The 72,089-nt window shown below is 43.9% G+C and overlaps 1 protein-coding gene across 5 annotated transcripts; it reads right to left on the bottom strand.

Moving 5' to 3' along the window:
* Nucleotides 1-46,535: 46,535 nt before the first annotated feature.
* On the bottom strand, nt 46,536-55,197 carry LOC143776782 (potassium voltage-gated channel subfamily A member 1). 5 transcript variants are annotated; one of them, XM_077266519.1, is made up of 3 exons: nt 54,827-55,197; nt 49,471-49,576; nt 46,536-49,178 (listed from the first exon to the last, which is right to left on the bottom strand). In XM_077266519.1, exon 3 carries the CDS (start codon nt 48,703-48,705, stop codon nt 47,236-47,238), a length of 1,470 nt encoding a protein of 489 aa, XP_077122634.1. In that variant the 5' UTR covers nt 48,706-49,178; nt 49,471-49,576; nt 54,827-55,197; the 3' UTR covers nt 46,536-47,235. The 5 variants fall into 5 exon arrangements, with proteins under 5 accessions (XP_077122634.1, XP_077122635.1, XP_077122633.1 ...); XM_077266520.1 differs by lacking the exon at nt 49,471-49,576; XM_077266518.1 differs by lacking the exon at nt 54,827-55,197 and having other exon boundaries at nt 49,471-50,331.
* Between the last annotated feature and the right edge of the window lie 16,892 nt (nt 55,198-72,089).

The following is a 72,089-nucleotide window of genomic DNA, read 5'->3' as shown; positions in this document are numbered from 1 at the left end:
GTAGAATTTCTTGAGCCCCTGTATGGCACATTTATGGCCACTTGGAAGATTGGGGGGGGTTAAATTCCAAAACATGTTATTCTGCATCTGGCTCTCTCTCTGGATGCAAAAGAGCCATGCTCTGTTGAATGGAGCAAAAGAGCACATTCTTCACCTTCGCTCAATTCACTATGTGTGAAACTACCGAAGAAAGTCAACTTGGCTACAGATAGGGAACGTTACGATTTTGGGAACAACCCTTTAACTCCACATCAGTGCCAGAACAAGGGCTATAAGGTACAGCCTTGAGACCACATCCTGGTTGGCAAACCTCCTACAAAAGGATACATCATTATGGACAAAACAACTCGAATTCTCATTTGCAAAGTTTGCCCCAATATTGCTCCTTCATGGTGGTCCTCTCGAACCTAACCATCACCTGACAATCTGGTGAATACCAATCTTCTAAATGCTTGCCAGCTACCTCAACATAATCAATTTGGCCGAGCATATATGAAATAAGTCATAGCCAATCACCTCATGAGAAACATGCCCAATCTTCCTTTTCCTTGCTAAGAGCCAGTAGGGTATCACCAACTGATGATTAGCGAACGTTGATTATTATAGTGTGGCTACCATAGTCTTCGAAGGAAACCCAACAAACCAGGTCTTTAAAATCATGTTCAAATTACCCAATGATCCTTTTAGTTTGTGGCTATAAGCGTAGAAGGAGACCCAACAAACCTTTTCGTTTAAACCGTGTCCATATGGCCCAATGTGGCCTTCAGTTTGTGGCCGTTATGTCTTCTCAAATAGCAAATTTACAAAAAGTACGGGTGTACTAATCAAAATGAAAATCAACATTCAGAGATAAAAACAAGAGTGACTGACACATACACTATCAAGAACCAGAAGCCAGTTTCACCAAAAATTAAATTATGGAACTAAAAGAGAAGGTAGAAAACACAGAAAGACAATACTAGGAGGAAACAATGGATGGTTAGGAATAATGGAAATCTGGAAACCATCAGTCTAGGCACCACTTGATTAAAAAAACTGGTCACAATTGGTACCTTTAGACCGGACACGAAAATTGTAGAACTGTCTCAGATCTACGTATCTAAAATCATGCCTCTTAGTCAATCTAAAAAGTACTGTACATCACTATGGAAAGATCTACTGCTGGAAAGAAAATAGTGAAAATTTTTTGCGACTATAAGATATGTCCGAACCGGGGGTATCACAAAAAGTATGGGTACACTAAAAACAAATGGAAGAGGGAAAGAAAACAGAAATTATAGCATCTACTCTGGTCATCGCACAATAAAAGCAAATCCCTTCTAAAATCATTCTGTGGACCAAAAAATAATGGTGGACACCACAAGAAGACAATGCTCAGAGCAAACAATGGTGCTAAAAATGGTATGTCATTTTTCATACCATATGACTAAGCTTCACCTCTACCACAAATGTTGAGGAACATTGTGCCCATTTTTTACAACTGGGAGACCTTCTTCAAGGTGGAGACACTTCCAAACATAAATAGACCAATCTTGAGGGAAAACTGGTTACAATTAGTACTTGGCACCAGAATTCTCAGACATCTACAAAACCCCAAATAATGTCCCTGAAGACACATGACCATGGAAAGACACCATGAAAACTTTGAAACCATTCTGGACCAGAAAATAATGGTGAACACCATAAGAAGACGATGCTTAGAGCAAACAATAGTGCGAAAAATGGTATGTAATTTTTCATACCATATGACTAAGCATCACCTCTACTATTTTGAGGAACATTGTGCCTATTTCTTAGAATTTGGATATCTTCTTCAAGATGGAGACACTTGCAAACACAAATAGACAAATCTTGAGGGAAAACTGGTAACAATTGGTAGCTGAAGCCAGAATTCTAAGACATCTAGAAAACCCAAAATAATGTCCCTCAAGACACATGACTATGGAAAGATACTATGAAAACTTTAAAACCTTTCTGACATGACCCACTGTTTCCTTCAGTCTGTGGCCAGAAGGCGTGCCTGATCTGTAAGTCGTACAAAAAGTAATAGAACACTATAATAATGGATGAGAAAGAATAAATTAAGCATTGTAGTATCTATTCCGAACATCAAACAACAGTAGTAAGTCCCACCAAAAATTATTCTGTGGACCGGAAAATAATGGTGGAAACCACAGGATGATGATGCTCACAACAAACAATGGTACCAAAAATGGTACCTGATTGATGAATGATGTAGGAACCACTTCTTTCATCAACACAAGTTTTGATCGTGGAGATCAATCCTGATGGAAATTGGTTCCTCAAGAGCTGGCACCAGTGAGGTTAGACAGTCTAACACCAGCATAGGTATAATATTGCCCCTCCATTAATAAGTATATATGACTATGAAAAGATCTTGCCCTAGAAAAAAAATTGCCATCAAGATAGAAGGAACCAGTGATGGGTCAGTGAAGCTAATCTAGATAGTTGTTCTCCATATAGTTAATACAAGAATGTTTTTGTTGTTCCCGTGCCAAAAATGTCGTAGCTGCCACCTCCCTTTACGGCAGAACCACATTGTAAACACGTCTTGTATTTCATCTAGTGGCATTTACCATCGGACAAAATTAAACTACGACCCAAAGTTAGAGAATCCTATAAACCCTCAGATTCAATTAAGATCCGGATGCTCCATTCATAAGATGGGTGTATTTATATATATATATATAGTATGTGTTGTGCAAACACATGGGGCTGCTAGGCATAAAGACCGAAGAAATTCAGAGGGGTATTTTTAACCCTTCCACGAATAACACAATAAATTGACATTGACAGCACATTCCCATTGAAAGGGCACCTAGAGGACTTCGAGACTGGCCCATAACTTCGGAGGCACATAGTATATCAGTACTCTGTTACAAAACGCCACTTGAGTCTGTGGGAAAACTATTCCGGAAGATCGGGAAGACCTCCCCATTTTTTCATGAAGTTTCCTGATCTTTAAAGTGGCAATCGACTCATTTAGTAAACAGTCGATTCCCATTTGGGAAATTCTAAGCCAACCATAAATGTAGCCGTAAAATCCAGAGCAGAGAAAATATTTACGTAAGTCCATTACATTCCCGATCCAGATGAATGGAAGATAGAAAGGTGCACACGACTGGTTAGATCTCCATCATCAATGATGACACAATATGGAAAAATATCAAATGATCCTTTTTTTATGATTGAGAGCATAATTCTTTGCCACAGAAAAATGAACATTTTATGACACATGATATTGTTTTCTGACAAATTTGATTTTGGCGACACAGGTTCATCTGAGAAAGAAAGAAAGGAAGGAAAGAAAGAAAGAAAGAAAGAAAGAAAGAAAGAAAGAAAGAAAGAAAGAAAGAAAGAAAGAAAGAAAGAAAGAAAGAAAGAAAGAAAGAAAGAAAAAGAAAGTTGGAGTTTATAGAAAGATGAAAACGATAGATAATTAAAGAAAGGGAAAAAGAGGAGAGGAGAGAAAGAGAGAAAGAAAGCTAGAAGTGAGATGGATGAACATAAATTATAGAACAGCATGATAGTAGATAGACGATAGATAATAGACCGATAATGGATAGATAGATAATAGATAGTAGATAGATAGATAATAGATAGATAATAGGTAGATAATTGATAGTTAGATAATAGAAAATAGATGATAGATAACAGATAGTTAGATCATAGAAAAAAAATTGATGATAGATAATAGATAGATGATAGATAGATAATAGATAGATAATAAATAGACAGATAAAATAGATGATAGATAGATAATAGATAGATAATAGATAGATAGATGATAGATAGATAGATAATAGATGATAGATAGATAATAGATAGATAATAGATAGATGATAGATAGATAATAGACAGATGATAGATGATAGATAGATAGATAGATAGATAGATAGATAACAGATGTACTGCAGAATGTAAGCGGACCACCAGTAAAACCCTATACCCCCTGGGTCCCTCCTGCACAAGACGCAGCCCCAGACCTTCTCTCAGCAGTGGATGCAGCAGTATTGATCACCGGTGAAATGGAAGGGATATGCAGGGATAATGATACCCAAGGGCATGCTCTTCTCGCTGCCTTAGCAGAATACCCTCTGTAGACCTCAGTAAATTGCCTGATCACCGTACTATTAAAAAAACACAATCTGCTCACCGATGCATTTTCTGAGTCAACAGCAGTAAGGAATAATACTAAACTTTTGTCAGACTACATCATCTCCTTCCAGATAAGGTTAACACCCGTCCAAGAAAAACAAGTCATTGCAGACCGTCCCTGGTTACAGCCTTGGTCTGTTTAATGCACAATGCCCCCCAAGTCTCCTTACTACAGATAGCAGATAACTTGTAATGTCCCCATTTCTTCCTGAACTTTTGTAACTTTTTATTCATTCTTTTCATATATCCTGTTGGCCTGAAACAAGTCTGTGCAGCATGTAATGCAGTACACTGTATAGGCAAAGACGTAACTTGGACCTTCTGGGGCCCCATGAAAGATCTGTCGTGCAGTCTCACCTGGTTTTTCAGGCCATGCCTCTTCCACACTTCTACCACACTCTTCAAGAGTACATTTGTAAACCCTAAACCTTCCCAAAACCCTTTTTCAAAGAGAGCTCAAGTCTCTCTGACATTCCAGGTAAGTGGGCAAATATGGCAAGACCCTAGTACTAGTAAGGGCAAATGGTCCACAGGTTGATGACTCCTTCTAGACCCCTGAAAAAAAAAAGACATTCGGACATACCCCCAGAGTAGCCATGCACTGTAATGAGGCAGACGGAGTCACTTTGTATTCTTTCTGGCCGCTGTACATGCCAGGACTGTGTTTATAGGGGGCCATAAAAGAGCGGTCTACCACTCTAGGGTGCCATCCTAACTAAAAAAGTTGAGCACCACCAGAAGAGAGACCAGATATTTACAAAGTAACTTTGCCTGCCTCATTAAAGTGAAGGGATCCATCCGAGTTTCATCAGGGGCACATCGGAATCCCTTTTTTGAAAGTTTGGATGGAACCCCTGATGAAGTCTCAAACATGTGGGCAAACCCTGAACCATTAAGAGATTCTCCACTTTTGACTTCCACTTGTTAGAGAAGTCCCATAGCAAGATGCCACACTGCCGGGACCCCCACCAATAAGCTGCCATCTATAGGGAAACCATATTTGAACTGTTCCATTTCACTCTAGCACCTCCACAGGAGAGATTGAGTATTACAAAATCCTCACATAAATCAATGAGTGGTGGGTGTGATACAGGACACTATGGGTCCTCCAGAGCGAGACTCTCTATAACCACACTCCAATTTGCTAAAAAAAAATAAGGATTCTTATCAGGGGGATATCAAGAAAGATCCCAATACTGTAAATTCATTTGCCCGTTTATATATTTCCCATAGACTGAGGTTTTCCGTTTTTCGGGACTGGTGTAAGGACCTTTATGGTATATCTAGATCTAGTGGGAGAAAGAAATAGCTGCTTTAGCCACATGGGTTATACACTGTGTTCCAAATTATTATGCATATAGAGTTTATGAGTGATAAGGTTAGAATTTTTTTGTTTGTCATTTAAACTCATTGATGGTGATGTGTGTCAGGGCTCTTTATATCACTGAAAGCAATTGCAGATACCTGTGCACATTAGTTTGGCAGGTGTGTCCAAATAAAGGCAAGACTACTTAAGAAGGCTGTTCCACATTATTAAGCAGCCTACATTTTTTGCCAAAATGGGAAAGAAAAAGGATGTGTCGGCTGCTGAGAAGCAACAAATTGTGGAGTATTTAAGTCAAGGCATGACTACAATCAACATTGCCAAGACACTTCATCGTGATCATCGCACAATCAAGAAGTATGTAGCTGATTCCCAGCACACACGTGTGCGTGCTGATAAGGAAAAATTGAGGACTCTTTCCAACAGGCAATTGCGTAAGGTTAAAAGAGCAGCTGCAAAAATGCCTTGTCATAGCAGCAGACAAGTTTTTGAAGCTGCTGGTGCCTCCAACGTCCCCAGAACAACAAGATGCAGGGTCCTTCAGAGGTGCGTAAGCCATCCTGTCGACCACCTCTATCCACTGCACACAAGCAGAAACGGCTCCAGTGGGCCAAACAATACATGAAGACTGACTTCCAAACTGTTTTGTTCACCGATGAGTGCCATGCAACGCTCGATGGTCCAGATGGATGGAGTGGAGGATGGCTGGTTGATGGACACCCCATGAAAACACGGCTAAGGCGCCAACAAGGAGGAGGTGGAGTAATGTTTTGGGATGGAATCATGGGAAGAGAGATTGTCGGTCCCTTTATGATCCCTGAAGGGGTAAAGATGAACTCCATAATCTATGTGGAGTTTCTAAAACAACACTTCCTGCCATGGTTCAAGAGGAAGAACCATGCTTTCCACAGCAAGACCATTTTCATGCATGATAATGCACCGTCTCATGCTGCAAAAAACACATCTGCATCTCTGGCTGCTATGGGCATAAAAGAGGACAAACTTATGGTGTGGCCACCATCTTCCCCTGACCTCAACCCCATTGAGAACCTCTGGAGCATCATCAAAAGGAGTGTCTATGATGGCGGGAGGCAGTTCACATCTAAGCAACAGCTCTGGGAGGGTATTCTGTCCACATGCAAAACAATTGAAGAAGAAACCATCCAAAAACTGACAAATTCAATGGACGAGAGAGTTCAGAAGCTTCTTTCCAACAAGGGGTCCTATGTGCAAATGTAACATCACTTAGAATAAAGTTTTCACTTGAAAACTGTTTGATTTCATTTTGTAATAAGCTGATAATGCTTAGAACTTCACAATTGACCATATTTTTTGTTCAAAATATAAAAAAAGGTTGAAAACTCTGCTGGGCATAATAATTTGGAACATGCATTTTGAGTGTTTATTTTTTTTTTAAAAGATACTGTTTTCATAGGCAGTTTGTTCCAAAGCATTGTGATTATACTAGAATAGTAGATGACTGGAAAATAACAATGACTGCAATCCAGATAGGTAATTTAGGGAAAATATGAGGAAATATTATTTGCATAATAATTTGGAACACAGTGTAGTTCCACTCAATAGAAGTGAATGGGGCTTGAACTGCATAAACCCTGTTGCCAGGGGTGGCGCTGTCTTTGGAGCACAGCAGACATTTTTTCTTTATATTCTGTACTACTCCCTTTAGGCATGCCCAAAGAGACTGCTAAAAAAATCCAATATCACACCGTAAATTTGTTTTTGTTTTTTTTCATTTTTAAGATTTTAGGGACAGATTATGGGTATTTAAAAAAAATTTTTTGTTTAAAAAAATCATAGTAATAAAACACGAGTGGTTGGATTCAATTACCATGCGGAGCATAGTGTCCAGCTTCTCTGTGAAAAGTGATTCCGCAGACTTCTCGACCCCATTCTGTCTCTTCGCAGCTCGGAGACGACGGGACATGATCTGCACATTATTATAAGAGGCGTAAGAAGAGCATATTGGAAGGCAACTCAAGGCAATATATGGCGCCTGTTTGTTAGGCAATCCCTGCATGTGTTGTGGCTTTCGAATAGCCGCGAGACATGCAGCAGCGGTGACTCGAACATATTTTTTGAACACGCCGAAGACCCTTGGTTAGCATCTGAGCTTGCTCGGATAACACCTAATCCAAGCACCTCTGCTCATCACTACTCAGGGTCTCATTTTTCCAACACGTCTCCAATATTGCCGCCTTCTTCGTGAAATCACACCTTAAATTGCATGCACGGCGTTGCAGCTTATATTGAAGACATGCCTGATGGTCACATCTTGATGCATTTTTCATGACACTTACAACAGCTTGATAGGCCTCCATGCCGTTTTTTTGCCATCCTCAGAACATACACTTAAGACACCGGGGTTCTTTCTCAAGCGAAACATCCTGGCATTATGCACAAGAAAAAGTCTGAAAGCACAACTTTCTGGAAGATATCAGATGGCTACGCAAGGCTCCTCTATATGGGCCTCCATGCCTTGTTTTATGCCTCCCAAATGTGGCTCAATCTAATGGTGGAGCATCATGGCGGATGGCTATGACAGGATTCCCATCCATGGACCTCCAGATGTTGTTTTGCTGCCCCCCATAATATGTGCTTGAACACCAGGATTCATTCTGATTTTGGAATGTCCCAGTGTTAAACACAACAAACTTTTCGGAAGACCTGCTTTCTGGGTGGCTTCAGCTGGGTTGAACTTGAAGGGGATTCCACCGCCTCTTTTCTGCACCCCAAATATGCGCTTGGACACCAAGGCTCTATCTAATGGTGGAGCATGCTGGCAGATGGCTATGGCAGGGTTCCCATCTATGAACCTTTAGCTGCTGCTCCATGTCCCCCCAGAATATGTGCTTGGATCAGAGGGCTCATTCTGATGGTGAGGCATCCTGGCGTTAAACACTATAAACCTTCTGAAAGCACAGCTTTCACGGTGGTTCAAGAAGACTACAGCTGGCTGCCCTTGAAGAGAGTTTTTTGCCCCCTAAATATGTCCTTTGACACTAGAACTCTAAAGGTGGAGGATACAGGCAAATGGCTTTGGCAGGGTTCCCATCCATGGACCTTCAATCACTGTTCCCACCCCACCCCAGAATATTTGCTTGGACACCAGGGTTCATTCTGATGGTGAGGCATCTTGGCAATAAACACAGGAAACTTTCAGAAAGCACAGCTTTTTTGGTGGTTGGTTCAAGAAGACTATGCCTGAGCTACCCTCGAAAGGGCCTTTACACCATTTTTCGCCCCACAAATATGTGCTTGGACACCAAAGGTCTTTCTGATGGAGGAGCATACTGGCAAGAAACCTTCCAGAAGGGCAGATTTCTTTGGCTTATTGGAAGGCTACAGGAGGGCTGCCCTCCATCACACACTGCCCCCAAATATCCTCTAGAAAACCAGGGCTCTATCAAATGGTTGAGTATCCTAGCGGATGGCTATGGCATCCTTCCTCTTCTATGGACCTTGTTTTCTGCCAACACCAGCCCCTGTGAATATGACCCTGGACACTAGAGCTCTATCTGATGGTGGAGTATCCTGTCCGTACACACATTCTGCATTCGCGGCTTTCTGGAAGGTTTTGTAAGGCTATGGTAGGGCTCCCATTTATGGACTTCATGCAATGTTGTACACCAGGGCTCTATCTCTTGATAGAGCATTTTTACGTTCTTGTTCCTCCCCACCGTGGACCTCCACGAGTTGCTTAGATTCCCCCCAGAGTATGTGCATGGACACCAGGGCTCTACCTAGTATCAGAGTATCCCGGTGGATGGCTAAGGTAATGTTCCCATCCATGAGTATGCCATTGAACACCAGGGCTCTATCTGATGGCTCAGTATCCTGGTGGATGGCTAAGGCAATGCTCCCATCCATGAGTATGCCATTGATCACCGGGGCTCTATCTGATGGCTAAGTATCCTGTGGATGGCTAAGGCAATGCTCCTATCCATGAGTATGTCATTGAACGCCAGGCTCTATCTGATGGCAAAGTACCCTATCCGTACACATAAGAAACCTTTCTGGGAGATTTCAGAAAGTCCAAAGGTCTTTCGTTTTTTACAGGAGCCCCCGAGATTTTTATAAAGATTTGGCAAATATGCCAGAATTCTTGCAGCAGCCATGTATAAACATGTCCTCTGTTCCCTTTAAGAGAGGCAGGATTTTATATTAACAGTAATTTTTACCTTCATTGTTCATATCTGAAAATTTTCCTTTTTCCCGGTTTAGTCATCCGTCAAGCTTTAGAAGCTAATTTTTTTTCTTCCTGTCAATCTCCTGTCAAAAGTTCCCTTCACGGCAGCTCCTGTTCTTCTCACTAATAGATGCATCTATATATAAAGAAAAACGTTTATAATCACCCAGCACCTCATGTACGCACAATAGCAGGAGCCAACCCCGGCGTCAAGACTGAGGCACAATTCTGATGGAACATAGCGAGCAACACCATCTCCTTTGATCAATAAAAGAAATGGACATGTGTTCCTATTTAGGGGTCGGCCAGGTTGATGACACCTCTGGCCACACTAGCTGTCATACAACTCTCCCAGTATACCTACTAATATAATATACAAACCCTTGAACACAGCTACAATCTTCAACCAATCAGCACCAAACCCTTGGATATCAAAGCCTCAATTTTCCATGCTGAATTCTAGAATTCGATTGCACAATTTTTCACACTGCAGCTTGGCTTGGCCAAATTGGCTGCTGTGAGTAAGCACGAGACCACCACAAGCTCAGGAAGGAGACAATAGGTGGAGAGATGCCAACGTGGAAAACAGGTTTTCCCATGGAAGAACAGAGGTGAGAATGGCCTTCTCCATTGCAGTCTATCTACTCACCCCAACTTTGCCCTGGTAGAGTTTTGGATGTTAATCTTTGCATCATTCGCCAATACGTAGCCTTCCTGTTTGCAGATAAAGGCAGAACATCAAACTGCAGACACTTTCCAAGGACTGTAACAGTCTTAATTAGGGTTGAGCGACTTTTACTTTTTTGGGGTCGAGTCGGGTTTTGCGAAACCCGACTTTGTCAAGAGTCGAGTCGAGTGAAGTCGTCCGATTATCGCGAAAAGTCGGGGATCGACCGAAACACGAAACCCAATGCAAGTCAATGGGGAAGCATAGTCGGCAGTGAGGGGGGGCCAGGAAAACACCTACAGTGCCCATTTTAATGCCAAAAACATCCATTCTTGTTTCTGAAGCTTGTCAATCTTAATTAACTTTTTAATAATGGGCATTTGAAATTGGGGGTCATTTGGCAAAAGTTGTAGGGGATGGGGCTGGTTCAAGTTTTTAGTGGGCCCAGGAAACGTGGACTAGGTCACGGCGGTGGAGCAGGGAGAGGTAAGTATTTCAACTTTGCAAGTGCTGTGATCCTGAGCAAGCAGGGGGGGTCCACTCGTTCGCATTGGCACTCGCACAGGGCCCCTCAAAGTACAGCGGTGTGTTTGCACGGCGGGGGCGCCTCCCACCGGCAGCGACACTTTTGCGTACTCTGAGGGGCCCTGTGCCAGTGACGTCGCCAACGAGTATGCCCCCCCACCTGATGAAGGAACCTGCACTTTCATCTGCACCTTCCTCTTTGTCCCTGTGTAAGGTGGTATAGTATGCGGGAAGGGGAACCTGACTTTCAGCAGGGTCAGATTGTGGCTGTGTAGCGTGCAAGGGGAATGTAGTGATTTGGGTCAATGTACCACAAGACTCATGTATCACCAGCTGGGCAATGGGCAGGCTGAGGATGAAACACAGATATAGGCCCAAATAATAAAGTGGGCTAAATGCAGTTCAAAATTGGTAACAGGACTAACCAGGTGGCATTGCTTAGTTCAGTGGAGTAGAAAACCCAGGAGCGGCAGACACCATTAGTCGGGCCCAACCATCCTTTTTAAAAAAACCAGCTACTTAACGAGAGCCTGAAGATTGAAGCTCAGCTTTATACAGGGGAGGACAACACCAGGGAGCGGCACACACCGTTAGTAGGCCCCAACCACCCATTTTTTTTTAAAAACTGCTACTTAACGAGAGCCTGAAGATTGAAGCTCAACTTTATACAGGGGAGGACAACACCAGGGAGCGGCACACACCGTTAGTAGGCCCCAACCACCCATTTTTAAAAAAACAGCTACTTAACGAGAGCCTGAAGATTGAAGCTCAACTTTATACAGGGGAGGACAACACCAGGGAGCAGCACACACCGTTAGTAGGCCCCAACCACCCTTTTTAAAAAAATCAGCTACTTAACGATAGCCTGAAGATTGATGCTCAGCTTTATACAGTGGAGGACAACACCAGGGAGCGGCACACACCGTTAGTAGGCCCCAACCACCCATTTAAAAAAAAAACAGCTACTTAACGAGAGCCTGAAGATTGAAGCTCAACTTTATACAGGGGAGGACAACACCAGGGAGCGGCACACACCGTTAGTAGGCCCCAACCACCCTTTTTAAAAAAATCAGCTACTTAACGAGAGCCTGAAGATTGAAGATCAGCTTTATACAGTGGAGGACAACACCAGGGAGCGGCATACACCGTTAGTAGGCCCCAACCACCCATTTTTAAAAAAACAGCTACTTAACGAGAGCCTGAAGATTGAAGCTCAACTTTAAACAGGGGAGGACAACACCAGGGAGCGGCACACACCGTTAGTAGGCCCCAACCACCCATTTTTAAAAAAACAGCTACTTAACGAGAGCCTGAAAATTAAAGCTCAACTTTATACAGGGGAGGACAACACCAGGGAGCGGCACACACCGTTAGTAGGCCCCAACCACCCATTTTTAAAAAAACAGCTACTTAACGAGAGCCTGAAGATTGAAGCTCAGCTTTATACAGTGGAGGACAACACCAGGGAGCGGCACACACCGTTAGGAGGCCCCAACCACCCATTTTTAAAAAAACAGCTACTTAACGAGAGCCTGAAGATTAAAGCTCAACTTTATACAGGGGAGGACAACACCATGGAGCGGCACACACCGTTAGTAGGCCCCAACCACCCATTTTTTTAAAAAAAACTGCTACTTAACGAGAGCCTGAAGATTGAAGCTCAACTTTATACAGGGGAGGACAACACCAGGGAGCGGCACACACCGTTAGTAGGCCCCAACCACCCTTTTTAAAAAAATCAGCTACTTAACGAGAGCCTGAAGATTGAAGCTCAGCTTTATACAGTGGAGGACAACACCAGGGAGCGGCATACACCGTTAGTAGGCCCCAACCACCCATTTTTAAAAAAACAGCTACTTAACGAGAGCCTGAAGATTGAAGCTCAACTTTAAACAGGGGAGGACAACACCAGGGAGCGGCACACACCGTTAGTAGGCCCCAACCACCCATTTTTAAAAAAACAGCTACTTAACGAGAGCCTGAAGATTAAAGCTCAACTTTATACAGGGGAGGACAACACCAGGGAGCGGCACACACCGTTAGTAGGCCCTAACCACCCATTTTTAAAAAAATCAGCTACTTAACGAGAGCCTGAAGATTGAAGCTCAGCTTTATACAGTGGAGGACAACACCAGGGAGCGGCACACACCGTTAGTAGGCCCCAACCACCCATTTTTAAAAAAAACAGCTACTTAACGAGAGCCTGAAGATTGAAGCTCAGCTTTATACAGTGGAGGACAACACCAGGGAGCGGCACACACCGTTACTAGGCCCCAACCACCCATTTTTAAAAAAAACAGCTACTTAACGAGAGCCTGAAGATTGAAGCTCAACTTTATACAGGGGAGGACAACACCAGGGAGCGGCACACACCGTTAGTAGGCCCCAACCACCCATTTTTTTTAAAAAACTGCTACTTAACGAGAGCCTGAAGATTGAAGCTCAACTTTATACAGGGGAGGACAACACCAGGGAGCGGCACACACCGTTAGTAGGCCCCAACCACCCATTTTTAAAAAAACAGCTACTTAACGAGAGCCTGAAGATTGAAGCTCAACTTTATACAGGGGAGGACAACACCAGGGAGCGGCACACACCGTTAGTAGGCCCCAACCACCCATTTTTAAAAAAACAGCTACTTAACGAGAGCCTGAAGATTGAAGCTCAACTTTATGCAGGGGAGGACAACACCAGGGAGCGGCACACACCGTTAGTAGGCCCCAACCACCCTTTTTAAAAAAATCAGCTACTTAACAAGAGCCTGAAGATTGAAGCTCAGCTTTATACAGTGGAGGACAACACCAGGGAGCGGCACACACCGTTAGTAGGCCCCAACCACCCATTTTAAAAAAAACAGCTACTTAACGAGAGCCTGAAGATTGAAGCTCAACTTTATACAGGGGAGGACAACACCAGGGAGCGGCACACACCGTTAGTAGGCCCCAACCACCCTTTTTAAAAAAAATCAGCTACTTAATGAGAGCCTGAAGATTGAAGCTCAGCTTTATACAGTGGAGGACAACACCAGGGAGCGGCACACACCGTTAGTAGGCCCCAACCACCCATTTTTAAAAAAACAGCTACTTAACGAGAGCCTGAAGATTGAAGCTCAACTTTATACAGGGGAGGACAACACCAGGGAGCGGCACACACCGTTAGTAGGCCCCTATCACCCATTTTTTAAAAAACAGCTACTTAACGAGAGCCTGAAGGTTGAAGCTCAACTTTATGCAGGGGAGGACAACACCAGGGAGCGGCACACACCGTTAGTAGGCCCCAACCACCCTTTTTAAAAAAATCAGCTACTTAATGAGAGCCTGAAGATTGAAGCTCAGCTTTATACAGTGAAGGACAACACCAGGGAGCAACACACACCGTTAGTAGGCCCCAACCACCCATTTTTAAAAAAACAGCTACTTAACGAGAGCCTGAAGATTGAAGCTTAACTTTATGCAGGGGAGGACAACACCAGGGAGCGGCACACACCGTTAGTAGGCCCCAACCACCCTTTTTAAAAAAATCAGCTACTTAATGAGAGCCTGAAGATTGAAGCTCAGCTTTATACAGTGGAGGACAACACCAGGGAGCGGCACACACCGTTAGTAGGCCCCAACCACCCATTTTTAAAAAAACAGCTTCTTAACGAGAGCCTGAAGATTGAAGCTCAACTTTATACAGGGGAGGACAACACCAGGGAGCGGCACACACCGTTAGTAGGCCCCAACCACCCATTTTTAAAAAAACAGCTACTTAACGAGAGCCTGAAGATTGAAGCTCAACTTTATGCAGGGGAGGACAACACCAGGGAGCGGCACACACCGTTAGTAGGCCCCAACCACCCTTTTTAAAAAAATCAGCTACTTAACAAGAGCCTGAAGATTGAAGCTCAGCTTTATACAGTGGAGGACAACACCAGGGAGCGGCACACACCGTTAGTAGGCCCCAACCACCCATTTTTTAAAAAACAGCTACTTAACGAGAGCCTGAAGATTGAAGCTCAACTTTATACAGGGGAGGACAACACCAGGGAGCGGCACACACCGTTAGTAGGCCCCAACCACCCATTTTTTTAAAAAATAGCTACTTAACGAGAGCCTGAAGATTGAAGCTCAGCTTTATACAGTGGAGGACAACAACAGGGAGCGGAACACACCGTTAGTAGGCCCCAACCACCCATTTAAAAAAAAACAGCTACTTAACGAGAGCCTGAAGATTGAAGCTCAACTTTATACAGGGGAGGACAACACCAGGGAGCGGCACACACCTTTAGTAGGCCCCAACCACCATTTTAAAAAAAAATCAGCTACTTAATGAGAGCCTGAAGATTGAAGCTCAGCTTTATACAGTGGAGGACAACACCAGGGAGCGGCACACACCGTTAGTAGGCCCCAACCACCCATTTTTTAAAAAATAGCTACTTAACGAGAGCCTGAAGATTGAAGCTCAGCTTTATACAGTGGAGAACAACACCAGGGAGCGGCACACACCGTTAGTAGGCCCCAACCACCCATTTTAAAAAAAAATAGCTACTTAACGAGAGCCTGAAGATTGAAGCTCAACTTTATACAGGGGAGGACAACACCAGGGAGCGGCACACACCGTTAGTAGGCCCCAACCACCCATTTTTTTAAAAATAGCTACTTAACGAGAGCCTGAAGATTGAAGCTCAGCTTTATACAGTGGAGGACAACACCAGGGAGTGGCACACACCGTTAGTAGGCCCCAACCACCCATTTTTAAAAAAACAGCTACTTAACGGGAGCCTGAAGATTGAAGCTCAACTTTATACAGGGGAGGACAACACCAGAGAGTGGCACACACCGTTAGTAGGCCCCAACCACCCATTTTTAAAAAAACAGCTACTTAACGAGAGCCTGAAGATTGAAGCTCAGCTTTATACAGGGGAGGACAACACCAGGGAGCGGCACACACCGTTAGTAGGCCCCTATCACCCATTTTTTAAAAAACAGCTACTTAACGAGAGCCTGAAGGTTGAAGCTCAACTTTATGCAGGGGAGGACAACACCAGGGAGCGGCACACACCGTTAGTAGGCCCCAACCACCCTTTTTAAAAAAATCAGCTACTTAATGAGAGCCTGAAGATTGAAGCTCAGCTTTATACAGTGAAGGACAACACCAGGGAGCAACACACACCGTTAGTAGGCCCCAACCACCCATTTTTAAAAAAACAGCTACTTAACGAGAGCCTGAAGATTGAAGCTTAACTTTATGCAGGGGAGGACAACACCAGGGAGCGGCACACACCGTTAGTAGGCCCCAACCACCCTTTTTAAAAAAATCAGCTACTTAATGAGAGCCTGAAGATTGAAGCTCAGCTTTATACAGTGGAGGACAACACCAGGGAGCGGCACACACCGTTAGTAGGCCCCAACCACCCATTTTTAAAAAAACAGCTTCTTAACGAGAGCCTGAAGATTGAAGCTCAACTTTATACAGGGGAGGACAACACCAGGGAGCGGCACACACCGTTAGTAGGCCCCAACCACCCATTTTTAAAAAAACAGCTACTTAACGAGAGCCTGAAGATTGAAGCTCAACTTTATGCAGGGGAGGACAACACCAGGGAGCGGCACACACCGTTAGTAGGCCCCAACCACCCTTTTTAAAAAAATCAGCTACTTAACAAGAGCCTGAAGATTGAAGCTCAGCTTTATACAGTGGAGGACAACACCAGGGAGCGGCACACACCGTTAGTAGGCCCCAACCACCCATTTTTTAAAAAACAGCTACTTAACGAGAGTCTGAAGATTGAAGCTCAACTTTATACAGGGGAGGACAACACCAGGGAGCGGCACACACCGTTAGTAGGCCCCAACCACCCATTTTTTTAAAAAATAGCTACTTAACGAGAGCCTGAAGATTGAAGCTCAGCTTTATACAGTGGAGGACAACAACAGGGAGCGGAACACACCGTTAGTAGGCCCCAACCACCCATTTAAAAAAAAACAGCTACTTAACGAGAGCCTGAAGATTGAAGCTCAACTTTATACAGGGGAGGACAACACCAGGGAGCGGCACACACCTTTAGTAGGCCCCAACCACCATTTTAAAAAAAAATCAGCTACTTAATGAGAGCCTGAAGATTGAAGCTCAGCTTTATACAGTGGAGGACAACACCAGGGAGCGGCACACACCGTTAGTAGGCCCCAACCACCCATTTTTTAAAAAATAGCTACTTAACGAGAGCCTGAAGATTGAAGCTCAGCTTTATACAGTGGAGAACAACACCAGGGAGCGGCACACACCGTTAGTAGGCCCCAACCACCCATTTAAAAAAAAAATAGCTACTTAACGAGAGCCTGAAGATTGAAGCTCAACTTTATACAGGGGAGGACAACACCAGGGAGCGGCACACACCGTTAGTAGGCCCCAACCACCCATTTTTTTAAAAATAGCTACTTAACGAGAGCCTGAAGATTGAAGCTCAGCTTTATACAGTGGAGGACAACACCAGGGAGTGGCACACACCGTTAGTAGGCCCCAACCACCCATTTTTAAAAAAACAGCTACTTAACGGGAGCCTGAAGATTGAAGCTCAACTTTATACAGGGGAGGACAACACCAGAGAGTGGCACACACCGTTAGTAGGCCCCAACCACCCATTTTTAAAAAAACAGCTACTTAACGAGAGCCTGAAGATTGAAGCTCAGCTTTATACAGTGGAGGACAACACCAGGGAGCGGCACACACCGTTAGTAGGCCCCAACCACCCATTTTTAAAAAAACAGCTACTTAACGAGAGCCTGAAGATTGAAGCGCAACTTTATACAGGGGAGGACAACACCAGGGAGCGGCACACACCGTTAGTAGGCCCCAACCACCCATTTTTAAAAAAACAGCTACTTAACGAGAGCCTGAAGATTGAAGCGCAACTTTATACAGGGGAGGACAACACCAGGGAGCGGCACACACCGTTAGTAGGCCCCAACCACCCATTTTTAAAAAAACAGCTACTTAACGAGAGCCTGAAGATTGAAGCTCAACTTTATACAGGGGAGGACAACACCAGGGAGCGGCACACACCGTTAGTAGGCCCCAACCACCCTTTTTAAAAAAATCAGCTACTTAACGAGAGCCTGAAGATTGAAGCTCAGCTTTATACAGTGGAGGACAACACCAGGGAGCGGCACACACCGTTAGTAGGCCCCAACCACCCATTTAAAAAAAAAACAGCTACTTAACGAGAGCCTGAAGATTGAAGCTCAACTTTATACAGGGGAGGACAACACCAGGGAGCGGCACACACCGTTAGTAGGCCCCAACCACCCATTTTTTTAAAAATAGCTACTTAACGAGAGCCTGAAGATTGAAGCTCAGCTTTATACAGTGGAGGACAACACCAGGGAGTGGCACACACCGTTAGTAGGCCCCAACCACCCAGTTTTAAAAAAACAGCTACTTAACGAGAGCCTGAAGATTGAAGCTCAACTTTATACAGGGGAGGACAACACCAGAGAGTGGCACACACCGTTAGTAGGCCCCAACCACCCATTTTTAAAAAAACAGCTACTTAATGAGAGCCTGAAGATTGAATCTCAGCTTTATACAGTGGAGGACAACACCAGGGAGCGGCACACACCGTTAGTAGGCCCCAACCACCCATTTTTAAAAAAACAGCTACTTAACGAGAGCCTGAAGATTGAAGCGCAACTTTATACAGGGGAGGACAACACCAGGGAGCGGCACACACCGTTAGTAGGCCCCAACCACCCATTTTTAAAAAAACAGCTACTTAACGAGAGCCTGAAGATTGAAGCTCAACTTTATACAGGGGAGGACAACACCAGGGAGCGGCACACACCGTTAGTAGGCCCCAACCACCCTTTTTAAAAAAATCAGCTACTTAACGAGAGCCTGAAGATTGAAGCTCAGCTTTATACAGTGGAGGACAACACCAGGGAGCGGCACACACCGTTAGTAGGCCCCAACCACCCATTTTTAAAAAAACAGTTACTTAACGAGAGCCTGAAGATTGAAGCTCAACTTTATACAGGGGAGGACAACACCAGGGAGCGGCACACACCGTTAGTAGGCCCCAACCACCCATTTTTAAAAAACAGCTACTTAACGAGAGCCTGAAGATTGAAGCTCAGACAAGGAAACCTGGAGAACACCAAGGAGGAGGAGAACACCAAGGAGGAGGAGAACACCAAGGAGCGGCAGACACCGTAAATAGGCCCCAAACAAAGTAGTAGGGAAACTGCAGTGTTACATTTAAAAATACTTAATGAGAGCCTGAATGTTGAAGCTCAGCTTTTCCAGTGTAGAACAGCGTGATAGAGTGGCGACGCAGACAGACCAAGGTAGTATGTGGTAACTAAAAAAGTTGGCTCTCTGCATGTTTAAATTTGTAACATGGGTACACAGGCAGCATTGGTGTGGTCAGCGGAGGACAATCGTTAGGAGGGACCGCAGACAGACTTCCTAGGCCTAAAATAATAAAATAGGCTCCCTGCAGCTAAAATTTGGCAACAGAGGTACACAGGCAGCATTGGTGTGGTCAGCGGAGGACAATTGGAAGGACGGACCGCAGACAGACTTCCTAGGCCTAAAATAATAATGTAGGCTCTATGCAGCTTCCATTAGGTGGCAGGGGTACACAGGCAGCGTTGGTGTGGTGAGCGGAGGACAATCTGAAGGAGGGACCGCAGACAGACGTAGTAGTCCTAAAATAAAAAACATTTGGCTCAATGCAGGTTGAATTATCTTGCAGGGGTACACAGGCAGCATTGGTGTGGTCAGCGGAGGACAATTGGAAGGAGTGTCTGACACAGTTAGTACTCCCAAAAAATAAATAGATGTTAATGTCTCGCAAAACTACAAAACAAAAAAACCAAAGGGTGGCATACTTAGGTACAGTGGTGGTCTCCTCTGCTGAGTTTCAGACATAGTTATTTGGCACTAAGTATTTACTGTTGTCAATGTAGGACACTGACCCAGACTATTTTAACTAGCATCATACATGTCAACAGATTGGTATTGTCAGTGCCAGGCATTGAAGAATGTCAGTGCATAGACTAAACATTGGTGGAGCTGTGAGATAATTTTGCACGTGGTAGAGCACAGTTTGAGCTGGGGGGGAAAACTCTCTTGTGGCCGGCGGTACAGGCACAGGGCCCCTCATGTTACAGCGGTGTGTCTGACGTTGGGTGTGCGCCACCACCGCCAGAGACACTTTATTGTACTATGAGGGACCCAGTGGCAGTGCCGTCGACCAAAAGCGGGCACACTCACCTCTACAGACAAACGGCACTCTTAACGGGTGGTTGCGCCAAGTGGCGAGACCACGGCCCCGTGGGGGTAGTTTTCCCATTTAGGGAGGTGTAAACATGTCGTATGCAGGACAAACAGCTGCTGCAAACTAAGAGATTGGAACACTCAGTAAGACCAGTCCACAAGCAAGACCTTTTTATAGGAAAGCTAGGTGTCAGCCGTGAAAGGTGGGGCAAAATAATTCGAAATCCAGGAGTGGTTCAATTTAATGAAGGTTAGATCATCAACATTTTGGGTAGACAGACGAGTCCTTTTTTCGGTTAATATTGAACCAGCAGCACTGAATACTCTTTCTGATAGCACACTAGCTGCTGGGCAAGCAAGCTCCTGCAATGCATATTCTGCCAATTCAGGCCAGGTGTCTGATTTGGATGCCCAGTAATCAAATGGGAATGACAGTTGAGGGAGAACATCGATACGGGATGAAAAATAGTTAGTAACCATACTGGACAAATGTTGTCTCCTGTTACTTTGAATAGATGCTGCAGTACCTGTCCTGTCTGCGGTCATAGCAAAATCACTCCACAACCTGGTCAGAAAACCCCTCTGTCCAACGCCACTTCTGATCTGTACATCTCTAACACCTCTGCCCTGTAGCCCCCTGCATCTCGTGTGAGAACCATCACCGGCGCTGTGTGCTGGGAATGCCTGAATCAAACGTTCTACAATAGTTGCTTGTTTGTTTGCTAATATTTGTTCGAGGTTCTCCTGTGGCATAATATTTTGCAATTTTCCTTTATAGCGAGGATCAAGGAGGCAGGCCAACCAGTAATCGTCATCGGTCATCATTTTAGAAATGCGTGGGTCCTTTTGGAGGATACGTAAGGCGTAATCCGCCATGTGGGCCAAAGTTCTAGTTGTCAAATCTGCGGTTGTGCTGGGTTGACGGGCAGTAACAGGCAAATCTACGTCACTTGTCTCCCTCAAAAAACCAGAACCCGGCCTTGCAACGCCACTAATTTCTATTGGCCCAGGAGAAGCTTCCTCATTAAAAAAATACTCATCCCCATCATCCTCCTCATCCTCCTCCTCCTCTTCGCCCGCTAATGCGTCCTCTACACTGCCCTGACCAGACAATGGCTGACTGTCATCAAGGCTTTCCTCTTCCTCGGCTGCAGACTCCTGCTCCTTTATGTGCGTCAAACTTTGCATCAGCAGACGCATTAGGGGGATGCTCATGCTTATTATGGCGTTGTCTGCACTAACCAGCCGTGTGCATTCCTCAAAACACTGAAGGACTTGACACAGGTCTTGTAGCTTCGACCACTGCACACCTGACAACTCCATGTCTGCCATCCAACTGCCTGCCCGTGTATGTGCATCCTCCCACAAAAACATAACAGCACGCCTCTGTTCGCACAGTCTCTGAAGCATGTGCAGTGTAGAGTTCCACCTTGTTGCAACGTCGATGATTAGGCGATGACGTGGAAGGTTCAAAGCCCGCTGATGGTTCTGCATACGGCTGGAGTGTACGGGCTACGGCGGATGTGAGAGCAAAGTCTGCGCACTTTGAGGAGCAGGTCGGGTAACCCCGGATAACTTTTCAGGAAGCACTGCACCACCAGGTTTAAGGTGTGAGCCAGGCAAGGAATGTGTTTCAGTTGGGAAAGGGCTATGGCAGCCATGAAATTCCTTCCGTCATCACTCACTACCTTGCCTGCCTCAAGATGTACAGTGCCCAGCCATGACTGAGTTTCTTTCTGCAAGAACTCGGACAGAACTTCCGTGGTGTGTCTGTTGCCGCCCAAACACTTCATTGCCAATACAGCCTGCTGACGCTTGCCAATAGCTGTCCCATAATGGGACACCTGGTGTGCAACAGTGGCAGCTGCGGATGGAGTGATTGTGCGAATGCGGTCTGTGGACGACCTCTCGCTTCTGCAGGAGGACGAGGAGGGGGGGGGGCCAACACCAACAGCCAACTGTTTCCTAGACCGTGGGCTAGGCAGAACTGTCCCAATATTGCTGTCCCCTGTGGACCCTGCATCCACCACATTAACCCAGTGTGCCGTGATGGACACGTAACGTCCCTGCCCATGCCTACTGGTCCAGGCATCTGTTGTCAGGTGCACCTTTGTACTCACAGATTGGCTGAGTGCATGGACGATGCGGTCTTTAACATGCTGTTGGAGGGCTGGGATGGCTTTTCTCGAAAAGAAGTGCCGACTGGGTAGCTCGTAGCGTGGTACAGCGTAGTACATCAGCGCTTTGAAAGCTTCGCTTTCAACTAACCGGTAGGGCATCATCTCTAATGAGATTAGTCTAGCAATGTGGGCGTTCAAACCCTGTGTACGCGGATGCGAGGATGAGTACTTCCTTTTCCTAACGAGAGTCTCATGTAGGGTGAGCTGGACTGGAGAGCTGGAGATCGTGGAACTAGCGGGGGTGCCGGTGGACATGGCAGACTGAGAGAGGGTTGGAGATGGTATTCTTGCCGGTGCCCTACATGCAGTGTTTCCGACTACGAACCTGGTGATTCCCTGACTGCTTTGGCCTGGCGACGAAAGCTGCACAGATACTGCAGGTGGTGCTGGAAATGGTGGGCTCACAGTGAGGGAAGGGATGTAGCGTTGCTGAGTAGCTTCATTGGCCGAGGGTGCTGCAACCTTTACGGACGTTTGGTAGTTAGTCCAGGCTTGCAAATGCATGGTAGTTAAATGTCTATGCATGCAACTTGTATTTAGACTTTTAAGATTCTGACCTCTGCTTAAGGTAGTTGAACATTTTTGACAGATGACTTTGCGCTGATCATTTGGATGTTGTTTAAAAAAATGCCAGACTGCACTCTTTCTACTATCGGACACCTTTTCAGGCATTGCAGACTGAGCTTCTGTAACCGGATGGCCACGCTGTCCTCCAACTGGTTTTGGTTTTGCCACGCGTTTTTGGCCAGATACGGGCACGGCAGATGGAACCTGTTGCGATGTTGATGCCTGCTGCGGCTCCTCCTCCTTCCGCTTCAGAACTACTGCCGCCTGCACCCTGTTCCCCCAATGGCTGCCAATCGGGGTCAACAACTGGGTCATCTATGACCTCCTCTTCTATGTTCTGTGCACCTTCCTCTGGGTCACCGTGTAAGCCGGTGCTATAGCGTTCGTGACGGGGATCCAAAGTCTCATCGGGGTCAGATTCTGGATCAGTACACTGCGAGGGCAATGTTCTGATCTGAGTTAAAGGAACAGCATTATAATCTGGCTGTGGCTGTGCATCTGTGCACTCCATGTCCGATTCATCTTGTAATGGGCATGGCCTGTTAACAATTTCCCTTTCTAACCCAGGCACGGTATGTGTAAAGAGCTCCATGGAGTAACCAGTTGTGTCGCCTGACGCATCCTTCACTGTTGTTCTGGGTGAAGGACACAAGGAAGCGACTTGTTCCTGACCGGGAGCATCCACTGACGATGCACTGCTCTGACATTTGGCACTTTCCGAGGAGGAGGCGAAAGAGCTAGAGGCAGAGTCAGCAATGAAAGCCAATACTTGTTCCTCCTGCTCCGGCTTCAAAAGCCGTTTTCCTACTCCCAGAAAAGGGAGCCTTCGAGGCCTTGTGTAGCCAGACAACGAACCTGGCTCAACAACTCGAGATTTAGGTGCTATATTGCTTTTCCCCCGACCACCTGATGCTCCACCACCACTACCATCATTACCAGCTGACAATGACCGCCCACGGCCACGACCTCTTCCACCTGACTTCCTCATTGTTTGCAAAACGTAACCAAAGTAACGGTATTTGTTACTGTAAAACCAGTTACAAGGTGAACTCAAACTTATGTAGGATTTATATATCCCTTTGTAGGTGGGTGAGACTGCAGGGAAAATCAGGCCCAATGTATAACAGTACACAGCTTCTGTGGCAGACAGATATGCCACTAACAGGACTGACGCTGATGCAGAAACTACCAATAAAAATCTCACCCTTTTTAGTTTTTCTGGGAGAATATTTAAGAAATGTGGGCCACTCTTATACAGTATACGTTCTGTGGCATAAAATGAAAGACAGATGCCACACACACGACTTGCACTGATGCAGAATTGCCAATCTTTATCTCCCACTATTTATTTATTTTTTTTCAGGGAGAATTTAAAAAAAAATGGCCCAGTATTACACACTAGGTTTTCTGTGGCACACAATGAGAGGCAGATGCCACACACAGCACTGGCACAGAGGCAGACTTGCCAATCTTTATCTCCCACTATTTTTTTTTTTTTCAGGGAGAATTTTTTAAAAAATGGCCCAGTATTACACACTAGGTTTTCTGTGGCACACAATGAGAGACAGATGCCACACACAGCACTGGCACAGAGGCAGACTTGCCAATCTTTATCTCCCACTATTTTTTTTTTTTCAGGGAGAATTTTTAAAATAATGGCCCAGTATTACACACTAGGTTTTCTGTGGCACACAATGAGAGACAGATGCCACACACAGCACTGGCACAGAGGCAGAATTGCCAATCTTTATCTCCCACTATTTTTTTTTCAGGGAGAATTTTTTAAAAAATGGCCCAGTACTACACACTAGGTTTTCTGTGGCACACAATGATAGACAGATGCCACACACAGCACTGGCACAGAGGCAGAATTGCCTATTTTAATCTGCACCCTTTTTTTTTTTTTTCTTCAGGGAGACTAGTGAATAAATCTGGGCCACTGTATTAGAGTATATTTTATGTGGCAGAAAGTGGCTTGAAGAGATATAAGGGAAAAAAAAAAAAAAAACTTTACTACAATTACTATCTCCCTGCAGTAATCTCAGAAAAGTCCTGCAGTAATCTCAGAAAAGTATGGCAGGCAGCTATAAAAAGGACTGCTGCACACAAAAGTGGGGACAAACAAACAAGATAGCTGTGCAGAAAGGAAGGAGCAACAGGATTTGTGCTTTGAAAAAAGCAGTTGGTTTGCACAGCGGCGTACAAAGAGCAACGCAGCTATCAGGGTCAGGGAGCCTTCTAGTGCAGCCCAATGAGCTACAGCGCTGAGGGAAAAAAAAAAAAAGTAGCCTCCACTGTCCCTGCAAACAAAAGGTGGTGTTGGACAGTGGAAATCGCTACAGCACAAGCGGTTTGGGGGTTAATGTACTCTGCCTAACGCTATCCCTGCTTCTGAAGAAGGTGCAGCAACCTCTCCCTACGCTCAGATCAGCAGCAGTAAGATGGCGGTCGGCGGGAACGCCCCTTTATAGCCCCTGTGACGCCGCAGACAGCAAGCCAATCACTGCCATGCCCTGCTCTAAGATGGTGGGGACCAGGACCTATGTCATCACGCTGCCCACACTCTGCGTGCACCTTCATTGGCTGAGAAATGGCAGTTTTCGCGTCACTGAAACGCGACTTTGGCGCGAAAGTCGCGTACCGCGTGGCCGACCCCACACAGGGATCGGGTCGGGTTTCATGAAACCCGACTTTGCCAAAAGTCGGCGACTTATGAAAATGAACGATCCGTTTCGCTCAACCCCAGTCTTAATGCTTCTCTTCCTCTTAAATTTTTAATTAGGCCATTTGTTAGGGCTGATTTTTCATTTTAATATCTCTGGAAGACAGAAGACATATACCATCGCTTCTTGCCCATCTATTACCCGCCCTCCCCCAAACCCATTTCAGAGAGAAGAGAAAAGGTTAGAGAAAATAATAGAGGCATAAGTTTAAGAGCGGCAATTGTATCTGGGTCCAAAGGCCCTTTCCGCCACATACGAAGGTGCCGGTATTATAAATGTTGGCTTCCATTTTGCTCCAGGAAGGGGTTAAAATTAATGGAAAAAAATCAGCTTTACCTGTCCTAAGCCCACCCGTCACCTGTCTTCACCTCCCCACCCGATCCTCCAGTCATCACATTAGATCTTCCAGTCATCGGTCTTCTCTTCCTGTGCTGACAAAGCCAAAGCTAAGACCGAAGGACCGAGCAGGGAACTGTAACGGCAAGACAAGTGAGTGATGGGCCTAGGACAAATGAGTACGGTATATTATTTAACCCATTCCCTCCCATATATTTCTGTCTAGAGAAACCTCAGCGCAAAATAAACTTGTTTTCAGTTTCAGATAAATCAATTTGGTTTGAATCCAATTTATCAGCTTTTTCAGACTAATCTAACCTGAATCGAATTTTTTTAAATTTGCTCATCTCTAAAATACAACAAATAATGATGATTGTGGTGATACTTATAGTGGATTTCAGTTGGGAATCATTGGTTCAGGTCAAGGGCAGACTGATCATACAAGCATTAGAGCAGTGCCCATAGGTGCCACAGTTCTTCAACTATTTAAAACATTTTTTTAAAGTGTTATCATCATCTTTAAAAATGGGCATTGTCGGAAAGCGCTTGTAAAAAAAAGCATTTTTGCAATTTACTGTTTATTAAAATTTGCAGCCGATCTTGAGATACTAACACCTTTCTTTTCAATTTGTTTACAGCTCCGCGGCAACGAGCTGTAAACAAAACAAAAGAAAAGTGTTAATATCTCAAGAATGGCCAAAAAATTTAAAGAAGCAGTAAATTGCAAAACAGTTTGGATTTACAAGGACTATCCAACAATACACATTTCTGAAAATGAAAATAACCCTTTAAGGGAGTAGCTCAACAAAGGATCCTTGTGGTATATGCCTAGAATAGGCTCTAAATGTCTTATAGGTACTGTAGATGTCTGGTTGGACCGACATCATGAGCCAAGGAAAAAGACCTCTCCCAGTCAAACCCTGGCTTAGTCAGCCTTGTTTGAAAACATCCATTGTTGACCTGTCTTTCGATTGGTATAGGGAGTGGAAGATGTGGCTATATTATATGTAATATATTAAACTTTTATCATCTACGTTCAGGTTAACACCAGTCTTGGCCTCTAATGTCCATACTTGTGTCCATCATGCCGAAGGAGGGAATTAAAAAGTCAGGCGCTTAGGCATGCTTATTTAAAGGGGAAGCATGTCTTTGTTCCAGTTGAGCTAGAACCCCACCCAAAGTAACTTACTACCACATTTGAGTGCCACATAATTGTATTATATGCCAGCTTTGGGCAACCATAGATCATGCCATTGAATCTCAATTATGTCAAATGTTTTTAGGGAAGGTGGCAAACTTGGCAACTATCAAGGGCTCCCAACCTCTTTTGGCCCTCTAAGACAATAGGAGAAACCTGAATCTACTATTGACCGCACATAATTCAATAGGGAGGACCTTCATTCTCATGGGTGTTGTAATTGTGCCACAAATCCATAGGATAAGGACCATCAAGCAACCTTAGACCACCAAAGAATTCCCTCTTGTACACCACCAATGTTTTTTTTAACATAAGAATATCTGGATAAAAATGTCAATCAGGGGAACCTACTTTGCTTTGTTGTCTAGAGGACCTTTTTTAAATGAAACCAGCCTTGGCCAAAGGTTGGTGAGATATCTGGTCCTCAGAGAAGTTGGGGACTATCTACCAACACATACGCATGAGATTTCGGTCAGGTGGACATTCTTTAAGCTGATAGCCATCTTCTGGTTCCCCCATACACATGATTTACGCATTTTCAAAAGGAAGAGAGAAGAAAGCCACTGTAAGGTTCCTCAGCTTATCTTTTCTGAAAACAAAAAAACAAATGTTGAAATTCCATCTGCCCAAATCTTTTCCCCGACAGATGAGTCAAGAGGATCCCATACATATTAGATGGTCATCCGAGACCTCTAAAATCAGTGAGTTTGGCCAGCTTTTATCTGATGTGTATAACTGCATAAGGTCTTTAATTACAGCACTGGTAGCCCATTTTATACCTCTGATGTCATACGGAGGCGAAAATTCTCAAAATCATGACATGCTCCATTCAGAGTGTAGACAGAAGATGTCCCTCTAACCAAACACTAGACCCCATCAGGAGCTGCTTGATATAAACACACTCCAAACCACCTGGAATAAAAAATCTTGGTGCCTTCATCCTAATTTCAGGGCCTAACCACCCATTAAAATGGGGACAGGCAACTGGTAACAGGCCTCCTCGTTCCTAGAGTCAGAAGCCAAATGGGCCTCCTTTATGGTTTAGAGCAGTGTTCCCCAACTCCAGTCCTCAAGAGCCACTAACAGGTCATGTTTTTTCAGGATTTCCTTAGTATTTCACAGGTGATGGAATTATTGTCTGTGAAGGTGATGCAATTATCACAAGGGCAATACTAAGGAAATCTTGAAAACATGACATGTTGGTAGCTCTTGAGGACCGGAGTTGGGGAACACTGGTTTAGAGTCACCATACAGCAGCACACGTGGTGTCTATAGGTCCATCATGCCCCACACTTGCCAATGCACTCAGTATTCTGGGAGCTCCTGGAAAAAGGAGAGATATCCCAAACTTCTGGAAGAGTTGGCGAACCACTTGGGCACCACAGAAGCCTCACAGGAAACAGGGATGGATGGAGTATAGCCTTGCAAATCCGTAGTCCAACGATGCTAACAGTTATCCAATTGTCCACATACAGTGACACATGGATGGCCGAGAAAGTTCCCAGCACTAAATATAATCCCGTCATGCAGAGCTCCCTATTATCTGGCATGCGCTGAATGTTGTGTCAAGTGTGAATAGTATCCTTGTGTTCCACATTTGTACAGCACACCATTATAACATCCCGAGCTCTTGTGCCATTGTTTGCTGTTACATTGTACTTTCCGATACATAATACCTGTCCAGTGACATAAGATCCACCAGGTCTGGTCTCCTTCCCTTATTTATATAGCACATAATAAGAGGGATACAATGTCACATACTGACAACAAGCAGGTTTATGAATCCATCTTGGCTGCATGAAGCAGATCTGAGCAGAGAGTCGAAAGTCAAATATGGCCGTACAAAATATTGTTGCATTCAGATTTGGGTGGGTATGCAGGGTAGGTTTCATTTTTACATATTTGAGAGCTGATTCAAGGGTTATTCCCCCCAAAATCAAAGTCTTGCTGATCGCTGGGGGTACTACTGCTTGGACCTCCTGCAAACCAGAGATCTTGGCTTTAGAATTCCAAGAACGGGGCCCCATGTGATCTCGAAATCTGGACTGTAAAACTCCAAGAATGGGATCCCATGTGATGCTAATATCTGGACTGTAGAACCCCAAGAACGGGACCCCATGTAATGCCAAGATCTGGACTGTAAAACTCCAAGAACGGGATCCCATGTGATGCCAATATCTGGACTGTAGAACTCCAAGAATGGGACCCCATGTGATCCTAAGATGTGGGCTGTAGAACCCCAATGTAATGCCAAGATATGTACTGTAAAACTCCAAGAATGGGATCCCATGTGATGCCAAGATCTGGACTGTAGAACTCCAAGAATGGGACCACATGTGATCCTAAGATGTGGGCTTGAGAATTCCAAGAACGGAATCCCATGTGATGCCAATGTCTAGACTGTAGAACTCCAAGATTGGGACCCCATGTGATCCTAAGATGTGGGCCGTAGAACCCTAAGAATGGGACTGCATGTGATCCTTAGATGTGGGCTGTAGAACCCCAAGAATTGGACCCCATGTGATGCCAAGATGTGGGCTGTAGAACCCCAAGAATGGGACCGCATGTGATCCTGAGATGTGGGCTGTAGAACCCCAAGAATTGGACCCCATGTGATGCCAAGATGTGGGCTGTAGAACCCCAAGAACAGGACCCCATGTGATGCCGGGATCTGGGTTGTAGAACCACAAGAACAGGACCCCCTTGTCCCTGTGGTCTCAGGATCCAGGCTTTAGAACACCAAAAATGGAGCTCTGCAGCCCAATACTGAATAGCGCAGAGGTGTGCAAGCACTATCTCCGTTCCATTCATTCTCTATGGGACTACAGGAAATAGCCAAGTGAAGTATTTAGAAGTCGTATGGCAATGAATGGAAACACATTCAGAATAGGGCTCCAAAGCCCACATCTCGGGATTGCAGGACCCCAGTGATTAGAAGTTATCCAGTATTTTTTTTTTAAATAAGGGATACTTTTAATTTTTGAGAATGACACTTTCGGGACTGAAGTCCAGCACCCCCTTCATTGCTTTGCCAGGCACTTTGAAGTGGCTCAGCAGAGTATCAAGAAAATGACACTGAACTGCAGGACCAGGCACAGTCACTACAAAATATTTGATGCTGCACATATTAAACAGGATGCAACGTGACAGCCCCTTTTATCAGCAGATCTAAAGGAGTGTCACGAGTTAGACCCCCTCTGATCAAAAATGTATATAATTCATAGAAGTAGTATATTATAATAGCATAAAACCCCTTTAATGTGTAAATAGTATACAGAAAGCTCCCCCTAGTGGTGGCTGCAAGTAGGCAGAATTTTAGCTTTTAAACGTAGGTCTAGGCAAGTGATTTGTAGCTCTGTTTGAAAACAAAGGGAATTTCAACTGCCACGAAGCAAACTACAGACTAGTGGCCAAGAAAAAAATTATTATTACATTTAAGGAAATGCTGTTTAAATGGTTGCCCACTTTGGATGACCCATTTCTGCAATAACTATCCCCAAATAACTAGTGGATCATAATCTGCTAAGATCACCAGCATGGAGACATGCAGGCGCGGGGACTCGAACATATTTTTGAGCTCGCTAAAGATACTCGGTTGGGACCTGAGCATGCTCAGATAACACCTTCTCATCGCTAAAAATGAATATCTTTTTTATCGGATGGAGGTCGTCCAAAATCCTTTACCAACTTCTTGGGAAACAAATGGTAGCTGGAAAAGGCAACTGCCCACATGAAATCCTTGTACGATATTCATTGGCAGAAATAGGCAAGCTGATTTCAAACACAACACACAAGCTGCTCCTGTATTTCACACGGATTCCAACACGATGCCGACTGCAATAGATAAGAGAGGACGTGTATTATGGAAAACGAGATGACAATACACTAAAACAGCAAATTAATAAACCGTGATGTAAAAAAGTATACTAAGATACAATACTATACTAAATAATACCATATTGTACCTTACTATGCTGTAGCAAGCACTACTTTAGTGGACAATTGTATACTAAGGGCTCTATTCTTCTTTTTTGGGGGGGTTTAATTCACTTTTCTTTTTTGACTGTTTTTTTTTGCGGCTAAAAAAATGCGACTTTTTGCCTTTCATACATAAAATCACTCCAGGAGGAGACTGGACTCAGAGTAGCGCCAAGTAGTTTTCGTATATTATAAATCATTTGAAAACAGCTGGAAAAGCCACATGGTCCAAAAAAAATAACCAAACCATAAAAGACAGCTTGAATAATAAAAGCGCAAAGTATTTGACGAAAGTGTCGCGAATAACAAAGTCACTAATTGGGAGGTGTTCACGGCAAAAAACTGGCGGAAATGTCATCATGAATCGGGCCCTGAATATATAATACTACACGAACAGAATTGCATTACAGTATATAACATCACACCGAACAATATAATAACAATATACTAAGAAATAGTATAGCATAAAATATAACATTCTAAACAGTATTAGGGTATGTGCACATAGTATCTTTAAGATGCCGCCGGACCAGCCAAGATTTTTCCTAGACAAAGCCGCTTCAGGAAAAATCCAGCAGTCTTTTTCTTAACGTGACTTTGAAGGAGGTTTCGCCGTGGATTTTCTGACGATTCAGCTAGTGGCGCCTTTTTTCTATGATGTAAACTATAACTAGCAAGAATGAACACGTTACTTCTTTTCAATGTTTCACGGTTTCCGAACCCTGAAGTCGATTTGACATTACTGTCCCTTTTGTTCATTTTTTTACTCAGTTTCGCTGCGCTTCTTCAGGTGGATTCCAGGCAGAATTCGCCTAGAAAAGTTATTGTGACCGTATAACCTTTTGTATAATCATTATACTGCTATCCTAGTATTTATGCGTCTGTAAACCTTGTTAAAATAAATAATGCCCCCTTTCAACATATTATGCCCCGAGTGCCCTGCTTAGTAAGTGTTAATGCTCTCAGAGTGCCCTCCGGAAAAAAAAATAATGCCAAAAGTTTATACTCACCTACTATAAATACTCTTCTCCCCTGTAAACTGGCCGGGCCCGCTAAGGCCTTTAATGTAGTGCCGTCATTGCACCAGGATGCTCATGTCTTGTAAGCCATGGCCTACAGAACAGAGAATGGTGGGGCAGAAAATCCACGACTCCCTCAGGATTGGGCTCTACAATTTAAAGTGGCGCTCACTCGTAGATCATTAATAGTAATATCAATGGTACCATTTTTTTTATTATTATTGTGCTCTCAGGGCAACTGGTCCTGTGAACAATGTGTACGACATAGTAAAGTAGTATATAAAACGGCACAACACTATACTAAATAATAGTGTACTACATTACAATACTATCTTAATCAGCACTATGCTACATTGTCCTTTACTATACTGTAGTACACAAAATGTTATCACAATAAATAATGCTGTAAACCACTCTAATACACTAAACTAATATATACCACTTAGACTAAAAACACTATAAAACACTACACTATAGATTATACATCACAATATACAATACCATATTGTATATACTGTACACTGCCATACTATAAAAAACTATACAAATCAGTACTATACTATACGCTGTCACAATATTATACTACAGAGTATTATACTATAAAACAGTATAAATATCAACACAAAGCTTTACTATACAGTATAATACCATCCCATTTGCCTCTTCCATGCTACACCACTGTAGATGACACAGTAAAGTACTATATAAAAGTATGCAAAAATATACTAAATAATAACATGCTAAACTATTATACTATGGTATGTTGTATTTTACAATACTACACTAGACAATATCTTACCATATTAAACAATACTATATTACACAATAAAATACAGTATAAAACAACACTATCCTGTACTGTATACAAATCATACTGTTATACTACTGTACTATATAGAACTTGACATCATCATGTAATACAGTAATATACTAGTAATATACTATACAAAAGTATACTATCACAATATAACACTATAATAAATGGTAACATACTATACTATAGCGTATTATCCTATAGAAAGCCATACGATGCCAAAAAATGTCATACTGTACTGTACAGTTTTTAAAGGAACCCTGTCAATAAGAAAATGCCATCTAATCTGCAGGCACCATGTTATTGAGACGGGGATCGGAGTAGATTGATGTATAGTTTTGTGGGAAAAGATTCAGTATGACCTGGGTTTTAATCATTTAATCCTCTGGTCTTTCTTTGATTTTGGGTCCAGTGAGCGGTCCTATCTGTGACTGATAGCTATCTCTGTATACACATTTATACAAGGAAGGCTGTTAGTCACTGATGGTCCAGTGGGCGCTCCTATCTGTGACTGACAGCTATCTCTGTATGCATATTTATAGAAGGAAGGCTGTCAGTCACTGATGGTCCAGTGAGCGCTCCTATCTGTGACTGACAGCTATCTATGTATGCACATTTATACACGGTAGACTGTCAGTCACTAGTGGTCCAGTGGGTGATCCTATCTGTGACTGACAGCCAACTCTGTATGCACATTTATACAAGGAAGGCTGTCAGTCACTGATGGTCGAGTGGGCGCTCCTATCTGTGACTGAAAGCTATCTCTGTATGCACATTTATACAAGGAAGGCTGTCAGTCACTGATGGTCCAGTGGGCGCTCCTATCTGTGACTGAAAGCTATCTCTGTATGCACATTTATACAAGGAAGGCTGTCAGTCACTGATGGTCGAGTGGGCGCTCCTATCTGTGACTGAAAGCTATCTCCATGCACATTTATAGAAGGAAGGCTGTCAGTCACTGATGGTCCAGTGGGCGCTCCTATCTGTGACTGAAAGCTATCTCTGTATGCACATTTATACAAGGAAGGCTGTCAGTCACTAATGGTCCCGTGGGCGGTCCTATCTGTGACTGAAAGCTATCTCTGTATGCACATTTATACAAGGAAAGCTGTCAGTCACTGATAGAACTGCCCACTTGACCCAAAATTCCAGAAGGATTAAATGATTGAAACCCAGGTTATACTGAATCTTAAAAAACTATATATTAACTTACCAGCTCCACCTGCTCTATGACATGGTGTCTTAAATATTGGACTGCACTTTACTGGTGACAGGTTCCCTTTAAAGCACTGTACAATAATTTTTGTATGATAAATTGTGTGACTCAGGATCTCAACGGCTATAAAATACGTAGTGTAAAAAAAAAAAGTACTAAATAATCGAGACCTCCAGAAAGTTTCTAGCCTTTTGAAAACCCTAAAGCAATTAAAAAAAAATAGTAAAAAAAATCCAAAAGGGATATATATATATAAAAAAAGACAACCCATTCCCCCTACATGCCTCCAATTCTCTACCACAACATAATCACTCAAACTAGACTTTGGTCCAAGCGTTTATCGAAAGGACCCTTCCCAGTAGCAAAACAAGTGTCATAATGGGGGCTTCCATTTTTCTCTAAATCCTGACCTCTGTTCCTTGACATGAGAGGACATGGTACATCAGACTGCATCAGCCCTGAATCTGAGAAACAATGAAGACCTAGAACGCAATGTTCTTACTCAGAACGTTCTTTATTTCCATGATTGCCGTTTTCGTTTTCGACGTTCGCTTTTATCTGCAGAATTTCTAAAGATAATGTCATGTGGCCAACATCTCGGATAACAAAAAAAAGAAAACTGCATTGAAATCTCTCTGCCCACGAAAAATTCTAGCGCTACAATTGTTGGCAGAAACAGACAAGTAAAAAGGAATCTGGAACGCTAACTCATTTCACCAACATCTTACAAATGTTACATAGAAATGAAGCAGCCTACGTGAAGTTCCAGCAAAATATTCCTTGGCAGAACTAGCGAGACTTAGAATAGAGGTCCCACTTCTTCTCTGATCTCTCTTTTGCACATTTTTGGTAATTTTAACATAGAAGGTCATGGGCTTATAACCTAAGCATCCCTCAAAAACAAAATGGGATGCCATTGGCACACACGGAAAATGTATGAGCAAGATCAACAACAAGAAAGAGTGTAAGAGGACCATCTGCTGAAGGACCTCACTGTGCTACTGCCAGTAGAAAATGGAAGCAATCTAGATAATGGAGAAGGACAGAAAAAATTGGGCGTCTCTCAGCTTCTTCTCCTGATGACGGGGGAAGACAGAAGAGATGAAGAGAAGACCACAATAGTCATAAGATATCCCTTTCTGATTTTACTGGTTGTTGTTGGTGGCTGTACCCCATTCCAGTCTTCTGGTGGGTCTAAATTCTTTTCCAATAAAAAGGTCCTAAACCCCTGTGAGATAATGGAAAAGAGCACCAGTTTGTAAGGGTCCTGAAGTTAGACCTTTAAGGGGCTGGTCCACCTTTATGAACTTTCTTTTTTACTTAAATGCATGTGTTTGGGGATAAAAACTAATTTTATAGGCTCTTTGCTTCGCTTAATATTCAACTTGTATCTGGTCATTAGTTGGCCAAGAGGAGCTCAGAAAAGAAAGATGAAAGAGTTAGAAACTCTCCAGTGAGAGACTAGGGCTAGCGTCACACGACTGCATTTTCTCTCATCTTAGAGATCATGCAAATCACACCCTAATCAAACTCAAAGTTTGGCCAGAGTTTAGCCAGAGTTTGGCCAGAGTTTAGCCAGAGTTTGGCCAGAGTTTGGCTAGAGTTTGGCCAGAGTTTGGCCAGAGTTTGTCCAGAGTATGGTCAGAGTTTGGCCAGAGTATGGCCAGAGTTTAGCCAGAGTTTGGCCAGAGTTTGGTCAGAGTTTGGTTAGAGTTTGGCCAGAGTTTGGTCAGAGTTTGGCCATAGTTCGGCCACTGTGTGATCCAATTCTCTTAAATTTGGAGAAGATGGAAGAGAAAAAAAAATTCCCCATCTTCTCCATTCTGTTAGTCCAAGAAAAATCACATCGCACGCGAATGTCATCCGAGTTCGGTCTGATTTTTTTCCACCAGCTCATTGACTTGCATGGCCAAGTGCGATCCGAATATTAGATACAAATCAAGCATGCCGCGATATTTTCCTCTGACAGATCTTGTCCAAGGAAAAATTCAGACATGTGCACTGCCCCATAGAAAAACATTGGTCCGAGTGCGATCTGAGGTATCGTCAGATCGCACTCAGACCGAAAATACGGTCGTCTGTACCTGTCCTAAGAATGACCTCACTGATGGAGTCTCAGTTCACACATTCTGCAGCCAGCAATAGACGGTGCAAAACAAAGGCTATAGAAGGTAACAAGAGCAACATTTTTCATGCAAACTAGTCATGAAATGGATTTTTAGCCCCGAATACATGTATTTATTTAAAAAGAGGGGCACCCCTAAATTCTCTTAGTGGTATCTTTTATGAGTTCTACATCTTCACTTGTCTTGAAAACAAAGATTGAGTACACTTAGGAGATCTTTATAATTCTTGAAGTAGGACTAAGGAATAAGAGAAAAAGAAGCCGGACTGGCCGACAGTCTTAGGTTTATGAGGGTCTCCCGACTCTCCCATGACATTAGTTGAAAGAAGGATCAAGCTTGTTGAATCTCAGCACTTGAGCCTTCTGTTCTCAAGGGTGATAAGCCGTGGCCAGGCGAGCAGCAATTTTCCCCCTTTTTTCTATTGAAAATGCATGCACGCTCTGCCGGACCGAATGTGCATGTGTATGAAGGGTCAAGAGGATGTTCACTCAACGGTTATTGAACACCATAGTTTCGGTCTGTCAAACCTGATTAATTTAATGGGATTTACTAAGAAAGATTTCAGTTTTCTTCCACCACTGATCCCTAGGGCGTTAGTCCGAACAAAGTCAAGGAGGAGATAATAGTCATTGACTTATTAGTAAATGTTATGGTTCCCTCAAAAATTTACAAGCCCCCCAAAAATATAGAAATACACATATATACAAATATAGAAATACACATATCGTAGTTTACAAAGCGACAGCTGCGTTCTGGTTGCTAGGGGAAATAACTCTGGTTGCTATGTTCAAAAAACCATATAAAACAGCTGCTTTAAAGAAAGTCTCTCGCTCAGGAGGACCCAGCATGTCCATGTATTACACAGATAACCTAATGATTACATTGAGAACTCTGTAATGCTTCATGTGCCCTGTAGGGGTGCTGCAGGGAAATTACTCATTTACTACCTGAATAACTCACACTTGATCACTAGGATCAGTTTATTATTGTGGGAAAAATCATTGCAAAAATAGGAATTGTTCAACCGAATGCTGTAAAATAAACATAACGACACAGATACAGTCCAATCTATGGACACAATTAGGGATATATATCAAAATGAATGCAATAAAGATGTGACCAATCGAGTTGCTGCTTTCATTTTCTAAAGGGCCTCAGGGAGATGAAAGCTTGAATCTGATTGGTTGCTATGGGCAACTGTTCTACCTCACCCACAGACTAGCTAACTTCCCCTAATAGATGTAAACAATATCTCCATCCCCAAATTTCCCCTCAGGGACCGAATTATTGCAGGAGATGAGATGCCAACTGTAAAAACACCTGTCAACCAGCTTCATTTATAAAAAATAAAAACCTACAGCACACTTTTAATATCTTTCCCCTTGAGATTATATATATATATTGGCTGCCTCCGTCGTTTTTATATAAAAAAATAAAAATAAAAAATGTGAGTCTTTTTCAAGACGACTGCTGTTTCCTCTCACTTCTGACAGGAATTGTACGCAGCTCCCAGGCTATTTTTAGTGGGAGCTGTCAAATCTGTGAAAGGGAATTCCTAGTGATCTGTGTAATGCTGAAAAAAGGAGAAAAAAAAAGTTATATATGTCATAGAAATGGCTGGACTGTGTAAAATGACCAATAGGTCTATTTGGGAGCATCCATTTATCTACTTAAAGGGGCCTTTCTGTATTTAAAGGGATTGCCTTATGAAGACAAGTACCTTTTTCAAAATGAAGCTAACATGGGGGTCAATTAGTTTGAAGTGTCAGCTCTACTTCCTTCTGGAGCTGTCTTATGGATTTTAATTATCCTCTATGACACGTTCTGTTCGCCTCTTCACTAAGACATTGAAAAATCTATCTCCCATAGATGTCGGATCGATGCAAAACCCCCAATATTCATATCTGGACACCGGAGACAAAAAGTATAAGAAGCTTCTTTGATGAGAGGAAGCATTATCCCTGGGAAAGTATTGAGTAAACTAATCGTCATTTTGGTATGGTTCGCAGAGCAGATCTTCCGGGTTTAATTACCTGGTCACTGCAGGGGGGTGCTACTTCAATGGAGATGGAGGTGTTAGCTTTCTTTCGGTCTTTCCCTGTTATAATTAGTTTTTCTCACTTCCTCATATGGTCAAAGTGAGGGTGTTATGTCCTCTTCTCTGGAGATGTCTGAATGGATTTTTAACTTTTTCTCTATGACACCTCCCCCTTTTAGAGGTGGCATGGGAGACTAATTTGCAGATTGTCTCCCAACCCACCTTACGGCACAACCTCCCAGAATCCCACAAAACCCTGTCCTTCTTTTACTCGGAGATGGGCTTCTCCGTGAGGTCACTCAGCCCTCCAGACTGACATCTATGAGTAGGCAATGGATTCTAGGGGGTCGCTCAGAATAGTTCACTAATCTAGCACATGGAGAGCGATGTCCTAGGGGGAGACCCTACCTCATATATGATGCCCATATTCTGTACTCAAAATGTGGTTGTGTTAGAGTTGGCAAAAATTATGAATAAAGACTTTATAAAGTACTGATTAAGTTTACTAGTAGTAAAACACCATAGGGAGGCAATGCAAAAAAACACAACATAAAAAATAACAAATATACTACTACTAAGAGGAGCACTGTATAATATTTAAAGGAAAATTCCATTTTTTTCTGATTGCATTAAAGAGTATCTAAACTTTCTTTTTTTTTTTAAATAATTTTGTTCACCACATAAAGTTATGAAACTTTAAAAGTCACTTTATTAGGGAATTTGTTTTCATTCCTGTAAAAAAAAAAAATTGGTTCCCAAATTCTTACTTTCCACAGTCTATTTACCTGAAAGGATATCACAATGTGCTCATTTGGAGTACAGATTATGTCAGTGAAAGGGTCAGCTCAGTACTTGTGTCTCACTAAGGTTTGGTGCAGATGATCGTTTTCTCTCCATCCGAGAAAGTCGGTCCGCTTATGCTAATCACACTCTGATCAGAGTGGATTCCGAAGATGGAGAGAAAAAAAAAGTTTCTACCCCTTCACTATTATGTCAGTCCTTGAAAATTGGACTATACTCATATGTCATCCGAGTGCAGTCCGATTTTTTTCAATGACCCACAGACATGAATAGGCGAGTGCCATCCGATTCTCAGAGTCAAATCATGATCGCTGCAACATTTTTCCTCGGTCTACGAAAAAAATAAATCAGAAATGTGCATTGCCCCATAGAATTACATGGGTACGAGTGCTAGCCATCAAAACCATGGATAGCACTCATCTGTCATCTGCACAATCCCTAACTCTGGGGATAAGCTGCTGCAGGAGATTGTCCGAATTAGCAGAACACTCAAAGAGGGAGACAGGTGCTGACCCATCACTGCCATCATCTGTACTCCAAATGAGTACATCCACCGCCATCATCTGTACTCCAAATGAGTACATCCACCGCCATCATCTGTACTCCAAATGATTACATCCACTGCCATCATCTGTACTCCAAATTAGAACATCCACCGCCATCATCTGTACTCCAAATTAGAACATCCACCGCCATCATCTGTACTCCAAATTAGAACATCCACCGCCATCATCTGTACTCCAAATTAGAACATTCACCGCCATCATCTGTACTCCAAATTAGAACATCCACCGCCATCATCTGTACTCCAAATTAGAACATCCACCGCCATCATCTGTACTCCAAATTAGAACATCCACCGCCATCATCTGTACTCCAAATTAGAACATCCACCGCCATCATCTGTACTCCAAATTAGAACATCCACCGCCATCATCTGTACTCCAAATTAGAACATCCACCGACATCATCTGTACTCCAAATTAGAACATCCACCGCCATCATCTGTACTCCAAATTAGAACATCCACCGCCATCATCTGTACTCCAAATTAGAACATTCACCGCCATCATCTGTACTCCAAATTAGAACATCCACTACATCATCTGTACTCCAAATTAGAACATCCACTGCCATCATCTGTACTCCAAATTAGAACATCCACTACCATCATCTGTACTCCAAATGAGCACAATCTAATATCAATGCAGCAAAAGGCAGGCAAATAGATTGGGGAAAAGCAGGGGTTTGGAAACCTCTTAAATTGCAATTTTTTTACTGGAAATAAGTAAACTCCCCTAATGACAACATTTCATTACTTTCCATGCTGGACAAAATTGTTAAAAAAAACCTACTCACTATTTCCAGTCATGCACTTTGCCACGCAACAATGCCAAAGATCGTGCAGCACTTCCAACACCTTTTCCCAAGGGGACAAGATAGTAGTAAGTATCCAAAGCTGAACTGTGCATTGCCCAACCCCCGGAGGAAACAGGAGACTTTTCCTTTGTTTCACTGCAGGAGATTTTGTTTTAAAAATTTTCACCATGGTAAGACAGATAATCCCATACATTGTATTACATTTTATGTCATGACGTCATAATTTATACCTGCAACATAGTCGTTAAGTCATAACGTGATGGTCAGAAGATCAATAAAAAAAAAAGACCCCAAGAAAAACACAAACATTTGGAATTTTTTTCCAGCCATCCCTTTCATAAAGAACATGAAGGTTGACACTTTAAACATCAGTGGTCACCAACAAAGAATAAAGGTGGTGGGTCGTAATTTCACACCTGGACAGCACCAGGTTGGAGAACACTAGTCTACAGTATGTTGTTGATATGGAATTTAAGGCTCCTTCGCAACATCCAACACCGGGATGTAAATCATCTTACAAAGTTTAGCATTGTGAACAAGCTTAGCCTTTCCATGCTTCATCCAAACCTGTGGGATGGTAATCCACTACAGATAGACAGTGGAGTTGACAAAAAAGATTCACAGGACCACGATTCAGTGGCCACCTTGGTCGCTAGACCAAAGCCCTATGAACCTCTACCTACCTGCTGCCAACTCTTCTAAATAGTAAGTATGGTGCAACATCATCGTTGTGGTGTGACGAACTCATGCTGGGCTTACGAATTAGGAGAGGAGCTCAGGGATTACCAACAGGTAGTCAGAGGTTCACAGGTCTCCGGCCGGCAGCTAAGAAATATTTTTTCTCAACTCTAGTAGACAGTATAAGGTACTATCCGATGAGCCAGTGTGAATAATCTACTGGTGCAACAGAGATGGTGCAAATTGATAAGCAGGATCCAGTCTATTGGCCAAGTGAGGAATCTCTGGCCGCGGGATTGGAGCATTGAGAGTCGCCTCTTACCTAATGGCATCCACGGTTCTTCCTTTTATTAGATGGCCTAGCACGATGTCACATGTGCAACAATGATGTTGTGCCCGGCAGGCTAATCAAAAGAACCACGATGTCGGGAAGAGGATGCGGTTCTCAGGGTTTCCGTTCAACGGCCATAGACCACTGACATGGGACTGGGTCCTGCAACTTGGTTGGCATCTACTCTTGTGGCAGGGCAAAAAAAAAAACTTTCAAGGAAACATAAAGGGTTTTGATCAGCAGAAATTTTTTTTATAATACTTAGAAGAGTTGAATGTTAAAGAGAAAGTGGATTGGGGACAATGAGACCAAATTCCCTTTTTGCAAAATATTAAGACACCAGTATTACAATTGGCAAAGTATCAGGTGGCTCAGGAACAAGCTTCAAGGTACACTTCAAAATCACTAACGTGATGACTAAAGAAAACCGAAAATCAAGAACACGCTAATAGAAAACCTAAAGACCCTTAGTTTAAAGACAAGACATTTCCGAGTAACCATTCATAACAATATCACAAATTACAACCAATCCAACACAAAAATGATTCATTTTGGCCAAGCGTTGACCTCAACGACACTAGTCAATAGTACATCTAATTTAAAAATAATAATAAAACTAAAAATATAACAATTTCTAATGTAGTTCAAATTCACTCTCCTAAAAAAAAAATTGTCAATCCCCGGAGCTATTGCCAAAACAGGTTGTGAGTCAGCAAGATGATTGGTTGTTATACTTCACGCTTGTTGGCACTGTTGTAAAAGTCACAACGCAACATAATGTAGTCACTCTACGAACTAGGAACTGTTGACCACGTTGAGGGTCATCAATAGAAACTTAAGAAGTCTTAAAAGAAGTTGCAACATGTAATCGTTGATGGTCCATCTTCTGGGACCCCCACTGAGAATGCTGTCCAATTTCTCATTTGTGAATGGAGCAGCAGTGAGCATGTGCGACCACTGTTCTATTCACGGCCTAAAGTAGTGGTGGTCGCACATGCTCAGTGCTGTTCCATTCACACCAGGACCTTTGGGCCCCCATTATCAAGATAAGTGGGTCCTCAGTAGCTTCACCCAAGGTGATCATACATTTATCATCTATCCTGTGGACAGTTACTAAATGTTTATGGGACAACCGCTTAAACTTAAATAAAAATACATCTAAACATACCTAAAAAGAAAAAAAGGGCCAAGTTTTATTTTTTTATTTATTTTTTGTTGGGGGGGGGGTCAAAAATAGGGCAGCACAGCTACTACTTTAATAGTTTTGAGCCGCAACACCAGACAAGATCACGGGTAAGAGTGGCACTATGTGTGGAAAAAAACACATGTTTTCATATGTAAAGTGCCATGGAATAAATGGCGCTATAAAAATGTATAATAATAATAATAATACAGAGACTTTTATCAGTCTCAAGTAACCCCTTAGGTGTTTGAGTCATTTTCTTAAAAAAACAAACAATAATAATAATATACAAAATTATAAAAATAAAACACAATTACTAAAATTTCTGCCTGCCATATACTAGCATATTCCACCATATATACAGTAGTTGTAAAAAAAGAAAAATTGGAGCAAATTCAATGTTTTTAATGTATGTAAAATACACATTGATCCATGAAAAGAATTCAAAGGTAAGCAAAACTTGTAAAAAAAATTATATTTATTTAGTATTTTTTTTAAATAACAAGCAATTTGTCAAGTGCACGTTCAGGTCTACAAAGACATTTGAGCGCATTTGAAAAAGGTAAGAGATTCGTCAGACTTTTTTTTTTTTTTTTTCTTTTTTTTAATTTTGCAGATCTGCATGCCTAGGCTATGAGAATTTATCCCTGTACTTCAAACATAGGATTTTCCAAATGGGCTGAGTTACAATGAGAAAAGCATAATTCACACACCCCAGACTGCACCCCGAGTAATGTACCCCTAAACCTCTTTTTCAAAAAAATAAAAAATAAATATTCAAAAATAAAATAAATAAAAATAAAATAAAAAGTCAATTCATGCAGCACTTGTTTTTTTTTTTTTGTACTCATGCAGAAATATTAAGTCCTTAAAACAAATTTATGGGAACCCCCCGAAATCCTATAAACCATGTTGCCAGTTGAGCCTTTGTCTGATGTTACTTTAACCACCTTATTCAGCTTCACGCAAAGAACATTTGATTGCAACTTTACTGAATGCAGAAGTAATAATGCAATTTGGAGGTGGAAAAAATGAAAAAAAAGTTTTTAAAATGTAAAAAATTTAAAAAGCGCTTTTTTTCCTCTAACAAAGAGGCTTCCGAGATTTTTAGTTTGGTGCTTTTTGGGAAGCTTAACACCATGCATTATGATTTTCAAATTTTCGATTTTTGGGGGGGTGAAGATGAATTTTAAAAAAAAAGTCCGTCCAACAAGTGCAACTTCATCCAAAGACTCTCAAGTCAGAGAGTTACCAGGTCTTTCTTTTTTCCTTTTATTTTACAGAAAAGTTTATCCTTTTTTTTATTTCATTTTTCCTTCCTGTACCTTGATGTCTGTTGTCATCAGGGCCTCCTATAAGTCCAGAAGGGTTTTCTACTAATTCTTAGCATTTATTATTATTTCTTCTTTTTTTCATTATTATTATGGCATAGTGTCAACTTGCATAAAAACAAACACATTTTGTGGATAATTTTTCATCTTTCGAGGATAATTTTTAGGCGATTTCAAAATTGGATTATTCTAATTCAGATCCTTTTGAAATTTTACATCTCCTGCTAAAATTAATGTAGAATTTGCCCTTTTTTTAAAGATTGGTTGGGGGTAAGCATCTATAATACATCAATATACCCTACCAGCTCTGGAAATACATCATCCTGAGACTTTTCTTTCTTTCAAGGATAATTTTTAGGCAATTTCAAAATTGGATTACTCTAATTCAGATCCTTTTGAAATTTTACATCTCCTGCTAAAATTATTGTAGAATTTGCCCTTTTTTTAAAGATTGGTTGGGGGTAAGCATCTATAATACATCAATATACCCTACCAGCTCTGGAAATACATCATCCTGAGACTTTTCTTTCTTTCGAGGATAATTTTTAGGCAATTTCAAAATTGGATTATTCTAATTCAGATCCTTTCGAAATTTTACATCTCCTGCTAGAATTAATGTAGAATTTGCCCTTTTTTGTAAAGATTGGTTGGGAGTAAGCATCTATAATACATCAATATACCCTACCAGCTCTGGAAATACATCATCCTGAGACTTTTTACATTTTGGGTACAAAATTTTTTCAAAAAATCATAGAACTTTGCAGCATAGCATTGCATATGTCGTGGTGGATACCATTGCAAGGATCGGAGCTCAACTGAGGAATGATAACTTTGTAGGGAAAAAAAAAACGGCAGTTTGTTAAGTGCATAACTTTTTCCTTTTCAGGTACAAAGTTTGAAAACTTTTTTTTTTTTTATACAGCACATTCACAATATAAAACTTTTTTTGTACCTCATCGCGAAAGAAATAAAAAGCAATAGTAATACAAATGGTCAATAAACATCCAAGCATACACTGGCCCTTTTTGCTTTATATATATCAATATACTCCCTTGAACACAAGAGGATAGCACGCCCCCTAGGGATTTGTCCTGGTAATGTCACATCACCTAAATTTTTTTTCCATTTCATATATATATATATATATATATATATATATATATATATATATATATATATATATATATTTTAAACTCTACAGTTCCTGTCCTTTTTTTTGTAAGCTCTATTCACGGAGGCACTTTCAGCAAGTCAGTGAAGAAAGAATAAAGGCACTAGCAACTATCTAGATCATTCTCTGGTCTCTAGAGTTTCCGTAGCAAATTCTAGAGGAATAATAAATAATAATAATAATAAAAAAAAAGTCTATGGACATCAAATAATAAAAGCATAAGAGATGTCTGCATTTTTTTTTGTTATTTTTTTTTTAATGCATACAGTTAATGGTAAATTACATTCTGAGGCTGTAGCAATATACATGCATCCGCACCATTTCAGTAAGTCTATGCTTTGCTTTGATTTTCTTCGGTATCATTACATACTGTTCATTTTGACTTTTAAGAAGCCATATAATAATCCTAGGAGTTTACTATAATATTTTTATAATATTTATTTTTTGTTGTATGCCTGGAGATACACTAGCATATTTCCCTGAGATATACTACAGGAAAAAAAAATAATTAAACCCTTAAATTCCATCTGGCTCCTAAATCCAATATGAACGTTGACTTTTTAATTTTTTTTTATTATTTTTTTTTCTAGAATACTGATATCATGCATAAATTACTTCAGATTACACCTTAGTCAAGTAGGCCATAATGCTGAATACTTTAACATGCTTGGTCTTCAGTAAAAGGTTATTGTCTCCATTTTTTTTTATGACTTACTATGCATTTACATACAGTACCGTAAATTACTAATTTTAAAATTGTAAATTTTTTTAATTTTTTTTCTTTTTTTTTTTTTCCTTTTTTTTTTGTATTATTTTTCTGAAATTAGGAGTGCACTTTTGGTGAATGCAAATAATAGCCGTAGGAAAAAATAAAAAAAAAATAAATAAAATGAATAATAAAAAAATGAATTATGCTCTTCTTTTACACTTAAAGGCCCGCAGCGTCTTGCGCCGTGGTGCCGTTGCATTTCACACAAAAAGACCCCCCCAAATAAAAAATATTAAAAATAATAAAAAAAATAATAATAATTAAAATAAATAAATAAAACTTATCCCCCATATTGGTTTGAGGTAACATTTCAGGCATGCTAGATTACCAAATAAATACATTAGGTATCAAATTTGAAAAAACATGCTAATGAGTTAATACCATTGTGCTGTATTGCAACAAGAATGGGGTGAGAGAAGTAAAAGGGAGGGCGAGACGGTCAAAGATTGGGGGGTTGCATCCAAGTTTTGTGAACCAAATCGAAATTTAAAATAAAAATAAAAAATAATAATAATAATAATAGAGTTGATATCATCTGCATATAAGAAAGAAAACTCTAGCAGCAATTGCAGATGTATGTCTTTTTTTTTTCCATTTAAATGACTTAGTATTGTATAAGTCCCTGTCCCTTTAAGATGAAGCAAACGTCATGGATTGATTCCTAAGGTGCTTTATGAATCAGTAGGTCATCGGTAAGTGCATATTATTTCATTGGATAGTAATACACTTCTTCAGATCAAAGTGTTTTTTTTTTGTTTTGTTTTTTTTTTGCATACTTCGCGGTTAACCCTTAGATGCACTCCCTCGGATGCTCTACGTAGTCGTCTTTGAAAAAAAAAAATCTATTGTAAATCCATGCATATCTCTTGGTTGCCATTTAGATTGACAAGCAAGGAAGGGGTGTGAAAGTGTTAATCGCTCGCTGTCCTGTAGTACCTTTTTTTTTTAACCCTTCCACTATCGCAACCAGTTTGGGAGATTTTTATTTTTTTTTATTTTTTTACCCATCACCGGTTGGAAGGAAGAAGAAGAAGAACCGAAAAAAAATATCCCATTTAAAAAATAAATGATTAATAGTTATCTTTCACGGATCCTGAAAGCTTCTTGGTTCGCTGAGCACAAATTCGCAATGCAACAATGCATTAACGATGAGAAGGTAAAGCATTCAAAGACTAGTTTTAAAGCATCTACAGAAAGTGGCAGAGCCATTGACATCCTGCAGCTGTGGACCTCGATCTACACGTCTGTCAGTAGCTTGCTTTTGTTAACACAGTTCTGATTGGCTACGGTGCAGTTGCCAGTTCTGAGATTGGCCTCTCTAAAATTATCTATGCTATTATTCAGGTCCTCTTCGATCTCCATGTACTCAGATTTGCTCATAGTCGAAGAGCTGCGTCGACTCAGATCACTGTCAGAGGCTAAATTGGGGCAACTAACATGAAGTAACTGAGCCTGTTCCTCCCCTTCAGTTTCTCGGTGGTAGAAGTAGTTGAAGTTGGACACGATGACAGGTACAGGCAGGGCAATTGTCAGGACACCAGCAATGGCACACAAGGAGCCCACAATTTTGCCTCCAATTGTCACAGGGTACATGTCACCATAGCCCACAGTGGTCATGGATACCACCGCCCACCAGAAAGCATCAGGGATACTTGTAAAATAAGAGCCTTCCTCTTCTGCTTCAGCAAAGTACACTGCGCTGGAGAACAAGATGACCCCAATGAATAGAAAAAAAATTAGCAACCCTAGTTCTCTCATGCTAGCTTTCAAGGTTTGTCCCAAAATTTGGAGGCCCTTAGAATGTCTGGAGAGTTTGAAGATTCTAAAGACTCTTACCAGTCTGATGACCCTCAGGATGGCCAAAGATGTTGCCTGTTCCCCTTTTTGGGGACCATCTTGCTCGGCCATTTCAGTCCCCAAGGTGATAAAGTATGGGATGATGGCCACTATGTCAATAAAGTTCATGATGTTTTTGAAGAACTCCGGTTTGCTGGGACAAGCAAAGAACCTTACCACCAACTCGAAGGAGAACCAGATGATGCAAAGGGTTTCCACCACAAAGAAGGGATCCGTGAAGATGTTGGATTTGAAGAAAACTGTACTGTTGTCCACCCGGCGACTGAAGATCCGGTCTTCCTTCAACTCTGGCAAAGTCTCCAAGCAGAAAATAACAATAGAGATGAGGATGACCATGACTGATATTATGGCAATGATCCTGGCTGGTCCTGAGCTCTCAGGGAACTCAAACAAAAGCCACACCTTACGTTGGAACTCTTTTTCGGGCAAAGGGCGCTCCTCTTCTTTTATAAAGCCCTCATCCTCCCGAAATTTCTCCATCGCTTCTTCTCCAAGTTCATAAAACTTGATCTCTTCGGAAAACATGTCCAGGGGAACGTTGACTGGCCTTCGGAGCCTGCCTCCGGACTGGTAGTAATACAATATGGCATCAAAACTGGGCCTGTTGCGATCAAAAAAGTACTCATTCCTAAGAGGGTCAAAATAACGCATCCTCTTTTTGGGGTTCCCAAGCAAAGTATTGGGAAATTGGGCTAAAGTCTTTAACTGGGTCTCAAAGCGTAACCCAGCCACGTTGATGACCACCCTCTCACAGCACTCATGATCATCATGGTCTGGCTGGTAGCTGTCTTGAGGGTGCCCAGGTAGGGCTGAGGTCTCGTCCATGTTCTCCCCAGCAATCACGGTCATTTTTCTGCAAGGGAGGAGGGGTGGGGGAGGAGGAGCTGCTAGGAATAACCACTTTGATGCTGCAGCACCCTCCTTCTACCCCTTTACTTTCTTCTGTATAGACTGCCAGGTCCCTCAGGGTCTTCAAAGCAAACGAAACAGGGTAGGGGATGCAGATCTTTTGCCACACAGAAGCCAGCACCACCACCCCAAAAAAATAATTTTAAAAAATTATGGAAATTTTGCAAAAAAAAAACAAAAAAAACAAACCCTCAAAAATAAGATCTTCAGTGTTTCTTCCGTCTACTGCAGCAGGTCACTTCTCCTATCTGAGTCTACCATTGCTGTAATGCTGTCACACCTCCCCGAACATGAAACGCTGTAGGGATGGATGCTACGGTCTTTGCCAACTCAGCAGATTTTTCCTCCTGCTTTCCCCTCCTTTTTGTATTCACAGGTAAACCAGAAGATCACGCCAGTGCGGTAGATGAATGCTGCAGGGGGGATGGAATATAAAAAATAAAAAAGGAAAAGAAAGAAAAGAAAAGTACTAAAAAAAGGAGTAAAGACATAGCAAATATTCCCAAAAAAAAGCAAAGGGGGGGGGGAGGATATAAGAAAAAAAACATGCAGAGTGCCTACCGCAGGGGATAACGGCACATTCCTTCAGTAGGCACCAAGTTAAGTTCACAACACAAGCACCAGACACCAAATCACATTGCTGCAGTGCATGGATTGCAGGGGAAAGGAGGGGGAAAATGGAAAAGCCGTTGCTGTTCACCTTACCTTGTGTGGGTGCTGCTGCAGCAGGATGAGAAGTAATAGCAGGCTGGGAATGCGTCAAGCCTTGCAGTATACAGGGAGGCACATGCAAAGGCGAGCTCCTGTGCCCCTTAAATGCACAATAAAGCCCATGTTAGTCCTGCCGAGCCGCCCATTCTGCATTAAAAAGCTGCTGCATAGAGTCATCCAAAGAAACAAATCATGCTTTAATCCTCACTCCTTGCGTATGGTAGGGATGCACCAGTCCCGGGGATGTGCGGAGCAGCTGCATCATCGGAGCAGCAGCCCTCGCTATAGCGGTAATGAGCCTGGTATGGCCAAGTCGGAATACATTAAGGGGGAATAGCAAACTCTAACCATTTATTGACGTTGCAGTATCAGCAGAAACATGAGAGCTGTTTGGTGCAGGCAGGAACAGATCCTCCCTGGGTATCACAAGTCCAGCCATACTACAATCCTATAGGCTTTTACTGCTAAGAGACAGGGAAAAACAAGGCAGTGTTGTTTTTTTTTTTTTTTTCCAAGGGGATTCACATTGAGACGCAATGCAGGCAGCATGCAATGCAAGCAACAGAACCCCCTCCCCTTCCTCCTACTCCATGTGGGCATCCAGCAAATGATCTATTAGCCATGATCACCCCCCCAACATTGTGAACATGATGTGGGAGGAGAGAAACGGCTTCACGTGTGGAAGCACAACCAGCAAATAGTCCACGAGAGGCGGCAGTGCCAGGTGCCAGCTGTCCTCACCACTTACACGCAAGTGCCAATCCATCACGGGGTGGCTTTACCGGTGCCAACGTATCTATGCCCTGTACACATGGTTGTCAAAACATAACTGCCCCCTCTTAGGATCAAGATTAATACCTCTGCTGCTGGCAACAAACTGGGATGTCAACGGGAAAGCCTATATCACCCTAATTGCTCTCATCTGCAATGGTGGTGAGACCTTCCCAGGGGATGGTCCTCCTGCACCACAATTAATAAGAGGAATAATCTGGGCAACTCTATACCACTTACCCAGTGCCCTGACTTCACTAGGCAAGTGGTTCTCAATCTAGGTCCTGTAGCAATGATGAAGGCACCCCACTTGCTATCAACACATCCATCTACTCCACCATTACCAATTCCAAGCTTGCCATAAAGTCAACTGAGTACTCAATGCCAATGATATATACATAACTAATAGGCCAAGTAGCTCTTCACTCTGCTAGTCATGCAAAATGTCCCCATACTCTACAAGTCACCCAGTCCTCCTTTACCCCACCAGTCACTCACCACCACCTTTACTCTACCAGTCACCTAGTGCTGCCCATTTACTCCACCAGTCACCTAGTGCCGCCCATTTACTCCACCAGTCACTTAGTGCCGCCCATTTACTCCACCAGTCACCTACTGCCACCCATTTTCTCCACCAGTCACCTAGTGCCAACCATTTCCTCCATCAGTCACCTAGTGCCATCCATTTACTCTGCATGTGAGCCGGGTGCCCCTCCTTTACTCCACCAGTCACCAAGTGCTGCCGATTTTCTCCACCAGTCACCTAGTGCCACCCCTTTACTCTACCTGTGAGCCAGGCGCCCCCCTTTACTCTACCAGTCACCCAGTGTTCTTTATTTTACCATTCGCCCAGTGCCCACCTTTACTCAATGATTAGGCCGATGCCCCCTCTACTTATCCTGTCGCCCAGGGGTCATCTTTAGTTTACCAGTCACCCAGGGCCGCCCATTTACTCCAACAGTCACCTAGTGTTGCCTATTTACTCTACCAGTCACCCAGTGTTTTTATTTTACCAGTCGTCCAGTGCCCATCTTTACTCAATGATTAGGCCGATGCCCCCTCTACTTATCCAGTTGCCCAGGGATCCTCTTTAGTTTACCAGTCACCCAGTGCTTCTCATTATACTGCAAGTCACCAACAGCTCTCTTTTTTTTAAGTCAGCCAGTGCTCCCCTTTACTGCACCAGTCACCCAGTGTCCCTCTCTGCTCTACCAGTTGCCCATTGCCCCATTTTCTCTACTAGTCACCCGGTGGTCCACTTTACTCCTCAAGTCAACCTGAGCTCCCCTTTACTCCAGTCAACAAGTACTCCCTTTCACTCCACCAGTCACCAAGTGCCCCCATTACTCTACTTGTGGGCATGTGCCCCCATTTATTAAACAAATCATCAAGTGGTCTTGTTTATTTTACGAGTCACCCAGTGCACCCATTCCCCTTTACTCCAGTCACCCAGTGCTCCCCATTACTCTATCAGTGACCAAGTGCTTTCCTTTACTCCAGTCAGGCAGTACTCCCTTTCACTCCCCCAGTCATCCAGTGCCCACTTTTTATCTGCCAGTAACTCAGTGCTCATCTTTACTCCAGGCACCCATTGCTTTCTTTTACTACACTAGTCATCCAGTGCTTTCTATTATTCCACCAGTCATCCAGTGCTCCCCGTTACTCCAACAGTCACCCAGTGCAGTCTATTACTCTACCAGTCACCCAGCGTTCCCCATTACTCCATCAGTCACTCAGTGCTTCTCATTACTCCACTAGTCACCCAATGCATTACTTTACATCACCAATAACTCAGAGCTTCTCATTACTCCACCAGTCAACCATTGCTCTCCTTTTACTTCACCAGTCACCCAGTGCTTCTTATAATTCTACCAGTCACCCAGTGCAGTCCTTTACACCACCAGTCACCCAGCGCATGCCTATACTCCACCAATCACTCAGAGCTTCTCATTATTTCACCAGTCACTCAAAGCTTCCAATTACTCCACCAGTCAACCATTGCTCCCCCTTTACTGCCACCAGTCACTCAGTGCTTCCCATTATTTCACCAGCCTCCCAGGGTTTCCCATTACTCCACTAGTCACTCAGAGCTTCCCAGTAGTTCACCAGTTACCCAGTGCATTGCTTTACTCCACCAGCCATGCAGTGCTTTCTATTACTCCACCAGTCGCCCAGTGCTTCTCATTACTCCACCAATCACCAAGTGCTTCCCATAACTCCATCAGTCACCCAGTGTTTCCCATTACGTCACCAGCCACCCAGTGCTTTCTATTACTCCACCAATCACCCAGTTTTTCCCATTACTCCAGTCACCCAGTGCTTCATATTACACTACCAGTCACCCAATGCTTCTCAAGACTCCACTAATTACCCAGTGCTTCCCATTACTCCACCAGTCACCCAATGCTTCCCATTACTCCACGAATTACTCAATGCTTCCCATGACTCCACTAATCACGCAGTGCTTCCCACTACTTCAGTCACCCAATGCTTCACATTACTCCACCAATCATCCAATGCTTTCAATTACTCCATCAATCACCCAATGCTTCCCATTACTGCACCAGTCACCCAACGCTTCCCATTTCTCCACCAATCACCCAATGCTTCCCATTACTCCACCAATCACCCAACGCTTTCCATTACTCCACCAATCACCCAATGCTTCCCATTACTCCACGAATTATTCAATGCTTCCCATGACTCCACTAATCACCCAGTGCTTCCCACTACTCCCGTCACCCAATGCTTCACATTACTCCACCAGTTACCCAATGCTTCCAATTACTCCATCAATCACCCAGTGCTTCCCATTACTGCACCAGTCACCCAGTGCTCCCCATTACTCCACCAGTCACCCAATGCTTCCCATTTCTCCACCAATCACCCAATGCTTCCCATTTCTCCGCCAATCACCCAATGCTTCCCATCACTCCACCAGTCACCCAACGCTTCCCATTGCTCCAATCACCCAATGCTTCCCATTACTCCACCTATCACCCAATGCTTCCCATTACTCCACCAATCACCCAATGCTTCCCATTACTCCACCAGTCACCTAATGCTTCCCATTACTCCACCAATCACCCAATGCTTCCCATTTCTCCACCAATCGCCCAGTGTTTCCCATTTCTCCGCCAATCACCCAATGCTTCCAACTACTCCACCAATCACCCAATGCTTCCCATTTCTCCACCAATCACCCAGTGCTTCCCATTACTCCACCAGTCACCCAATACTTCCCATTACTCCACCAATCACCCAGTGCTTCCCATTACTCCATCAATCACCCAATGCTTCCCATTACTCCACCAGTCACTCAATGCTTCCCATTACTCCATCAGTCGCCCACTGTTTCCCATTACTGCACCAGTCGCCCAATGAGTCCCATTACTCCACCAGTCACCCAACGCTTTCAATTACTCCAATCACCCAATGCTTCCCATTACTCCACTAATCACCCAATGCTTCCCATTACTCCACCAGTCACCCAATGCTTCCCATTACTCCACCAATCACCTAATGCTTCCCATTTCTCCACCAATCACCCAGTGCTTCCCATTACTCCACCAGTCACTCAACGGTTCCCATTAATCCATCAGTCACCCGTTTCCCATTACTGCACCAGTCGCCCAATGAGTCCAATTACTCCACCAGTCACCCACTACTTCCCATTACTGCACCAGTCACCCAATGAGTCCCATTACTCTACCAGTCACCCAGTGCTTCCCATTACTGCACCAGTCACCGAATGAGTCCCATTACTCCACCAGTCACCCAAAGCTTCCCATTACTGCACCAGTCGCCCAATGAGTCCCATTACTCCACCAGTCACACCACTGTTTCCCATTGCTGCACCAGTCGCCCAATGAGTCCCATTACTACACCAGTCACTCAGTGCTTGACATTACTGCACCAGTCACCCAGTTCTTCCCATTACTCTACCAGTCACCCCCTGCTTCCCATTACTGCACCAGTCGCCCAATGAGTCCCATTTCTCCACCAGTCACCCAGTGCTTCCCATTACTGCACCAGTCACCCAGTGCTTCCCATTACTGCACCAGTCGCCCAATGAGTCCCATGACTCCACCAGTCACCCAGTGCTTCACATTACTGCACCAGTCACCCAGTTCTTCCCATTACTGCACCAGTCGTCCAATGAGTCCCATTACTCCACCAGACACTTAGCGCATTCCTTGACACAACCAGTCATCCAAACACAACGCTAGTAATCACAGCAACCCCACAACTCAATATAATAAGATAAAATTATTCCCAAACTGAGTGTATAGATCACCCCCCCCCCCCCATCATCTTCCAGTGCACCCCCTCCCCAAACCACTCATCCAACCTGCACTTAAAAACAGTCATTCCTAGGCTCAGTCATCAGACAATGATCAGTCACAGCAGCACCCCCTTTTACTTGCAGGCAGTGGCCCCTTCTATTCCACCAATGATACAATGTATTTCTATCTGCAATACAGGCAAGCACATCCCTGTCCTCCCCCAGTACTCTATGTGCTGCTGCAGTCATGACAGCTCCTGCCTTCCCGACAATTGATTTTAGGTTAGTACATACCATGGTCCATGATCATGACAGGTCACTGGAGGCAGGCATTACATGGTGGGCTCCTGGCTGTCAGGTACAGAGCAGGGATTCCTTCCTTCCTTCCACATTGCGATGCTACAATGTAGCAAGATGCCAGCACACTGACTGCTGCTGCGTCTCTCTCATTCCCCCTTCCAGTTTGCTCTGCAGCACTTTCCACAAGCTGCATACTATTCTCTAGCTGGATTCCCAGCTGTGGGTATAAAATGCTAATGACCAGGCTGCACACAGTGTGGGATCCTGTGCAAAGCAGTCATGGCTGCGCCTGTGCACTGTGTCAGGCACTGTCATGGCTCTGCCTGGGCTGCTCATCACCAGGCTCTGCAGAGCTCAATGCTGGCAGCAGCTTCTACACACCAGCTCTGTCTCATGTCATTGGTCTACTACTCACAGGCTCAGTTTTACAGCCCAAGCAGCTGCAGAAGCTCTTTAGACATCAATCAGCCTTATTAGCAAAAAAAATTATTTTTGCATAACTAGGAGGATTACAAATTAGGAGACATAATACAAGAGAGGGCAATGCCTGTTTTGGAGGCTTGGGATAGACATTAGGAAACAATGCGGGTTCTAGAAGATAGCTGGAGACCTGGGTGTCCAACCAATCAAGGAGTTAGAATCAGAAAAAAGTATTGGTAGCGTGTTTCGAAGTATTCCAACTTCTTCAGGAGGTCCACAGAGCTTTGTGGTTCCCCTGAAGAAGCTGGAATACTTCGAAACACAACAGCAATACTTTGGCCTGATCCAACTGCACAGGTCATCCGCTATCTCTAAATTATCCGCAGTACCACGTTGGATACACCAACCACTGGAGCTGGATTGAAAATTAGGAGACTAATAATACAGGAGGGGACAATGCCTGTTTTATGAGATTGGGATAGATATTAGGAAACAATGTTTGCTGTTGGGTTCTAGAAACTGAGCCACTTTGGCAGGAAATTTGGAGACAGCTGGTAACCTGGGAATTATTATTATTATTTATTTATATAGCACCATTGATTCCATGGTGCTGTACATGAGAAGGGGTTACATCAAAATACAAATATCACAGTAAACAAACTAACAATAAAAATAGCAGACTGATACAGAGAGGAGAGGACCCTGCCCTTGTGGGCTTACATTCTACAGGATGGTGGGGAAGGAGACAGTAGGTCGGTGGTTGCGGTAGCTCCGATGGTGTTGAGGTGGCCGTGTGGTCATTACAGGCTGTAAGCTTCTTTGAAGAGATGGGTTTTCAGGTTTCTTTTGAAGGATCCAAATGTGGTGGATAACCCGACATGTTGGGGCACAGAATTCCAGAGGATGGGGGATATTCGGGAGAAGTATTGGAGGCGATTGTCTGAGGAGCGAATAAGCATGGAGGAGAGAAGGAGGTCTTGGGAGGACCGGAGATTACGTGAGGGAAGATATTGAGAGATTAGTTTGGAATTATACGGAGGAGAAAGGTTATGGATGGCTTTGGAGGTCAGTGTTAGTAGTTTAAACTGGATACACTGGGAAAATGGGAGCCAGTGAAGGGATTTGCAAAGAGGGGAAGCAGGAGTGTAGCGAGGAGAGAGATTAATTAGTTGGGCAGCAGAGTTAAGGACGGACTGGAGGGGTGCGAGAGTGTTAGAAGGTAGGCCACAGAGGAGGATGTTGCAGTAGTCGAGGCGGGAGATGATTAGGGCATGCACAAGCATTTTGGTAGAGTGTGGGTTGAGGAAAGGACGGATTCTGGAAACATTTTTGAGCTGGAGGCGACAGGAGGTGGCGAGAGCTTGGATGTGTGGTTTGAAGGACAGGTCAGAATCCAGGGTTACTCCGAGGCAGCGGATTTTTTTGGGGGGAAAGTGTGATTTAATTTATTTTGATAGATAGATCAGGTAGGGAAGATATGCAAGATGGAGGAAAGATAATTAGTTCAGATTTGTCCACATTGAGCTTGAGGAAGCGAGAGGAGAAGAAGAAGGATATGGCTGATAGACACTCTGGGATTCTGGAGAGCAGACAGGTGACATCTGGGCCAGAGAGGTAGATCTGAGTGTCAGCAGCATATAGATGGTACTGGAAGCCATAGGACCTTATGAGTTGTCCCAGGCCGAGTGTATAGATTGAGAAGAGTAAGGGCCCAAGGACAGAGCCTTGAGGGACTCCAACAGAGAAGGGGCGAGATGAAGAGGTAGTGTGGGAGTAGGAAACGCTAAATGTGCGGTTAGTAAGGTATGAGGAGATCCAAGATAGGGCGAGGTCTTTGACCCCAAAGGAAGAGAGGATCTGTAGTAGGAGGCAGTGGTCAACTGTGTCAAAGGCAGAGGACAGGTCTAGAAGGAGCAAAGATATGGGGCGATAGCTGGACATACAGTAGCGCTTGGATCAAGTGATGGCTTTTTGAGGATAGGTGTGATTGTGGCATGTTTGAAAGCAGTGGGGAAGGCACCAGAAGTTAGTGATAGGTTGAAGAGATGGGTTAGGGATGGCATTAGTGTGGTGGTGAGGTTGGGGAGGAGGTGGGATGGGATGGGGTCAAGTGTACAAGTGGTGAGGTGTGATTTGGAGAGAAGATGAGCAAGCCCTCTTTCAGTGATTTTGGAGAGGGAAGTTATGGGGTTTGGGCATTGGTCTGGTATACAAAGGGGTTGTGGTGGTTTGATGACAAAGATTTGCCTTGTTTGGTCGATCTTATTTTTGAAGTGTGTGGCAAAGTCCTCGGCAACGATTAGGGAACACGGAGGGGGCAGTGGTGGGCGGAGGAGGGAGTTAAAAGTGTTGAACAACTGTTTGGAGTTGTGGGATAAGGAAAATACGAGGGTTGTGAAGTAGGCCTGGTTAGCAGAGGTGAGAGCTGCTTTGAATGCGAGTGTTGCTTGTTTGAGTGCAGTGAAATCATCTTGCGAATGTGTTTTCTTCCAACGCCGTTCTGCAATTCTGGATACTTGCCGAAGCTTTTTAGTGATGTTAATGTGCAAGGGTTGTCTATTGGTTCGTCGCACTCTGCTTCTTCAGGAGGTTCACAGAGCTTTGTGGTTCCCTTGAAGAAGCTGGAATACTTCGAAACGCGCTAGCAATACTTTTGCCTGATCCAACTGCACAGGTCAGCCGCTATCTCTAAATTATCCGCATTACCACATTGGATACGTCAACCAGTGGATCTGCAGCAGCTGGAACCCTGTTTCATACTAGTTAAGTGTTGCATCTTACAAAACCCCACCAGGTGAGCGAAACCACCTCTTACTGCTACCTTAATCTGGATAACACCCTATTGCGCTTTCATTGTTCCCTTAGCCAGATCCGTCTACTTTTGAGCTGGGAACTTTGGTGTTGCAGCTCAGCCACATGTAAGCAAAAGAGTCTGCAATGCAATACCAGGCACAACCTATGGACAGAAGTGGCGCTGGTATGGGAAAAATCGTTTTATAGGGATATCACCAATTTTTTTTTAGGTTTTGCGTTCTTGTTTGCAGTTGCAGTATATATACTGTAGTGAAAAAAGAAAACATTAGCGCCGGTAGTACAGCCTTGGTGGCCACTACAGATAACAAGAACGAGGCAGCTCTTCTATGTAGATGAAAAATGAATTGGTCCTTTATTCGCCCACACACGCTACTTTTCAGCTTTCACACTTGAGTCTTTTTTTGGGGGCTTGAAAGAGGCTCCAGTGAGAAAGCTGAAACATCGCGTGTATGAGTGAATAAAGGATCCAATTCACTTTTCATCTACGTGGACGTTTTGCCTCTTACACACACTATATAGACAAAAGTATATGCCCCCTCTACATTACGCCTCTCATCCTACATCCATAGACATAATATGGAGTCGGCCCCTCTGCAGATATAACAGTGTCCACTCTTCTGGGAAAACGTATGTCCTCTGTCTTTGCCAACAAAGGATATATAACTTAATATTGAGATGAACTTTTGTTAATGACCAAATACTTACAGCATTTTCCACCATAATTTGCAAAATAAGTCTTGCCAAATCAGACAAGGTGATTTTCTGGATTTGTTTTCTCATTTTGACTCTCATAGTTGTGGTCTACCTATGATGTCAATTACAGGCCTCTCTCATCTTTTTAAGTGGGAGAACTTGCACAATTGGTGGCGGACTAAATACTTTTTTCCCCACTGTATATATGAGGGGACAGATATTATACACTGGGGGCAAGGGACCAGATGTTATTTACTGGGGGTGAAGGGACAGATATTATACACTGGGGGCAAGGGACCAGATGTTATATACTGGGAGCGAGGGGACAGATATTATACACTGGGGGCAAGGGACCAGATGTTATTTTCCAGGAACGAAGGGACAGATATTATACATTGGGACAAGAGACCAGATGTTATATACCTTGGGTGAGGGGACAGATATTATACCCTGGGGGCGAGGGACCAGATGTTATACAGCGGGGTTGGGGAGACAGATATTATACACTGGGGGCAAGGGACCAGATGTTATTTTCCTAGAGTGAGGGGACAGATATTATACACTGGGGACAAAGGACCGGATGTTATTTAGCGGGGGGGGGGGGTGAGGGGACAGATATTATACACTGGGGGCGAGGGACCAGATGTTATTTACCGAGGGTGAGGGGACATATATTATACACTGGGGGCAAGGGACCAATTTTATTTACCGGGGGTGAGGGGACAGATATTATACACTTGGGGCAAGGGATCAGATGTTATTTACCGGGGACAATGGGACAGATATTATACATTGGGGGGGGGGGCGAGGGACCAGATGTTATTTACCTGGGGTGAGGGGATAGATATTATACACTGGGGGCAAGGACCAATGTTATTTACCAAGGGTGAGGGGACAGATATTATACACTGGGGGCAAGGGACCAGATGTTATTTACCTGGGGTGAGGGGATAGATATTATACACTGGGGTCAAGGACCAATGTTATTTACCAGAGGGCGAGGGGACAGATATTATACACTGGGGGCAAGGGACCAAATGCTATTTACCAGGGACGAGGGGACACATATTATATACTGAGGGCGAGGGACCAGATGTTATTTACCGAGGGTGAGGGGACAGATACTATACACTGGGGCAAGGGACCATATGTTATTTACCTGGGGTGAGGGGACAGATATTATACGCTGGGGGCGAGGGACCGATGTTATTTACCGAGGGTGAGGGGACAGATATTGTACACTGGGGGCAAGGGACCAGATGCTATACCATGAGTGAGGGGTCAGATATTATATACTGGGGGCGAGGGACCAGATGTTATATACCAAGGGTGAGGGGACAGATATTATACACTGGGGGCGAGGGACCAGATGTTATACAACGGGGTTGAAGGGACAAATATTATACACTGGGGGCAAGGGACCAGATGTTATTCACCGGGGGTAGGGGACAGATATTATACACTGGGGGCAAGGGACCAGATGTTATTTACCTGGAGTGAGGGGACAGATATTATACACGGGGGGCAAGGGACCAGATGTTATTTACCGGGGACGAAGGGACAGATATTATACACTGGGGCAAGGGACCAGATGTTATTTACCAGGGACGAGGGGACAGATATTATACACTTGTAAGGAGGTGAAACACAAGAAGAGTCTGGGGGCGGTTACCTTCTCGGCTCTGTGCCTGGAACCATTGAGCTGTGCTGCAGGTTCCCGAGGGGGCAGACTTAGAGACTGGGACAGGAAGGAAGCCGGGCAGAGAGCGGGAAAGGGACGCGCGCAAGAGTGAGAGCAGCGTGAGCAGCGGTCAGAGCAGGGTGCAGCTGCGCTCCGGGAGAGAGAGCTCCTGGTCTGAGGACAAATACATGGAGACTGCCCAGAAAGACTGCATCTTGGGAGTACATGAAAGCGGACTCTGCTGTGACTGGAGAGGGGCGCTTTGAGACCCGTGTAGAGACATTGGCCCGTGCAGAGACTTCTACCCCCTGGTTCCTGCGGTAACAGTACAGAGACTGTGATTCTTGGTGAGAGACTTAACAGTGCAGAGCCCCTGATTCCTGGCTGTGCTGTAAAAGCTAAAGACTCAGAGCCTGTGCATATCACATTAACTCCCGACTTGAGTTAATGTGATATGCCGGACCTCATAAACGGGACCCCTGTTGCCGAGCCGCCGCTTCACTCGGTACGGCCTTTTCTCCCACTGGTACTCTAGTGTGTTGTGTGGGCACTTTTCCCTCACTAAGACTTGGTCTCCAGGCTGCAGGGCTGTCCCCTTTTGAGGGGCTGCCTGGGGATGCTCCAATTCTTGCAGCCGGTTCTGCACTAGACGTTGAATTGTTTGCAGCCGACGACGATGTTCTTGAACCCAGGAGTACACCCCCGTCCGTGGGTAGTCCTTCTCGGGTTCCAGCTCCAGCTCTGCCAGCCCCTTCCTGGGTCGGCCAAAGAACAAAGAGTAGGGGGTGAATCCGGTGGTGCTGGGTTTCCAATTGTTATACACCCACACCAATTCAGGTACGGACTCTCTCCCCTCTCCAGCTGCACAGTTCTCTCTCTCTCCCTCCTACAGCTGCACAGTTCTGTCTCTTCTCTCCTGCTGCACAGTTCTCTCTCTCTCCCTTTCAGTTGTACAGTTCCCTCTCTCCTCTCCAGCTGCACAGTTCTCTCTCCCTCCTACAGCTGCACAGTTCTCTCTCCTCTCCAGCTGTACAGTTCTCTCTCCCCCCTACAGCTGCACAGTTCTGTCTCTCCTCTCCTGCTGCACAGTTCTCTCTCTCCTCTCCTGCTGCACAGTTCTCTCTCCCCCCTCCAGCTGCACAGTTCTCTCTCCCCCCTTCAGTTGTACAGTTCTCTCTCTCTCCCTTTCAGTTGTACAGTTCTCTCTCTCCTCTCCTGCTGCAGTTTTCTCTCTTCTCCAGCTGCACAGTTCTCTCTCTCCCCCCTACAGCTGCACAGTTCTCTCTCTCCCCTCCAGTTGCACAGTTCTCTCCTGCTGCACAGTTCTCTCTCCCCTCCAGCTGCACAGTTCTCTCTCTACTCTCCTCCAGCCTACATAGTTCTCTCTCTCCCCTCCAGCTGCACAGTTCTCTTTTCTCTTCAGTTGTACAGTTCTCTCTCTCCCCTCCAGCTGCACAGTTCTCTCTCGCCTCTCCAGCTGCACAGTTCTCTCCTCTGCTGCTTCCCAGCTCTCTCTCTCCCCTTTAGTTGTAGTTCTCTTGCTCCCCTACAGCTGCATAGCTCTCCCACCCCTCCAGTTGTACAGTTCTCTCTCTCCCCTACAGCTGCACAGTTATCTCTATCCTCTCCAGTTGCACAGTTCTCTCTCTCTCCTCTCCAGCTGCACAGTTCTCTCTCTCCCCTCCAGTTGCACAGTTCTCTCTCTTTCTCCCTTCCAGCTTGCACAGTTCGTTATCTCCCCTCCAGCTGCACAATTCTCTCTCCCCTCCAGGTGCACAGCTCTCTCTCACCTCAAGTTGCACAGTTCTCTCTCTCCCCTCCAGCTGCACAGTTCTCTTTCTCCTCTCCAGCTATACAGTTCTCTCAGAGGGGCCACATGACTGTAATTGAAGGCTCTGAAGTGACCATATCTAAGTTGGCCATGAAGAACACGATTAAAGGGGATGTCCAGTGCTAGAAGAAAGTATCAGTCACTCATTTTGACTGCAGACTGCTGAATTATGACAGCGTGAGATGAGCAAGTCAGTATTCACCTATATTTATATTGACAGCAGTCTCTAACTTTAGTTAGCCTCACAATTCCAACTGATCACTTACTTTAGACATACTAACATCTGGGTTAGCTAAACAGGGATATTTAAAGACAACGTCTGAACTCCTCTGAGTATTCCATTTTGTTATTTTTTAAATCCGCCACACAGATCCAAAGATATGGGCCTTTTATTAAGTGCTAAGCTTTATGGCAGATGCAATGGGGGCGTGGCTTACATGGTAGTCATGCAGGACTGCCTAAAGACACACCCCCAGTAAATCCTGTGAGTCATGCCCCCTTCAGGAAAACCATAAAGATTAGCACTAAATAAAGAGGCCTGCATCTCTGGAACCGTAGGGCGGATTTAAAAAAATAAAAAAATGGAATTCTCAGTGGAACAGTGGGTATAAAGTAAGAGCAAAAAAGGACACTTTTGACCTAAAGACAAATCCCCTTTAAATTCTATCTCTAGATTACCCAAGATCAGGTGACATCCTCTTTTACACAAAATCTTATTTTCCAAATTAAAACATGCCCCAAAATACTGCAAATTGTTTTAAAAAAAAATGAGACAGTCCTGTCAATTTTAAATGGATCACCGTGGCTCACCCTATGGGTGATCTCTTTCGATACTCTTTTAACCCAGTGTGGAGTCTGTGAGCAGTATCTCCATCTCCTGTCACATGAATAATTCAACAAAACAGAATACCTGCCATGGCACAAGGCCCAATACTTTTGCCCTTTCCAATTAGGCTTCCGAGCGACACGCGTTTCGAGTTAATTTTTTATTATACGTAGGTCCGTCCTTTGTGTCCCCCCCATCACCCCCTGAGTTGAAGCTTAGCTTTTTATTATTTCATTTTTATGGATAATATTACTGTCAAATATGGATAAAGGGGGGAAAAGAAAAGTTTACAAGCCCCCCTGGTAAGGGGCACACGGGCACTGATGGTTTCACAGTTCTGTCACTCTCTACGGGTTGTCAGCTCTAGAAATTTGATCGTAAACAATGGGGTCGGGATTTCCTGCCTCCCGGTGCTGTCCTCCTAGTGAACTAACGAGATGGCAATGCAGTATTCATAATAAGACGCTGGAGACTGCAAGTTTATCCAATGCATTGCGTTACACACACCGAGGTTTCCATGACTTTGCTGTATTCTTCGGCAACCGGTGACCCGGAAAGTGGGCGAATGATTGAAGCCAAAATGCATAAGGAAGCAGCAAATTGGCCATCGGCTCCGAAATGCATTTTGTTCCGTTGCTGGAACCCTACTGTTAGTTGCTGATTTTGATAAATCCGATAATTAAAATTTTAAATATTTAGCGTTGTGAAAAAGTATTTAGTAGTCACTTATAATTGCACTTTTAAAATATAAGTCAAAGAGAGGTCACCTATATCTGTTTAGAGGCGGTCCGACACCTATCAACTGAAACATGCAAGTGTTCAGAGTACAGAGCCAGAATATCACAGCTCCAGACACCATGTAGTGGCCACTCTCAGGTACTGCAATCTCAATAGGAACTGCAGTGCCTGGGGGTGGCCACTACATGGTGTCTGGAGCTATAATGTCCAAGCTGCAGACGCTAATGGCTGTGGGATCTGGTAAAAGCAGATTTGTTGGGAGCAGGGTGTCGCAGATCTGATATCAATTACTTATCCTAATATTAATTCATTCATATGTCAGTCCTGGACAATCCCTTTAAGAACCATTTATTTATATGCTGTCTTAGAGGGGTTGTCCACTTCCTTTCCCTGCTTCATTTGACAGGAGGCGGGGACAGTGACGCCAGAGCTGATTGGAAGCCAGCGTCACATGTCATAGCCACAGCATGGGAGCCCTTGGGAGAGCGAGTGCCGACACCACGGGAGGTGAGTTAGAGAACTGCTAGATCAGCAGCAGAGAAAACTGGGGTTTTATCAAAACTGCAGCAAGCAGCCCAGTAAGTGACACATTGCTGGAATCAGGGTCTCTGCCAATACATTATGCTGCTCTCAGAAGGGGTAGCGAAAACCTAGTGACATCATAGAGAACATTATACAGCATTACTGAGCAGTGTATCTGTGATTCCAGCTCTGGGGTGAAATAAGCATGTACTAGAAACTCTTAATCAAAACTGCGCAAACTGCTCAGTAAGTGATACATCATTAGAATCATGGTTTCTGTCCCTATCCAATGGAGGAGCAAACACCTAGTGACAGATTCCCATTAAAGTCACAATTTTTTAGTCCTGTGGTGTTTGCTCATGTTTTTGCACCAAATTCATCAAAAAGGTGCCTGCGGTTGAAGAATTTTGTGCAAAATAAAAAAATGGTCTTTATTTTTGTCTCTTATGTTCAGCTAAAATGTTGCAAAATTTGCGACAAAATAATGTAATGGGGCCCACAGAGTCTATATGTCCAACCATTACGCCTGTTTCCAGTAGTCTGAAGAAAGTCTCTGTCTACTGACTTCTTCTCCAGTGCATGATGGGAACCAGGCTTCCAGGGGTAGACCACTGCTAAGGACACTCATTAGCTGCAGCTGTAAACAAAGAAGAGACCACCCTTTCATTAGTACTAAATATGCTGGGGAAGGACTAGTCAAGAAATATTCATTTTGCTATTTTATAGGTTTTAAAAAATAAATTAATAATAATTCTTACCTACTTTTAATTGCCACTAGTAGGAGCCCTTAAGCCTACTGCATACAGTATATGTATTAATCTCAATTGGAAAACTGTATGCAGTATACTCCCAGGCTCCCTCTAGTGGTGGCAGCAGGCATACATAATATGATTAACGAAAATTCACGTTAATAGAGGCAGTATAGGCTACCGTTCATGCCTTCACTGCGTTTCTTCCTGAAACACAGGCTATGATGGATCACATCTGCAGCAATTTTATGGCAATGATGTTGCTGATCATGTGGTGCCACTCAGCCCATCAGGTCATGGCAAAAATAAATCTGCTCCTTTCTCCTCCTGAATTGTTTTTTCATTATGAAGTCATGATTCATGAATAAAATCTGTACAATTTATATTCAGATTTCCCCATTACTGAGATAGGAGATGGCAGTTGGGGCTTATAATATTTCTTTGGAGGAGCTGGAGGAGATAGGAGACACAGACATTCTAGGGAGGAGCTAGAGGCAGACACAGACATTCTATGGTTGAGCTAGAGACAGACACGGACATTCTAGGGAGGAGCTAGAGACAGACACGGACATTCTAGGGAGGAGCTGGAGGCAGACACAGATATTCTAGGGAGGAGCTAGAGGCAGACACAGACATTCTAGGGAGGAGCTAGAGGCAGACACAGACATTCTAGGGAGGAGCTAGAGACAGACACGGACATTCTAGGGAGGAGCTAGAGACAGACACGGACATTCTAGGGAGGAGCTAGAGACAGACACAGATATTCTAGGGAGGAGCTAGAGGCAGACACAGACATTCTAGGGAGGAGCTAGAGACAGACACAGATATTCTAGGGAGGAGCTAGAGGCAAACACAGACATTCTAGGGAGGAGCTAGAGACAGACACAGATATTCTAGGGAGGAGCTAGAGGCAGACACAGACATTCTAGGGAGGAGCTAGAGACAGACAGACATTCTAGGGAGAAGAGAACAAATAGAGGAGAAAATCCAGCTTCCAAAAATATCAAAATTTATTAAAGATAAAATCCAAAGTCCAAAAACATGGTTCACAGGAGAAGAAATAGCAGCAAGCTACATGTTTCGAACAATAAGTTCTTTTTCAAAGCTGCTCACCATGCACCAGAGTGAGGTTTAAATAGCAGCTGTGAAAATCACAGAAAATCACTCCACCACCTGATGCAGCAGTGATTATATACAATAAAAACGCAAAAATATCACAAAAAACATCACAAAAAAACAAAGAAATATATAATATACATATGTGAAATATATAGTACAACTAGACAATGTGAATCTCTCAGTAATGAAACATGATTTCCTTGCGAGCATTTAAGCCCATGGGATGGCAAGTGTTAAGGTAAAACATCCAATAAGCTTCACGCGTCATAAGACGTCTCTTCAAGTCTCCTCCTCTGGCTGTCACTCCAAGCCTCTCAATGCCGACAACCCGAAGGAATGCAGTATTTCTTTGATGACTGGTGATAAAATGCTTAGACGCATGAGACACAGAACGATTATTATTAGTGGACACAACAATATCAGTGATATGTTCAGAGATACGCGTCTTTAACATGCGAGTGGTACAACCTATGTAACTTAATTTGCATTTCATGCATGTTATCATATAAACCACATTCTTACTATTGCAGTTAATAAATTGCTGGATTTTATGTTCTTGTTTATCACTGCTATCAGTAAAAGAATGCGTGACAACGGAATGGGCACATGTGCGACATTTAGAAGCACCACAGTGATAAAAACCTATATGGTGTAACCATGTATGGGAGACTTTACTAGATTTAAATAGGCTGGGTTTAATAAATTTTGATATTTTTGGAAGCTGGATTTTCTCCTCTATTTGTTCTATTGCCTCACGTGAAGACTGCACGTCATCCGGGCTTCCCCACAACAAATGCCTAGTAGGTGAGCTGGTTTTGTCTCATTTTTTTTTTTTTTTCTTCTATTCTAGGGAGAAGCTAGAGACAAACACAGACATTCTAGGGAGGAGCTAGAGACAGACAGACATTCTAGGGAGGAGCTAGAGGCAGACACAGACATCCTAGGGAGGAGCTAGAGGCAGACACAAACATTCTAGGGAGGAGCTAGAGGCAGACACAGATATTCTAGGGGGGAGCTAGAGGCAGACTGACATTCTAGGGAGGAGCTAGAGGCAGACACAGACATTCTAGGGAGGAGCTAGAGGCAGACACAGACATTCTAGGGAGGAGCTAGAGGCAGACACAGACATTCTAAGGAGGAGCTAGAGGCAGACACAGACATTCTAGGGAGGAGCTAGAGGCAGACACAAACATTCTAGGGAGGAGCTAGAGGCAGAAACAGACATTCTAGGGAGGAGCTAGAGGCAGACACGGACATTCTAGGGAGGAGCTAAAGAAAGACACAGACATTCTAGGGAGGAACTAGAGTCAGACACAGACATTCTAGGGAGGAGCTAGAGGAACACACAGACATTCTAGGGAGGAGCTAGAGACAGACATGGACATTTTAGGGAGGAGCTAGAGGCAGACACGGACATTCTAGGGAGGAGCTAGAGACAGACAGAGACATTCTAGGGGGGAGCTAGAGGCAGACACAGACATTCTAGGGAGGAGCTAGAGACAGACACAAACATTCTAGGGAGGAGCTAGAGGCAGACACGGACATTCTAGGGAGGAGCCAGAGAAAGACACAGACATTCTAGGGAGGAACTAGAGGCAGACACAGACATTCTAGGGAGAAGCTAGAGTCAGACACAGACATTCTAGGGAGGAGCTAGAGGCAGACACAGACATTCTAGGGAGGAGCTAGAGGCAGACACATACATTCTAGGGAGGAGCTAGAGACAGACATGGACATTCTAGGGAGGAGCTAGAGGCAGACATGGACATTCTAGGGAGGAGCTAGAGACAGACACAGACATTTTAGGGAGGAGCTAGAGGCAGACATATTATAGGGAGGAGATAGAGGCAGACACAGACATTCTACGGAGGAGTTAGTGGCAGATACAGATATTCTAGCGAGGAGCTAGAGGCAGATACAGACATTTTGGGGAGGAGCTAGAGGCGGACACAGACTAGTACGGCACATGTCGTGATGGGGTTAAAGAGGCAGTAACTCTTTCCTTGTAGCTGTGACCTTTTTTTAGTCAGTGTATCAAATGTTTAGATTATAGAAAAACTGTGTTTTGTGATTAACCGGATTCCCTTTTTTTCTAATATTAGATAATAAACCATTATAGATTTTGTTAATATAAGAATTGGAAATGAAAGGGGAGGGGTTGAATACTTTTGCTTATCCCATTTGCTAAGTTTTTGCTTTATGGTTCATTGTTTACTTACATTTAATATCATGATATAATATATAATTCATTGTCTCCCCGCCGATTACTTATAACAGAATCACTCTGCATTGCAAACAATAAGCCAGGAAAAGCAAAATGTCCTGTCACACAGGATAAAGGTGCCAAATCACCAACCGGTGCCATCTGTGCAGGTCACTACGTGGAAATATGGCTGAAACATATGGTGGTTTGTCACTTTGGTTACAAGCTAAGAAATGATTTTGCCTTTTGACTAAAGACACTGTACTCTTCCTGGCCCCTCTTTTGCCATATCTGCCTACACCTATGTTCAGACATAGCATTTTTTTTTTAAAAAATGTCTGCAGCCATAACCTGCTCTCTTGGCAGTAGAGAACATTTAGCTCAAATGACTTTTTTTGCAGCAATTTTTGGAGCAGAAAATGTGTGATTTGTCTACAATACATGTTTAATAAAGTTTGTTTCATTTACCAAAAATGCAGAATAAAACGCTAAAACCTAAAACTGTTTTTTGAAGCATTTTTGCACTTTTCCATGGCTTTCTATGGGTAAAAAAAATGCTGAAAAAACTCTTAAAGAACTGACATGCTGCAGGTTTAAAAAAATGCTACAGTTCTTACATTTGGTCAGGAAAAAAAATATGTGCACGAGATTTCTGAAATCTCATAGCGTATGCTGGCAAGTAAAGGACAGTTAGCTTGTTTGTCCCTCTTGGGCACTGGTTGCATTAATGGTACAGTATGTCCGCCATTGTAATGTAGCACTCAGGAGACTTCAGGAAATTAAGACTTATTTATGGCTGGCTGGGTGCATTACCACTTTCTTCATGCGTCTAGGATTGCACAAGGAATGAAAGGATTTGTTGTGCTTTGTACATTTACACACTTAACCGTATCTTAGTCCTACTGTCAACTGGATATTTTAAGCATAAACCTTGATTCCAGGTTCTGTAACATAATGTGTGTACAGCTCATGATTATTCATGCTCAACATATGGCTATCATTATGGCTACTACACAAAGTTTCTTTGTCCTGTCAAGATTAATATATACATATAGGTTTTTCACTTACAAGAAACTCCCCCACCTATGGTATGTGGCTAATAGCCTGTAAACTGAGGAAACAGACTATGAATCCAATTTTCTCCTTCATACTGACTGAAAAGCATGAGAAAAGTCAGTTCTGATATGCTCAAAAGTATACAAATAAAATATAGAAAATTCTGTTCTGTGGAGATGAAACAAAACAAACTTTTTGGTCCTATATGTCTGGAGAAGGAAAAATAAAGCATACGCTGAAAAGAATATCCTGCTTACAGAGAAGCATGGCAGTGGCTCGGTGATGCCTAAAGTGAAGTATGGAGGTGCCTTGGTGATGCCTATAGTTAAGCATGACAGAGGCTCGGTGATGCCTAAAGTGAATCATGAAGGTGGCTTGATGATGCCTGTAGTAAAGCATGGCAGAGGATCGATGATACCTAGAGTGAAACATGTCAGTGGCTCGGTGATGCCTACAGTGAACCATGGCAGTGGATCAGTGAAGCCTAAAGTGAAGCATGGAGGTGACTTGGTGATTGCAGCGCCCCAGAGTCCTGGTCGTTGCAGTAACGTCGCTCTGCCACTAAGGGGAGTAATGTTACGTCTGATTGCACTAAAAGAGTTCACCTGATCAGGTAACACACACTACACTTCACACTCCGGCCACCAAGGGGGGTGGTTCTATCCAGTAGGCCACTCCTCACACTCTGGTAAAACTGGGGGTTGGACAGGAAGACAGGGAGAAGTAACTGGGAAGAGCTAGTGAGAGGACCTGTCAGGGATGGGATCCTGGCAGACTCCTTAGAGCAGAACAAACCAGTGAGCAACGGGAATACAGTTAAGAGGCATTAGGACCAGAAGGAGTCGTGCTGTTAGACCGAGGCAACATCCTTCTGAGGCGCAGCAGTCGGTGGCCGGAACGCCGAGCAAGTAAGAGACTTTAAGCTATACTTCAAACCACGGCCGGACAGCCAATTATAGGTTGGCTGTCTCACATATATCACCTAAGCAGACAACGGAGGCAGTTGTGGGAGAGGGGCGACTCTAGGGTCCCGGAAGAACTCCAGGCCTACCCCGTCATACGGGTGCGTCCTACCATATCATCTGGGGGACGGAGAGAACCAGAACATCAGAGACAGACAGAACCAGTTGTGAGGACTATCCCGGGAGCTCAGCAGGGAAGGACTACAACACATAGCGCTAGCAGGAAGGCACTGATTCCCACCTGTTAAGGAAACTCCGGATGTGCTCTCAGACCGGCCGGTCTCAGGCAGCCCAGTTGACAGCGTATTCCGGATTGAGGACCCTGAATTCATCAGTAAAGAGGTAAAGAGACTGCACCCCTGTGTCCTTGTGATTGATTGCGACCGGCACTTCACCGCACCATAACATCATCCCATACCTCCACCTTCATTGTGCGCCCCTCAGCAGGGTCACGGGCCGGGTCTAGCCACCGTGACAACCCCAGAGCAGAGACTCAGAGGCCCGGTACCGGGTACCCCTCGGCCCTGCGGCAGTGGGGGCGCTACAACTTGGCATCACGAACAGGATCTACTTAAGCCTGAAGAATCAGATCATGTGTGCCTTGGAACTGTGATTTATTGTGCTTGGACTGTGTATTGCCATTTACCGCCAAAATTCGCCATTGCCGCGCATGGAGGGAGGAGCCTTAGCTTCGTGGGCAGAACCGGCCAAAAGAAGCGCGGAACGGAAAGCGCGGTAAGGCGCCAATCCCGGAAGAGGAACTCTGACCTCCAGCAGGTTAGTGGGAGGAAGGGGCAGCCATGTCCGAGTCGGGAGGAGAGGAGGTGGCGGCTGCAGCCGCGGACGCAGGGGCAGCTCCGGTCCCCGCAGCGGGCGAAGCCGCGGCCCTAATACCACCACTGGCGGCCCCGGAGCCCGCTCCCCCCATCAGCCAGTCGGCCACCGCCACTACCACAAAGGCCATAATGCCCTTCTCTATGCCATACCTGCCTGGAGCGGCCTGGCTCCCGCGATACTCCGGGGATTCACATACATTCACTGACTTTAAAGAAGGGCTCTGCAGCCTGCTCGAGTTCTATCCCCTGACCGAGCCTCAGAAGGTTCATATGATAATCGGCCAACTCTTTGGAGCAGCTCTGAGAGAAGTGAAGTCCTGGCCCGCCGCGGATAAGGGAACGGCACAGCAAGTTTTTGCAAAGCTTAAAGCCACCTTCGATACCCGTACAGCTACAGAAATTAAATTGACTTTCTATGGATGCAAACAGAGACCGCAGGATAGCTTACGGGACTATGCCCTTAATCTCCAGGAGGCGATGCGGGCCATTAAGCAGAGTGACCCCGACAGCATGCAGGATGAGGATAAACTCCTGAAGGAGCGGTTCATTGAGGGGCTCCTGTGCAGTCACCAACGGGGCCAATTGTACTTCTTGGCCATGCAAAATCCAGACTTGACTTTTGCGCAATTCAAGGATAAAGCTATCCAGGCATTGCAGGAGCGACAGCCTAGCCATGCAGCACCTCTCAGGCGTCCCGCTCTCACATACCACCAGGAGGTGGCGTCGGATGTTCCAGTCGCCGCCGAGGCCGATGCCCAGAGCCTAGAAGACGACTCCCCTGCAGGACTCCGCCTCCAGATGCAGGAG

Source organism: Ranitomeya variabilis, chromosome 5 (genome assembly GCF_051348905.1).
Source record: "Ranitomeya variabilis isolate aRanVar5 chromosome 5, aRanVar5.hap1, whole genome shotgun sequence".
NCBI lineage: Eukaryota > Metazoa > Chordata > Amphibia > Anura > Dendrobatidae > Ranitomeya > Ranitomeya variabilis.
This window is presented reverse-complemented; position numbering and strand designations above follow the sequence as displayed.

Coding starts and splice junctions, on each gene's coding strand:
- LOC143776782 (XM_077266519.1), bottom strand. CDS start 48,705: ATGACCGTGATTGCTGGGGAGAACATGGACGAGACCTCAGCCCTACCT.